The sequence below is a fragment of the Papaver somniferum genome, chromosome 4, assembly GCF_003573695.1.
Source record: "Papaver somniferum cultivar HN1 chromosome 4, ASM357369v1, whole genome shotgun sequence".
Lineage (NCBI taxonomy): Eukaryota > Viridiplantae > Streptophyta > Magnoliopsida > Ranunculales > Papaveraceae > Papaver > Papaver somniferum.
Window position 1 is genome coordinate 21,051,371 of NC_039361.1, and position 71,707 is coordinate 21,123,077.

Below are 71,707 nucleotides of genomic sequence, written 5' to 3' on the forward strand. Positions count from 1 at the left end.
AATCATTCACAAACCTAATTCTAAGAGAATTTTGATCACAAGGAGGATTCAAGCTAGAGGATTTTGAGCTTTTAGAACTCCTTTTCATGCTTCTAGAAATCATCATAAAGAGATATACAAGAGGAAATTACTTACTTGAAGAGAACCTCAAACACACTTCCTTTTGATTTCTTCAAAGAAGCTTTAATGGTGGAGAAGCACAAACCCTAGTTCACGTACGCGGATGGAAGATGAAAAAAAAGAAAGTTCGTGGACCGCCAACATATATATATCCCTCATTCATGGGCTTGGGCTGTACACGAACCGTGACCCACAAGACTTAAGGAAAAATCTTAGCCCTTTCCACATTAGAGGTAAACAATAGACATATGTGTGGAAGATAACAGAAGCAATAAAAATTTAACCAATCAACAACACAACTGTACACAACACAAGCCATTTCTTGCCCCACTTCAAGATATGTACAAATGGGGAAAAGCCAGTCTTATTACCAAGAGGCATAATGCGCAGAGGAGTTCTCATGCGAGACATCGGTTGATAAGTGTGAACAGTCCCTGTAGTATAATCGAAATAATGATGATAGTCAGGGCAGATGGAGCTTTCTATCCTTCGTTGGTTTGGGCTAGAAGAAGGATATTTCCCATTTCTGGGTTGTTCAATATTAACAGTTTTAACACGACCAACACCCTTTCCGGAAAGATTCTTAGACTTGACAGAATTAAGTTTTTCTAAGAATTTAAAAACGCCTTCGAACGCTTTAAACAGATATTTATCAATTGATCCATCATGATAGTAGTATTCCTCACAGAGATCGAGAGTTAATCTAGTGAGGTTCCATATCCTTGAGCGTATTGAACGTTTTCCCAATTTTTCCTTCTTTTTATTTTTTCCTTCAGATTGCTTCTTAACATCTAATTCTTCCCTTGTAGATGAAGTAAGATTATCATGAGAACCCAGAGGTTTTAACCATAACAATCTCTGAACAATCTTTAAGAAATTCTGGCGTGCATTACAGATGCCAGGAGCAAGTTTTCCAAAGAAATTTCCCATAGGGCAATTTATATGGAACGCACAAACACAAACTTATTAGGTTTACCGTGTTTGCCTGCTCTGATACCAATTAAAAAATCGGGGGTCTAACAACACCATCCAATATTTCGATTAGCAATCTATATGGACTAACTCCGAAATACTTTGCTAGAAAATAAACTAGATAGTCATACTCAATCAAGATAAAAGTATATCAACGAGTTAATATCTCTCTCTTGATTTGATTTTTACTCAAGCTAAAAACAATAGCGAGTCTTTATCAAATACAAGGAATAACTTGGACGGTACCAAAGACCAATGTCCAAGGATGAATCAATATCAATCTACAACCAAAGGTTGGATTTCCAATTGATGATCACGAACGCACAACCTGTATTATTTCAATTATATAAAATATAATGCGGAAAAGAAATAACACAGACACCAGAAATTTTGTTAACGAGGAAACCGAAAATGCAAAAAAACCCTGGGACTCAGTCCAGATTGAATACACACTGTATTAAGCCGCTACAGACACTAGCCTAGTCCAAGATAACTTCGGACTGGACTATAGTTGAACCCAAATCAGTCTCCCACCGATCTAAGGTACAGTTGTAATCCTACGCCTCTGATCCCAGCAGGATACTGCGCACTTGATTCCCTTAGTTGATCTCACCCACAACCAAGAGTTGCTGCAACCCAAAATCGCAGATTTGATAATAATTTTTTTTGTCTCACACAGAAAAGTCTATCAAAGGATAAATCTGTCTCCCACATATAAACCCTAGGTTTTGTTCTGTCTTAAGATATAAAACCAAGGTGAACAAGAACCAATTGATAATCCGGTCTTATATTCCCGAAGAACAGCCTAGATTAATCAATCACCTCTCTACAATCCTTCCTGACTACACAGGCGGTTTGTCGAGGAATCACAAACAGTGAGACGAAGATGTTTGTGACTTCTTTATCTTGCCTATCGGAGAACTCTCACGATCTCAAGCCAATCAATCGATTGTACTCGTACGATAGAAGATGCAAGATCAGATCACACAACTACGATAAAAGTAGTATCGGTCTGGCTTCACAATCCCAATGAAGTATTTAAGTCGTTAACCTGGTTTTAGAGAAGAAAACCAAAGGTTAAAGGAGAATCGACTCTAGCGAGCGCACTAGTATCACATAGACGTGTGGGGATTAGTTTTGCACAATGCTAGATGTCTCCTTTATATAGCCTTCAAATCAGGGTTTTTCCTTAGTTACAAAGCAATCCATATTAACCGTTAGATGAAAACCTGATTTAAATTCAAGTTAATATTTCTCAACCGTTAGATCGAAAACTTAGTTTGTCACAACACTTGGGTAGACGTTTACTGGGTATGCGAAAACCATGCCCAAACGTGTACGTGTATGTTGGTTCAACATAGTAACCCAAAATGTTAACCATATGAGCATTTCATATTAACCTTGTTCTTCTTCACCATAACTAGTTCAATTGACTCAAGTGAACTAGTTAAAGAGTTGTTCAATTGCTATGATATCTTATGTAACTACACAAGACACAATTGAAACAAAAATGATTTGATTCGATTGAATCGGATCATGAACTTTATAGCCACGATTTGCATAAAGCATTCCGTAGTAATTTAAGTTTCATGTTCAGAGCGCATCTTTAGATCATAACCACTTAAGCTCACAGACAAGTTCGCGGACTTAAGACAACCGGCGGAGTTTTCCAAACTCAGCAGAAAATCTTGGCAAAGAGACTTTCGCCAGTTCGCGGACTGAGTTTGCGGACTTACATGCAAACGAGTTTTTGTAAAATCCCAGCAGAAATTCTCGGTCGAGAACTTCCGTCAGTTCGTGGACTGGGTTCGCTGACTTGGCAAAGCCAATTCTTTCGATTTCTCTAAATCAACAAAGTTCGAAAACTTTGGATTAAGGAATACATGGTTATGTAATATAAACTCTCATTCCAATCATTGAGACATTCTCTGAGGACGTTATACAGCCGTTATTCACAGACCGTTTCGCGTCAGAGCAATTCTCAAAGTAATTGAAACTTTTCATGACTTTCGTCACTAGGTGAAGATAAACTTGATCAAAGCGAAACGCTTTACCAACACATGATTTCGAGATATAGATAGGCGAGATATACTCGTCTCCAAATATCAAATGTGTATGATCTAGTGTATATATCATACGACTTTTGTCTCATAAGAAGTAGGATATAGAAGAGATAAACTTTTGAGTGATAGATAAGTTCAAGTCTCCACATACCTTTTTGTTGATGAAGTTCCGCGGTTCCTTGTGTAGATCTTCGTCGTTGTATGATGAATCTCCATGAAGTCCTTGAGCTCAACTACACTTTTCTATCCTAGTCCGAAACTTAGCTATGTAGGCTAGAAATCAAGATTCATAGTTTTGATCACTAACATTGACAAACATGATTTAGATAAAAACGCATGCGAGGTCGACCGAGATATGCTCTAACAAAGATTAACTCCCAAACAATCAGACATGCTCACGAAGGAAGTAACTATAGCAGAAATCAAACAAGCTATTTTTTCCATAAACTCCGAAAGTGCTCCTGGTCCAGATGGCTACACAAGTAAGTTTTTCAAAGTATTCTGGGAAACAACTCATTCTCAATTGATAGCAATGGTTCGAAGTTTCTTTAATAATTTAAACATGCATCCTCTCATGAATCACACAAACATAACACTAATACTTAAAGTAGACCATCTTTCAAAACCTTCACAGTTTAGACCCATAACACTCTGTAACGTCACGTATAAAATCATTTCAAAAATCCTAGTCAACCAAGTTAGACCTCTTCTTACTTTCTTAATAAGCCCATACCAAAGTGCTTTTGTACCACAAACATCAATCCACGATAACGTAGTAGTTGCCGGAGAACTCTTCCACCATATCAGAACCTCAAACCTCACCAAGGATCCAAAAATAGATATCAAACTAGGTATCCAAAAATCCTACGATAGTTTAGATTGGGGTTTCATCAAAACCTCCTTTACAAAACTTGGATTTCCTTCATCCTTTATAGATTACATTATGCTATGTGTCACATCAGTTACTTATTCTGTCAACATAAATGGTACACCACATGGCTACATCAACCCAACTAAAGGTATCAGACAAGGCGACCCATTATCTTCTTATATTTTCATCATATGTGCTGAAATCCTATCTACTAATCTGGGAAACCTTGAAAACCAAAAGTTAGTTCAAGGACTAAACATTTCAAAAAAAGCACCATCCATTTCTCATCTAATGTATGCGGGTGATTTACTAATTACATATAAAGCCTCGAATCAGAGCAACCATCACCTTAAGACCCTTCTCCAATCCTATGGCAATTCTGCAGGACAGGTAATTAAGACCTCCAAATCAGTAATAATTCACCACTCAAGACTACACCCGAACAAGGTAACTGAACTACAACATTTTTTCGATATGTCAACAACATCAAGACCTCTGACCTATCTAGGCATCCAATTCAAACAAGGAAGAGCATCCAATCAAACCTTCGCATAGCCGGAAAGCTAAAGGATGGATGAAAAAATGCCTAACTCCAGCTGGCAGACTCACTCTCATCAAAACCTCTCTTACCCCCACCTCAAACTACATTACGCAAACACAAAACCTACCCAGTACTGTTCACAAACAAATAGATTGTATCACTAGGAATTTTTTATGGGGATATGACTCAACAATCAAAAAGATTCACCCTATAGGCTGGGATAAAGTAACAAAACCATTATCCGAAGGGGGGCTTGGCATAAGGAAAAGCAGTGATCAGAATAAGGCTCTCCTCATGAAAAGAATTTGGAATTTGGATGAACAACCTAACTCCATTTTCGGAAGACTATTCAGTGCAAAATATCTTGATCAACAACCTATTCTACAAGGCATTCATACCATACCTTCCTCTTCCAGTCCTCAATGGAGACAACTGGCATCAATTGTCCCTGCCATGCAACAACTGATTTTCCATTGTATTGGAAATGGGTTATCAACTCCAGTAGAAACCAATTGGATTCCACACTCACCACCTCTAGACCTAGCATAATGCTACCCTATCCGAATGGTAGCAGATATCATCGACCCAATCTCTCATAACTGAATCAAGAAAAATTAAGCACCCTTCCAAATCCTATAGACCAAAAAATCATAAACATCCACCTTCCCCAAAACAACTCACAAGATAAAATTATCTGGCCACACTCAAAATCTGGAAATTACACCACATCTTCGGGATACAAATGTCTAACCCATGGTCAACCAACTCATACCCCTCTTCCATCCACCAAATTCCTGTGTACTTTACCATGTCCACCAAAAATTCGACTTTTCTTGTGGAAAGCAATCAATGAAGGATTACCAACCTTCTCTCTCCTACATCATATACACTTGACCAACTATGACACATTCCCCAGATGCAATGCTGATCCGGAATCATTGAGTCACCTTCTAATTCATTGTCCAACGACGAGTACATCCTGGAACACCCTGATCAATCAACTTAGAAACACACCAAACTCCAACTACCCCCTCAGTCTCACCTTAACACCTCAGACAACCATCTCCCAAATCCTACAACAATCTGCACCAACAGCTGTAATCTCCTCTTTTTGCTTCCTCTTTTGGACCCTATGGTTATCTAAAAATGACCTAATATACCGCCAGAAGCAAACAACTTCAGCCGAAATCTTAATATGGGCTCAAAAGCTACAACAAGAATTCATTGCGGCACAAGATTCTTTACCACTGATCCTACCAGGAGATGCACCAATATATAACCATCCAAGAGGAGACAAAAGATTATCTACAATATCGGTAGGATGGTCAATTCCAATCATCAACTGGATTAAGATCAACACAGATGGGGCATCCAGAGGTCACCCAGGTTTTCCGGGGGCAGGATTCATTTGCAGAGATTCCGATGCACGAACTTTAATGACTTTATATCAACCTTTAGGAATTACGACTGCCTTAACTGCAGAAACTTGGGCTCTCCTTTTAGCTGCAAGAACGACAACGGAAAGACATTGGCCAAAAGTTCTCTTTGAAACTGACTCAGAAAATCTTTTGCGCTTCATCACACCCTCTACCCCCCCTCCTTGGCACATCTCAGGTATGATTGAGGAAATAAAGAAGAGATTCAGACAGATCCCACATGCTGCCATTCAACACAACTACAGGGAAGGAAACCAAGCCGCAGATGGTTTGGCCAATCATGCAGCAGATGAAAGCCAATTAGGAAACTTATCAACGAAAATATGGGACCATGCAATCCCGCTTTTTATTAGCCATATTTTATTTCATGATTCGGTGGTACCACATACCACGACAAATTGTAACCTAATCTCATATCAATAAAATGCATGCTTAAAAAAAAAAAACAAACTAGTCAAGCAGGTAGTTGGACTGTTGGAGGAGTGACGAATTCATAATTTCGGTCAAAACAACCTTTCCCCTATATTACGCACTCTTGAACAAATTTCCGATCTATTTTCTTTTCGACTTCACCTTCTTTTTTTCTAGAAGGGCAAAAATACGAAAACCACGACATAAACCTAGCTAGGGTTTTTGATTCCAGATTTCTTCTGTAGGTGATGGAGGAGTCTGTGGCATCTACCACTCGCGATTTTTCTGAATTATCTGTTTCTATAAACCCACCTCCATCACGAAGGTTGGAACCGATCGATTTTTCTAGATTAAGATGGGGTTCAATAGGTTTCACCCTCCGGAGAAAGGATCCCAACTTTGAGTAAGATATCTTTCAATTCTTGATTTTATTTTTGTATCGTGAATTTGATGAACCCTAAATTTATCAAAATTGGACTCACTTGGACTGAATTTGATATTGTTATCATTATTATTACAGTGGTTGTGTTGATGGTAACGCTGCACGTTATGAGCACGTGATTCTATTTGAGGGTAGGCTGGGTAGCACTTTCACTGTCGATGACGGCCCTGAACGAGATGCTAATGATCCTATAAACGCTGAATTTCTGGAGGTAATCGCGACTGTTATTTTAATTGTGTAAAAACTAGATGACCGCTTGCGGTGGGGGAGGCCGACCACCAGAAAAACAGACATGACTAGAGACCCACAAATAATATGTGCAAACAGGATTTACAAGTGTGAATTCTATCTATTTATGTCACGGATCACAGAATTTCATGTACTAATATGCATTTCGCTCCCCCAAACTCCCAAAGCAAACTAAATGTACGAAAGTAAGTTTTAGCATTTCACAGTATGCTTGAAACATTAATGTATCACTTTTCAAGGAAAAAAAAAACACACGTACTACAACATGGCCTAAACTCGGCCAAAGAATATAAAATGACTTGACGTGTAGATGAGTATACTGAATACAGCATCACATAACACATCTTAGAGATCCACGTACCTGGCATGTGAGTCGGCGTCTTGGTAATGGGTTTGAAAGAATCAAAACTACAAACTTATTTCAGCGAGTTAGTTTAAATCAGACACCACGTCTTGTCACACACTAAATGCAATGTCAATACGTGTTCAGGATATTTCTAGCTGGACGCGATACGTTGGTAAGTGGTAACTAAATTTAACCAAAACAAACGAGGTAGGTTTGTTCTTTCTTTCCACTCCCCTCTTCTACTAAACCGATTTTTTTTTTGTTTGAACTTCCAGTTCTTTCTCTTAAATTCTCTGTCAGAAGCTTCACCCAGTTGCTGCGTGGTGGTGAGCGAGACTTTTGCTTTGTTCAACGCCTAAACACAATTTTGAAAAAGAAATCCAACTTTTTGTTTTTAATTGGTATTTTTGGAGGTATGAATTAAGATGATATGTGTAATTAGTTGTTGTTAGCTCTAGTCATGGTGTTTATAAGTGTGTGTTCTTGGATATTTCAATTTTGGCTAATAAATTAATTCTCAAGTGATGATGGGTTATCAATTTGAGTGATTATGCATGTAGCTAGGGTGATGAGAAGAAATTAGAGTTGATCCATTACAACAGTAGTAGAAATTTAAACTCTTCGGGTCGGGTCGTTTATCAGTAACGGGTTAATAAGACAGGGCCAATAACCCGTCATCTTCTCCACGGAAGTTCTTTCTGGACTCTGTTTTTCTACAGGAAAATATGTTTTCTAAATCTCAAATTTGTTCGAATTTACTGAAATAAAAGGTGAAATCACTGAAAATGGGTACTTCCATTCTCTATTTGCATTGAATTGAAGTAGATTATACTCTTATTGGTCCTTCAAATGGAATTTTAAAATGGTGAAATAGATTTTTTTTTTTTTATGAAAACGAAACTAAAATCGATCGATTCTGATCTATATAATGTCTATTTTAATGATCTTTGAACTGTTAGTTTTCTTGTTTGATTAAATTTGACAGAAATTTGTCTTCAATTCGATTGATTACCTTATATTCAACCTGAATTTTGTGAAATTGTAAATTTGAAGTTTCAATTTAAAAAACTTGGGACATTTTCTGTGACCGACAGATTGCAGATTTCTCATCACATAGAAGGCCTCCCTTAAGGTCGGCCAATTAGTAGAAGACTGAACTTCCATAGGCGCTAGTTTCTTGATTCTGTCACTGGGTTTGGTGGAATCTTATCTGGCGACTTTATATGCAGCATTTTTCCTACAGGATCCCAATTGAACCCAACATACCCTAATGATATTTAGAAGACTAATGATATTTAGAAGCACAGCAGAGGTGCCGAATTGGTAGCGTTTCTTCTTTGGGTGCCTCACCCTAGAATCATCGCCCCTGTCTAAGGTGTCACCGGATTTATGCACTTGAAAGTAAACATAAACTAGAATTGCTTATAGGTACCCTGAAGTTTTAAGTACTTCTATAGCTATTTCACTTCTTTAATCAGTCGGGTATCTTCTCTTTACTTTGTGAGGCATTACTGCCTCCTGGATTTGTAACCAGCCGGGCCAGCCCCTTGCCCCAAATGGCATAGGTTTTCTCTTCTCCCACTTTGTGATATACTTAGTTAATAATATTACTGCCCCCCAGATTTCGTGAAAATAAGGAGGTGGTTGATTGGACTGTCCTGATTGATTCACGTGGTCATTTACTATTGGGTCAAGTTACCTCGATGACCATAAGCTTCATACATTAAGATTCAAATAGGGACGGGTCGTCCACTTTTCCCTATGCATGTCATCATGCCATCATCAGTATTATTTATATTTCCTCTGCTGTTAGTTAGGCTTCGAGACTTCTAAAGTACGCCATATACTAACATGCTCTTTTTAGTTTTAGTAAATGCAAATTTGTAACTGATCGACACATCTTAACCGCAGAGCATTAAGAATTTCAGAATTCCTGAAGAATTTGAGGAAGTTGGATTGCATACTTTTCTGGTGCAAAGAACCTGTAAAGCGTTCGAAGAAGTGAGTCTGTTTTACCCTGAATCTGAAATACTGCACAATGATTGCCCTCATTGATTTTTCCCTTTAATACTTTTCACAACCTGATGTGGCTTTACTTTTCCTTACTTGTAGGCTGCTGGTAAGTTTGTCCCGAAAAAACATTGCGAGGAGTCTATTAAGTATATGTGGTTTTGAGGAGTATCTTAAGCTTATGTCATTCGAGCTAAAGATATGACTTGTTAACTGGCTGCGAATCTTACATATTATCAGGTGCGATATCTAGCTTTACTGTTATATCTAGTTTGGGACTGGGGTCATGCTGTAGTATTTAAGTACTGTGTAATTTCTGTCTACTGGGTGTTGGTTGTAACTTTTACAGTTTTCTGGACACCATTAAGCACTTATCTACTTGGAGCAACTTTTATCGTTTTTTTTTTTTTTTGGGTTGAAAATAGCTTAAACTACCGGCAATACCAATTTTTACTTTGAAAATGAGTTCTACACAGATTGACGTAGGTTCAGAATGATGCACCAATTTTGGCTACTCAATCTAGTATTCCTTCTAAACCACAGAACATATGTATTTTGTACAAAGAGTCTCCCCACCAGAATTCAAATAAAATACTCCCCGGTTTCAGGAAAAGTGATACTTTCACTTGCGGGGATGTAGAAAAGTGAGTCGTTTGCGCTCTGAATCTGAATGATTGTGTAGCATAACGATTTCACACATTGATTCTTTGCTACAACTTGATGGGGCTTTTCTTTTCTTGTAGATTCCCGCTGGTTCACATTTCTGTCTAAGCTTTTAGAGAAAATAGAGGTTCCTTAACTTCAAAACCCTAGAAATTTTCTTAGGATTTAATTTTCGCATCACCATTTGCATATAATCATCAATCTCTCTAGTGCAATTTCATCTACAATGGCACACCCTAAACCATCATCTTTTCCATTGAACCTAAATTTCACAGATAGAACTGATGAATTGTTCAATACAAGTTGATTGTAAAAAAGTTGTATTATCTAATTTTAGAAATCAAATACTAGATTTACATTTTCTAAATCTGCAAACCATAATCCTATAAAGCATTTGTGTCTGAAGGGATTTGATGTATGGAATTAAGCTTACATTACAGTATTTGATGCCGCACCAAGAAATGCTCTCTCTCACTCAAGGTAAACCTCTTTCCTAATCTGCTTTCAATTGTTTCATTGATTCTTTTTCTCTTGGAACTGCATTCGTTAAAAAAAAACTAGCTAGAGAGTTGGGTAACCCATCAGAAAAAGCAAACTTAGAGTTTTCATGCAAGTAATTTGCCCGTACCACCCTTTCATATGGAGGATATAGGTTGATCATTGCAGTGTCTACTATTTCTGGCATTATAGGCTGCTTTAGGAAATTACAATTTCAACCACGGAATTAAGATAATAAGTTATTTGAAGAGTTAAGTAAATTGTTCTCAAAATGGCTCTAAGTTATGAATTTTCTTTTGGATTTGTACCCTTGACTTCTGCCTTGCACCTCCACACTGGAAAATCTAATGCCTTTATGTTGCGCCTTAGATATTGCTGCTAAGAACCCAATTGCTACTCCGTCATGATAGCTATCTGTGTCACCTCTGAAACCTGTAACACCCCTTGGATCACCTGTTCCTGCCTTCTTCAAAGACCTGTTACAAATTATTTAACACTGGATAGTTATTAACTGCCGATAACATTTCAGTTGAAAACCATCTCTGATGTAGAGTAGGGTTTCTAATGAGGGTGTCAATACTGTGTAGTTTATTCAGGGATGACATTTGGGTTTTGATTAGAGCTATGGTTGATGAAGGATATGATTTTTGAGTTCACATTTTAGGCACCTTGCTTTCTGCACTAGGAAACAGTTCAGGAGATTCAGTGCTATTTCTGGTGTAGACGAACTACCATTACCAACCCTCAACCAATCATTAACTCTGGTTCTTACCAAAATTGAACTCACTTGGTTTGGATTTGATATTACTATCATCGCAGTGGTTGTTCTGTTGGTAATGTCGCTCGTTATGAGCACGTGACTAAATTTAAGGGTAGGCTGGGTAGCATTTTCACTGTCAATGACGGTCCTGAACGGGATGCTAATGATCCTAGAAACGCTGAATTTCTGGAGGTAATCGCGACTGTTATTTTCATTGTGTAAAAATTAGTAGAAGAATGAACTCCATCGCTACTAGTTTCTTGATTGTGTAACTGGGTTTGGTGGAATCTTATCTGGCCGACTTTTGGTGGGCAAGATATATGCAGCATTTTTTTTTACAGGATGCCACAAGATTTAAGCCCAACCTGCGCAAAGGCAGTAGACTAGCACATACCAAGGAAAATGTGTTGCTACTTAGTTTACTCTTATGATATTCAGAAGCACAGCTGAGGTGCCGGATTAGAGTGTTTTCTCTTCGGGTTCCTCACCCTAGAATCATCGCCACTGTCTAAGGTGTCATCGGATTTAAGCACTTGAAAGTAAACATAAACAAGAATTGTTACAGTGATTGTTTATAGGGCACTTGAAAGTAAACATAAACTAGAATTGTTTATAGGTACCCTGAAGTTGTATGTACTTTTACAGCCATTTCACTTCTTTAATCGGTCGGCTATCTTCTCTTTACTTTTTGAGGCATTACTGCCCCCTATATTTGTAACCAGCCGGGCCAGCCCCCTTGCCCCAAATGGCATAGAGTTTTCTCCATCCCACTTAATGATATACTGTTGGATATTGACTCGATTTTAGGAAACATCAGTGTGATTCCTAAATCAGTTTTGACTGATTTTTAGAATTATGGTTAGACTTCTATTAAACATGGGTTTCCTATCTTAGCTAGTTTAAATTTCCTAAATTAGAGTAAAATTTGGTTTCCTAATCGAAGTATTGTAAGCCTATAAATAAAGGCATAACCTTTAGGTTATAGGTATCTACATCATCTACATAAATCTTGTCTAAACCCTTAGGTTGTGGACATCTCCTCACAAAGAAGAGAAGTAATCTCTCCATTAGTAAGATGTAAATCCTCTCATGGCTTTGGGGCTGGGAGAGTTGGGGTAGATTTGAAGGTGAGTTGAAAATTGAAGAAGAAGAACGGGTGCTGAGTGTCATGTGCATTGTGCATTTTCTGATATATGAATAAAGTGAATTTCTGCTGCCCGTGGACGTAGGCCATTGCCGAACCACGTAAATCTCTGTGTCTTGTGTGTTCTATGTGCATTACCTTCCGTTGAATGTTTAGTTTTCGTTTCTGATGCCGGATCCTGGAATGCCTTGAGGAACAACTTAACCTCTCGGCACAACAAACTGGTATCAGAGCTTAGGTCTAGGTTCTTGAAATCTAGGGTTTGCTCGTTTGAATTGAGACAGAAACAATATGTGAAGATATCAAAGAAGATGTCAAATTTGAAAAAGAACACAAAGACAAGGTGACGTTTTTTGACTGAAATTTGTGGTGAAGAATCGTGATAGTTCTGAAAACTTTTGGTGAAGGTTGGTGACAGTTTTAGAACTATGGTGCAAGGTTATAATAGTTCCGTCAGAAAACGTGGTGTATTGAATTAGCAGTGGATTTGTGGAAGAAGACATATTTATAGATTGAAGTAAAAGCCTAGAATAAGATGCATCAATAGGCATGTTTCAAAATCAAGTTATATCTGGTTTGAAATCAGAGGTACTTTGGAATTCGGAAAATCGTTGTGTAGCCTCATGTGAAGAATCTTGGAGACAAGGTCGTTTGAATTGCATCAAGTTGAAGAGGTGGATTTTCTGATTTGACAAGCACCGTTTGAAGTATCAATTACGCATAAACGAATGTATTTGAAGTGTTTCACATCCATTGATTGATACATTTTTGAAGTTGAAGCTCTACTTGAAGGAAGGATTTGACGTTGGTATACTTCTTGAGACCTTATCCCTATGTACTTTGCATAGCTTCTTGGTTGTTTTTGGTATTTACCTTGCTTGTTTGAGTCTTTTGTGGACTATTTGGGAATACCTTGTTGGTTTTCAGTTTAAATGTGTTTGTTTTGCAAGCCAAGTTGCAAGGAAACAAGAGTATTGTGTTTGAATTACAAAGTTGAATGGTTTGTACGTTGGAAGAGGTAAAGATGCAAAATTGAATTTCGTCATGATCCTTAGAGTCGTACTAAGTACGGAACGATTGTGAATGTTACCGGTTGTCATTAGTTCTATCATGTTGTCCTTGACGTAGTCGAAGGAATTGAAGAAGTTAAACTCAAGTTTGCGTCAGTTGCATGGTATAGTGAGGATTGCAGAAACCTATTAGTAGGTTCCTTATGAGAATTATCGACCATTTGAATATCTTAGTGTTATGAGAGCACTAGCGGGAGGTTGATAAATTCTGGTTGAAGAGTTTGACACGAAGAAGTGCTTGAAGATGGTGCCAGCATATTGCATTGTTAATGATCGATTGAAGACGTGATAATCGGATTTCCTATATGGAGATATTGTGTGTGGTGGAGCTGTAATTTCTTGTTCTGTTTTGAAGAGAAGCGATTGAAGATGAAGTTGACACAATTTTTGGCATATGATTGAAGAAGGGTTTGTTTGAATGTGTTGAGTGTGAAATTTTTGGCATATATTGACTCGATTTTAGGAAACGTCAGTGTGATTCCTAAATCAGTTTTGACTGATTTTTAGAATTATGTTTAGACTTCTATTAAATAAGGGTTTCCTATCTTAGCTAGTTTAGATTTCCTAAATTAGAGTAAAGTTTGGTTTCTTAATCGAAGTATTGTAAGCCTATAAATAAAGGCATAACCTTTAGGTTATAGGTATCTACATCATCTACACAAATCTTGTCTAAACCCTTAGGTTGTGGACATCTCCTCAAAAAGAAGAGAAGTAATCTCTCCATTAGCAAGATGTAGATCCTCTCATGGCTTTGGGGCTGGGAGAGTTTGAGGAGATTTGAAGGTGAGTTGAGAATTGAAGAAGAAGAACGGGTGCTGAGTGTCATGTGCATTGTGTATTCTCTGATATATGAATAAAGTGAATTTCTGCTGCCCTTGGACGTAGGCCATTGCCGAACCACATAAATCTCTTTGTCTTGTGTGTTCTATGTGCATTAGCTTCCGTTGAATGTTTAGTTTTCGTTTCTGATGCCGGATCCTGGAATGCCTTGAGGAAAAACATAACCTCTCGGCACAACATATACTTAGATAATTATCCATTACAGCTCCCCAGATTTCGTCAAAATAAGAAGGTGGTTGATTGGACCGTTAAGTCCCGCATTTAGGTACTATTGACAGTGTTTGTGGTTTGAGAGAATGGAATTAGTTTTCCAGGAAAATAATTCATTCTTGTGTTTGTTAGACAGGAATAGAGGAGAAATAGCAAATGATTTTCAAAAAGAAAAGAAATTCAGAATCCATGGGCTGGGTTTAAGATTTTCCGTCTACAGGAAATATAATTCCGAATTAGATTCCCTTCTTGCCATCCAAACACCATGACTCCGTGGGTCATATTTTTCTGTCGGCCCCTCCATGGTAAAACATCAACCAGTGCTTTGCCTGCCGAATACGTAGCCAAAGTTGGGAGTTTCAAAAATAACTCGCTAATTTAGGACCGGTTCATAATTTTAACAAGATTGGACAAAATTATCCTTACGTTTACGCTCTTCAGCAAAATTCTAAACTTCTAAATTTATCGTAGCCAATAGAAATCAAAAAGGAAAAATATAACATAAACCTAGCTAGGGTTTTTGATTTCAGATGCTTTTGTAACTAATGGAGTCTGTGGAATCTACCACTCGCGATTTTTCCGAATTATCTGTTTCTAAAAATCCAACTCCATCACAAAAGTTTGAACCAATCGATTTTTCAAGTTTAGGATGGGGGTCTATAGGTTTCACCGCCAGGAGAAAGGGTACCAAATTGGAGTATGATATCTTTCACTTTGGTTTTGCTTTTGTATTGTGAATTTAACTGGATTTGATTTTGTTGTTATTATCATTGCAGTGGTTGTTCTGTTGGTAACGCTGCATATTATGAGCACGTGATTAAACTTGAGGGAACAATTTTCACTGTCAGTGACGGCCCTGAACGGGATGTTAATGATCCTAGGAACGCAGAACTGTTGGAGGTAGTTCACGCCTGTTATTTTGATTGTGTAAGGAGACTGAACTTCATAGCCACTAGTTTTTGTTTCTGTCACAGGGTTTGGTTGAATTCATCTGGCCGACTCTGGATGGGCAGTATATATGCTGCATTTTTTCTCCAGGATCCCATTTGAACCCAACCTGTGCAAGGCAGACAAAAATACATAGTGGACTTGCAAATACCAAGGAAAAATACTTTGTTAGTTAGTTTAATCTTATGATATTTAGAAGCACAGACGAGGTGGCTAAGTGGTAGTATTTCTACTTCGGGTGCCTCACCATACTATCATCGCCCCTGTCTAAGGTGCATCGGATTCAAGTACTTGGAAAACAAACATAAACTTGTATATAGGTGCCCTGAAACTATATGCACTTTTATCGACATTAACTATTTCACTTCTTTAGTCAATTGGCTAGATAGAAGAGAAGATATCTTATCTTGTTTCCGTTTTGTGAGTAAGGCATCACTGTTACCCTAGATTACTACCCAGCCCCTCGCCCCTAACAACATAGGTTTTCTCTCCTCCCATTTAGTGATATGCTCAGATAAATATCCATCACAGCCCCCAGATTTCTTGGAAGTAAGCAGCTGGTTGAAGACTTGGGAAATTTACGACAGTCCTGATTGATTCACTTGGTCATTTACTATTGGGTCAAGTCAAGCTTCGTACGCTAAGGTACAAATAGGTCTGGATTAACCATTTTTCTCCATGCATGTCATCATGCCATCATCAGTATTATCTGTATTTTCGGTGTTGTTAGTTAGGCTTTGAGACTTCTAAAGTATGCAGTGTACTATCATGCTCTTTTAATTTTTGGTAAATGCACAAATTGGTAACTGATCAACACATCTTGAACTGCAGAGCATCAAGAACTACAAAATTCCCAAAGAATTTGCAGAAGATGTTGAGAACCTGTAACGCGTCCAAAGAAGTGAGTGCGTTTTACCCTGAATCTGAATTATTGCGTAAGGATCGCTCACATTGATTCTTTTGCTACTTTTCACAACTTGATCAGGCTTTTCTTTTTCTTTCTTGTAGGCTGCTGGCAAGTTTGTCCTAGACGAATGTGTTGAGGAGAGTTTTGAGTATATGTGGCTTTGAGGAGTATCTTAAGCTTATGTTCCTTTTTTTTTGCTTATGTCATTCGAGCTAAAGATATTATTTGTTAACTGGCTGTGAATCTTACATATTATCAACTTTGGGACTGGGGTAATGGTGTATCAGATTTAAGTACTGTGTAATTTCTGTGTACTGGGTCTGGGTGTTTTGTAACTTTTACAATTTTCTGGACACCGCTAAGCACTTGAGTAATTTTATCTTTTTGGTTGAAATAATAGCTTTAACCCCTTGCGGTTCCATATTTACTTTGAAAATAAGAGCTACACAGATTGACGTAGGTTCAGAATAAATGCACCAACTTTCGCTATCTTCAAGGCACTGGTATGTGTTTGACTAGTTGGACAGAACATATCTGTTCTGGCGTTGATACAGTAAATGGCAATATTTTGGTTTCCTTATTCATACTTCTATCGGATGATTTAGAGTGAAAATAAATACGTTGAGTTGGAGACAATCAACAGTGATCTTCCTGATTGTAATTATAATCAACATGTTTTCCTTCTTTCCCTGGCATATGCAGATTGAATAAACACTAGGAATCTTTTATGATCGAACCCATGATATCCTTGGTCATAACCCATGCATGCCCACATGGCCAATGCAATTCATGTCCAAACTCCTAACATGATGTCGAAGACTTTTGGTACCTAATTAGGTGCCTTGACGTAAACTAGAAAATATGTACTCCTAAATGGAAGATAGGCTAGCTATATGCATGGAATTATAGCAGTTCCACATTGGCACATTTGATGATCTTAAAGTTCGCATTAAGTATACCAAAACTTATATATGCATACGCCACAATTGCGTGGAGATGCTTCTCAACTTGTGTACAGTGTAATGTCACTCAAATGCATGTGTAAAGGGCGGCCTCAACTGCGTGGCCAGAGTTCCCAACTTGTACGACTTCACATTCCCCAGTTGTCTCCGTAATAGAAATGGTAATCTTGCCTAGCACCTTGGAAATAAACATGCCTAATACAGATTTTAGGCTAAAGGTACGAGCAACCTAATACATTCCTAACTGATAGACTACTTGTACTACACAGCATGCATCTTACCATATGTTGTGTGATCATGTGAAAGCGCTTCTCTTCCCTTCTCTTCTCACTTCTCATTTTTGACATTAAAATACAGGAAGTAGAATTTAGTCCCAGAAGTGAAAAGGAGAAACAATTTGCTTTATAAAAGGTTCATTTTTCTAGAAAAGGAAAAAGTGAAAATGTTATTAATACTCTTTATTTTTGTTGGTCTTGCACAAACATCCCCGATGGGATAAAAAATAATTTATTTAAATAATTATTTTGCCCTTGATGGCTCTTTTAAAAAATAATAATAATAAAAAAATGGAATACGCGCATCACATTCATCGTATTATTGGTGACAGGAACTAGGGGTGAGCATCTTTCCCGTAATCCACGGATTTTATCGGGACCAACCGCATTTTTTGCGAATGGATATCTGGACCGTTTGCTAATGGGTTGGATGCAGATGAGATTTTTGAAATCCATCGGATTACAAATTGTGCCCAGATGCAACCTTGAAAATCCATTGGACATCCAAACCCGTTAGTTTAAGGGCATTTATGCATTTTATAGAAAATACATAAATAGTTTTGGAATTTTTAAGATATTTGCTTGGAGTGTTATCCATGGACCTTCTATATTTATATACATATATAAAATGTGTAGGTTCTATAAGAAATCATCTATATTTGCTTTATTTTTTATTATAAATTTTAATTAACACAAATCTATTGGATTATCCGCACCCAATCCGTTCATCTATTGGATGTTGGATTAGACGCGGATGCCAGATTTCATCCGTAGTGAATTGGATTGGAAGCGGATAAGGTAAAACCGGTTCATACCGGCCCATGCTCACCCCTGGCTGGGGAGTCAAAGAAAGCAAAAAAAGACTTGGGCTTTAACCCAGCCATTTAGAAACAGAGTTTCTGCTAGGGGTGAGCATGGGCCGCTATGGACCGGTTTCATCTCATCTGCACCCAATCCAATTCATTACGATTTCAAATTTGGCATCCGCATCCAATCTAACATCCAACAGATTTGCATCCACGGATAGACGAATTAGATGCAGATAATCCAATGGAATTTGTTTTACAATTAAAATTTATAATAGAGAAATAGAGGCAACAAGTTTATGGATGATTTTAGAAATAAGACTACATTATTTAAGGGTATAAAATGGGATTTAAATGTTATGCTTTGAAGTTACTCAAAATTTGAAGAGGAAAAAAAATCCGGCCCCTTTAAAATAAGATGTTTTGTTGTACTTGGGATCAAGTATTCCCACCTATACATATTGGTCTTGTATCTTGTAAGCTCATCAAAGTAAGACAGGAAAGTACTACCTAATTTGAAAAAAACATAAATGTACTAATTTCATATTTGCACCGAAGAAGTTTAATAAGAAAAATGCTAACGGGTTTGGATGTCCAACGGATTTTGAAGGTTTCATCCGGGCCCAATCCGTAATACGATGGATTTCAAAAATTCCATTCGCATCCAATCCTATTGGAAAACTTTCCGGGCATCTATCTGAAAAAATACGGTTGATACTGATTAAATGCGCAAATTAGGAAAAGAATGCTCACCCCTAGTTTCTGTCACCAATGATACGATGAATATGATGCGCGTATTCCATTTTTTATATTTTTATAAAATATTTTATTATTGGATAAAAACTATTATTACAAGAAACTAGTTGGAAGCCTAACAAGCTAAGCTCCAACAACGCACTACTGCAAGAAGTTGTCTTGCTAGTCTACCAGCGAGACTCTTGAGGAACCAGCTAAGGGAGCCAAAGCGGATAGCTAAGGGGTTGATTATGTCGTAAGGGGGGCAAGCTAACTCTATCTTCCATTTCAAATTATTCAACATTGCGCCATCGGGGACTCGAACCTGTGATACAGGAGTATCGTAGCAGAAGTTGAGCCATATTAAGGTTAGAAGAGTGACGAAGATTATCTTCACAGAGATGTATCAACGGCTAGATAGTTTGATGTGCAGATTATATGCACAGAACTTAAGTAGTGTGAAGATTATATTCACACAAGCAAATAACACAAGCAGAGGGACATCTAAAGCTGCCAGATGAGGCTAATCATTAGCCTAGGTTTAATTGAGCCATATTACGACTAGAGAGTATCTAGAAGATACTAGAAGAGGTGTAAGTTTGTTAACTTATCCTACAAGTTTGAGGTTTCCTACTTTAGATGATTTATAAAAACTCATAGCTTTATTTTCCTTTTCCAGCAAATTTCACTCCTATAAAACCTAGAGAGGTAGAGAAAAACGAGAGAGAGAGAGCAGTCATAGTTTTGGTTTGTAATAGAGTTTTGCTTTTAAAGCAATAGAAGAAGAAGTAGTTAACAACAACAATTGTGTTATTTACATTGTGTTTTTGTTCTTTTCTCTATAATTATCATAACCTATCTTCACATCAGCACTGATTCTAGGTAACCTTGATCGATTACGTATCAACTTGAGACATCATGAATCGCATCAAACCTTTGTTTATTAATTAATTTATTTTATACACGAAACCCGGGCCCATGCCTCTACCCGTACACGAAACCCGGGACCATGCCTCTATCCGAACCCAGCTAGTCAGACAGGATCACTATCATAACCAACCCACCATAACCCATATAAGCATTTACATATAAGAGGAGTATTCCATGAAATATCCAAACTTTTGAAAGACATTCTCCTGACCAACTGGGCTAATCTAAGACGCTTGATGTGCGTATTCAACAAAAAATTTTATATTATTAATATTGGTGTAGGATTTTTCAAATAAAGATTATATACTGACCCTGAAAAAGTAAACCTCTCCGGAACCGCCTCGACATCCTTTAGACACATAAAATGCTTTTTTGATGGGCCCGTGAAATTAGATGTGACCCATCATTTTCGAAAAAGGATTTACTATTTTCTTTTCTAGGTCTAAGCGGTTTTGGAGGAGTTTTGGCGGCACCCTATGTTTTTTCTTTTGTTTTTTTGGACTAAAACTTTTATTTAAGCTTAGGAAATTACAGTTCTAATAGTACAGGTTAAAGTGACCCGTTTGTATCATTTAATACAATGTTTGAAACAATGTACAGGCATATATCGTCCCATATTCTTCTTGATGCCGTGGTTGGGTGTGTTGTTTATGGTTCATCGCCTCATTTTCTAACTTGTCAGCTGCATGGTTTGCTTCCCTATAAGCATGTGTAACTGTCGTGTGTGGTGTACTCTTCATTAGTGTCCATATTTCTTGTAACATTTCTTTCAGGTACCAAGGGTTGGTGTCCTGTGGATTGTGCAGCATTTGTGCAAGTGCTTGTGAGTCCACTTCGAATCACACCCTAGGCTGGAGTTGTTGTTTTCCTACTCTTGTTGCTAAAAGGAGACCCAATGTTTCGGTTGCTATTGTTGTTGTTATTCTCAGAAAAAAATAATTTTTACTAATTAAAATTTATTTTATTAATTACCAAAAATTAATTAAAGATAATTATTAAAAAATCTCAGCGATTTTCGAAATAAATTTATTATGAAATCGAATTTAAACAAGGAGTAGGATCCGTTGACATGGTTATACTGACATAATCTTCACATTTTAGCGTCATTTTTTCTACTGAGCCCAACCGGTAATGAATTTGAAGCTAATTTTTTGGTGACATGTTCCTCATATAAAACTCTACGTTCCTACCAAAAATGAAAGTATTCCGAAATACGAAACTTCACCATCCATAAATTTTAATTTCAACCGTTGATCTTCAACGACTGATATTCAAAATTGTAGATAATGGCTTTATACATCTCGGAATGCTCTCATTTTTGGTTGGAATGTAGATACTTATAAGAAGAACATGTCATTAAATAATTAACTTCAAATTCATTGTCGGTTGGACTCAGTAAAAAAATGGCGCTGAAATGTGATGATTATGTCAATATAATCATGTCAACGGATCCCACCCCTTTAAACAAACAAATATTTAAGAATAGAAATGTGGGGTAATCAATTTTACTCGTAAAGATGTCAAACACCAAAATTTACAAGGATGGAATTCATTTTCTAGATATTTTGAATTCAAGGTAGTTGGGACTACTACAGTACTATGTTTAAAGAATGTACACTAGTCTGAGGACCTACCTACCAAAGACCCTCACATGTAGTAGCAGTAGTACTACTCCCAATTGATGGGGTAGTTTTCATCTTGAATTCATAATTAAAAAGAGAGACTGAAAATTTGTCTATCCAAGTCGAGAGTCTTTTTAACCGTTGTTCCCACGGTATTAGAATGCCAGTTGCCATACCACCAAATGCCCTGCAACTGCTCATGATTTTCTTGGTAATGAGTGACCATAGTTGCCATTTTCTTGGCGGATGAGCGTGAGGTCTAAGTTGTTGCAAGCCCTGATCACATGCCATGAGCACACCACTAGAGACGTGTGGTCAAGGAATTTGAGCGAATAAGCCTTAGTTTTGGGGAGTTAAATTTTCTTAATTAACAAACTTGGCTAAGTTTGCAATTGATAAGTCCCAGAATCACTGTCATAGAAATGATTTTCACCAACATAAGATAGTTATAGACAATTAATTAAAGTATATATGATTTATACATTCGGCGTGTATGGTATTAGAAATTATTGACAACCATTTAAGATAGCCATATGTGAGACTGGAGCACTATGACAGTACAAATAACACTATCTTCTATATATATCTGAGATCGCAAATACGCACCAAGTAGAGAAGACATTAACTCTTTTCTCATGTTTAGCATTCACACAATAAATCAAAACTTCATAAAGAGTATGAATCTTAAAATCTCCAAGTTAGCATACCATTACTTGATTCCTGCCATCTCTGTTGGTCTATTTCTCATCCCTCCTCTCCTGGTTGAAGCTAGTCAGACAAAACATGAGGATGCGTATGAGCTTTGGCATCATCACATCATCAAGCACCATCTAGTTGCAACTATAAGTTTTGTGGGTGTCATTGTTTTAGGTTCAATGGTTTACACGAGGAAACGCTCTCAAACTATCTACCTAGTTGATTTTGCATGTTATCGCCCACCTTCTCATCTTCAAGCCTCATCTGAAATATACTACAAAGGTATTAAACTTGTATATAGTTCGAATGAATCTTCTGTTGAATTTCAACGTAAGATTCTGGAGCGGTCTGGACTAGGTGAAGAGACTTGTCTTCCTGAAGGATTGCATGCCACACCCCCAAACCGAAGCTTAGAGTTCACTAGGAAAGAGACAGAGCAAGTTATGTTTGGAGCTTTGGATGATCTCTTCTCCGGTACTAATGTCAAACCCCAAGACATTGGTATTCTTGTGGTGAATTGTAGTTTGTTCAATCCTACTCCCTCACTTTCCGACGTTATCATTAACAAATATAAATTGCAAAGTGATATTAAGAGCTATAATTTGGGAGGGATGGGATGTAGTGCTGGAGTCATTGCAGTGGATCTTGCCAAGGGATTACTTCACGTGCACCAAAACACTTGTGCTATTGTCTTGAGCACTGAGAACTTGACTTTACGGGCGTACTTTGGAGACAACAAATCTATGATGGTAACTAATTGTCTATTTCGTGTTGGCGGAGCTGCAATTCTCCTCTCCAACAGAAATCAATATAAACGGCAAGCTAAGTACAAATTAGTTCATATTATCAGAACTCACCATGGTTCAGACGATGAAGCTTATAATTGTGTGCACCAGTTCGAAGACGATGCTGGTAAGCTTGGTGTTTCCCTGTCCAAAACTCTTATGCCCGTTGCAGGGTTGGCACTAAAGACCAATATCACCACTTTAGGTCCTCTCGTGCTTCCACTCCGCGAACAACTTAGATTTCTCATTACTATGGTGACCAAGAAAATTTTCAAGAACCTGAAAACCAAGAGTTATGTTCCTGATTTCAAACTTGCATTTGAGCATTTTTGTATACATGCCGGTGGAAGAGGGATAATCAATGAAATGGAAAAGAACCTTAAACTTTCTCCTACTCATGTTGAGGCTTCACGAATGACTCTTCATCGATTTGGAAACACGTCATCGAGCTCAATTTGGTATGAGTTGGCCTACATTGAGGCTAAAGGAAGGATGCATAAGAACGACCGTGTCTGGCAGATTGCATTAGGAAGTGGGTTTAAGCGTAATAGTGCAGTCTGGGTTGCTCTCAAAAATGTAAAACCATCATCTCTTCGTGACAGTAACAAGGGAAACCCTTGGGAAGATTGCATTCACAAGTATCCCATGAAAATTGGTGTTTAATTAGTAGTTCTTGGATTGCATATATGCACCTTCGCTATGTTGATTGTGCCCGAATAAGTCAATAATAAGCGTCAGAGCTTTGATTTGTTAAACTAAGCTTTGTAGTTTTGACAGCATGATACAGGATCATGTGAGCCTTTTGTTATATCGAATCTTACCTCAAGTTTTAATTTGTTGATGACTATAACTTAAAGTTTGATCGGCTTCTGCCAGTAATGGTTTTAGATAGTTGTCACTGTCTTTAGAAAAATCAATCCCTTGAAATGAATATTATCTACAGCACATGAATGGCCACATGCAACTCATGTCCAAACACCAAACATGATGTCGAAGACTTCTCTATCTATCTTTGCTTGTTTGTATGACTATCGTATTTGGATGCCTTCATGGTTACCAGAAAACTTGTACTTCTAAATGCAAGCCATGAGAGCGCTATATCATATATGCATGGCACCAGAGCATGCGGTACTTCCGCATTGACACATGTGATGATATTAAAGGTCACCGTCACACAAAGAATACCAAAAACACATGCGTGGGTTTCACGAGTCAAGCAAGAGTATTTATTGTTGCTGGTAATTTGGTTTTCTTAATAGCTTAAGTCTTGATAAAAATGTTAAAGACTTGGAATTGTCATGTGGTTTTGAATCAATCATGTTAAAGGGACGGCATGATCCATTAGACCGGCGGCAATCTAATATTAATTCATGCCACCTTTTTATCGAAAAAATATGGAAATGACCAATTAAGCCTTATTATTAATAACCAAGATTAGTGATGATAATCAAAATTAGTGTTGATAATCAAAATTAGTGTTGATAATTAATTTTCACTTATAATAACTCTAAAATCAGATTTTTAGAGTTGAAAAAAAAAGTTGTGAGGAGAAGAAAAAAGATATTTTTGTGAAACCCTAGATTTTGATTCACTCAACCAAAATGAGTGATTCCAGTGACAAATTTGAGATGGGTGAATCTCTAAATTAGTTCCCATTAGCTTCTTGTCGCTCAAAATTATCTAAAGTACGTAAAAAAATCGAAACTTTTAAAATTTCAGAAGAACTTACGGTTGGAATTTAGCTCGTTACCAACCGTAACTCTCAGTTACGGCTCCAAAAGTATCGAATACCAACCGTAACTGGTTCAATTTGGGGTAAAACCCAATCGTAATACCAGTTACGGTTGGTAGAATGACAACATATAGCAATCGTAACAAATTACGGTTGGTAACTAATGAATCGAGATCAACCGTAATTAACCTACGGCTGGTAAGGTTATTTGAGTTACAAGTCGTAACTCAAATACGGTTGGTAACAATGATGCAATTACAAACCGTACGTAAAAAGAAAATGAAACATCCAGGACAACTTACGGTTCGTAACTTAAGTAATGAGACCAACCGTAAGTAATTTACGGTTGGAAAAAAAATTCGTAACTGAATATTTTATCTCAAAATCAAGAACTTACGGTTGGTATTTGAGTTAAATGAACCGTAACATCAACCAAATCTATAGTTGCTGTTCCAATTGAAGTTATTACCAACCGTAACTCACATGCAACACAGAAATTTCAATTTCAATTTTGATCCAAAACCCTAATTTTTGATACAAAACTAACTTAAATCAAACACAATAAACAAAACCCTAACTGGGTCTTTTGGAAATATAGTTTTCAATCAACGATTATCAATTTTTCAAATCGCTGATTAATCGAGGACGATGGAAATTTCAATTTTAATGGAGGAGGAGAAGAGAAGAGAAGATGAAAAAAAATCAATAAAAACTGTTTTGATTTTTCTGATTCCATTAGGTTAAAAATAGGAGCAGGGTAATCTGGTCAATTTACACCCCTATAGGACATCCCCTAACCAATAAGAGGGACATTGCTATCACCCTTGCCGCCCCTCCAATGGAACGTGCTTTAACAGGTGAAGAACAACGGGTACATTCCCTAAAGCAAACATGTAATGTTTTTTTTTGTTTAATTACACTCTTCTTACACTGTTACAGTTATTTGTACCAGCAAGTAGATATTACTGCTGCAGCAACTCTTTCAATCATTAATACCATTTGGGTTTTGTTATCTTGTGCATCCATGCACAAGATAAGAATCAATTATTGGCATTGGAAACGATAAAAAAATAATAAAAAAATATGAGAAATAATGTTTCTTGATTTGGAGAAGGTAAAGTTTGCACTTGTATGGAGAAAAATTAAAAAAACCCATAAACATTTACCTTCTCCAATGCAAAAAAAACATTATCTTTCATATTTTTTTATTGTTTTTTATCATTTCCAATATCAATGATTGGATCTTATCTTGTGCATGGATGCACAAGATAACAAAACCCCATGACATTTATTGGATATTCCTTGGAGAAAGTTGTCGGTCTTTGGCAGGAGCTATCAAATCGGAGAGTAAAACTGAATCTTATGAATGACATTTACTAGCCCCCTTTCAGTGAAGAAAATCAAGGACAGTGTATATAATCAATGACTGTAAATTTATACCGTACTTTCTTTTTAGATAATTTTATAAACTGTATACCTAGAAATATGATAAATTTGGCTGACAACCAAACTTACTGCTATAAATTTGCATTTAATCAAAGGAACTGTAGCATGACGCCGGATTTTTAATTATTAAGGATTTACGCTCATTCTGACTATGTAATTATGCGCAGAAGAAAATAAGAAATGCACGTACAGATGACAATTAATTATCCTGAATGTCTGAATGCTTTGAACTCTAATAATGGCTCGATGATATATGGGTTAAGCGGCAAAATGCCCCAAAATGGACCCCATAGTTATGAAAATGCCCCGGACGTTAGGCGAAAGATTAAAATGCCCCAAAATAGAATCAAAATGCCCCAGACGTTAATTTTGCCGTTAGACACAGTTAAGTGGTCAAATTCAAAAGCATGTGATCCGTACATGTGAAAATATGACATTTATACCCTTTTGACAAATAAGATGACACGTGGGGCATTTTGCCATCGTGTACTAAACATGTGACACGTGTGTCATCAGTGACATCAATTCAGATTAACGGTTACAGATTAAGTGGGCATCAATTCAAACCATAGATTCATCAACAAAAGACTGTTAACTCATGAATTAAGAAATAAAACCATAATTGTCTCCATACTTTTTAAAACCATAGATTCATAAACAAAAGACTGTTAAAACTCTTAAACATAAACGGTCTACTAATAAGTTTGCCAATAAAATTTCATAGATCTAGAAATGCTAAAAAACATAATTGAACAGGAGCCCAACATTTCTGGCTACTCATATTTAGAGTTAGGCTTTCTAACCCTTTTTGATGATGGTTGAGTAATGTTGATTGTTTGGCTAGATATCTTAACAGGACCATTATAAGTCTGGTTAAAACAGGCAATAGAAGGTGTAGAAGAAGTAGTTGGATGTGGCACCTTCCTTTTAGCACCAGCATCACCTGCAGTAGAGGATTGTGTCGTTGTCTTATCCTTTTTCTGGGAACCAGCTGAAGAAGAACATGGTGTGGCAGCAGCTGCTTTGCCCTTTGACAATGGAGGTATATTAGTAGATTTCTTTGATGCAGATGTTGTTCCAATAGTTGGTGCAGACAAGGCCTTCCTCATATTCTTTGTTGGTGCAACAGTAACACAGAATTCATCCCCATTAACAGAACACTCCATTCTTACTCCTTTCTTCTTTGGGTTAGATCCAACTGGAGGACCTTGACAAGTACGGATATTATGATCAAGATCTTTACACACACTGCATTTTGTTACTCTTTTACGCGGCTTGTTCTTCTCCATCCAAGACTTCTTTCTTTTGACACAAGGTCTTCCCTTATCTCTTAGTCTGTGTGGATACATAATGCTGATATTTGTCTGCAAACAAAAAAACGATTATTGGAAATTCACAGATCTAGAGAATAATGTAAAAAAAAATACATATAATAAAGTAAAAGTACAAAGTAGATAATATTATTCAACAAAAAGATTCACAAAACAAAAGTAGATAATTAAATTCAATGAAAAAGATTTTCAAAACAAAAATAAACGAAAGCAGACAATGAAAAAGTTAAAGCATCTGAAACCGCTCAATGCTAGACAAACCTTATTCTGATAGTCATCAATGTCTCCCAATGGGGTTATTGACCATTTGTAGGTGGTCCTGTAGCTATCCACAGTGTAATATTTACTGCAGTACCTGCACACATTATTGGTTCAATCAGCCATCATTCATTTATTTACTAACCAAATTCAACTTATTAGGTGTAATAAATTTACTCACTTGGACCAATCAGGATTCAATTTAAACAATGCAACCACAGCATGTAAGCATGGGAACTGTCTCAACTGCCACTGTCTACATGTACAAGATCGTTCTTCTATTCGAACAACAAATACTTTGTCGCTAACTTTGTTTGTAACCTGATACACTTTGCACTCTTCAGAAGGATCACAACGGAAGTTTCCTCTAATATTGCACATCACCTTAATGAGATCATTCGCAGCAGGAACAAGATCACCAGATTGCCACGTGTCAGCAAGCTTTCTTCTATTTGAAAACAACACCATCACCAAGTGTGTATACATATATGAGCACATTAGTCACCAAACCCAAATCCAAATAATGCTGCCCACTGTAAAATCAGCCAGGTTCTACATCAATCAAGGATATACTGAACCCTAACACAATTTTGCATAAAAGTACTAAATAAGAAAACAGCAGGACTAAGAATAATTAATAAGAAACAATGGAGATTTTAAGTTCTGCTGTTTTCACATAAGGAAAACAGCAGAACTTAAAGCATTTTGATCAGGTAAGTTTGCACTAGGATCTCAAGAAGTCTAGGGTCAGCCTGTGATTGTAGTCTATAGACCTGGAAGTACACTAAAAGACAACAACTGTAATCACTATTGAAACTTAATATCTGTCACGTGGTTAGTGAAACACAACGTCTGGTGTATAAGCTTGTGTTCTTTACATATATGATGCTACATTTCTGCCAAACATACAAAGATCTCCAATCCTCACTTTTGGTTGTAATGGTTTCCTTGATGCTCGACAATTTAGTAAAAACACTATACAAACCCGAAACAAACATCTAAATGCAATAAATTTTCTATCTCAGCTAACCAAATACAAACTATCTTTTCCCTCAGCTGGTAGTCCAGCATCCATAAGGGGCAATTGCCTAAACAAGGATTATTTGTGGGAACACACTAACATTACAAAATGAGCTCTAGCTCCACCTTGTATGAGAATTAATTCAATTAAACAATACACCACAGAGAAATATCCCTCTTGAGTATACATGGGAGATACATTCCATGCATAAATCATATCTGCATTGAAAGATATTAAACCTAAATCATATAAACATTTTTCATCTGCTAAAAATTCAAAAACGCAACATTTTAATCCCTAATTTCGTTTTATTCAAACCCTAATTAGAGTTATTGAAACCCTAATTTTGTTTCCATGAAACCCAATTTTGTTTCCCTGAAACCCTAGTTACAACTGTGGTGAAACCTATTCTACAGCTAATGAAACCCTAATTTCATTTATACTCCCTGAAACCCTAATCGCAGATACCAGCAGACCAAGGTTGGGTTTCGAAAACCCCAAATTGTAAAACAAAATTAGGGTTATAAGTTACATGTTCTTCCTGCAACTTCACAGTTCTTCCTCGATCTTATCTTCTCCGTCTCATCTATCTCCTCTTCTCGATCTGCAACTTCACAGTTCTTCCTCGATCTTATCTTCTCCGTCTCATCTATCTCCTCTTCTCGATCTGCAACTTCACAGTTCTTCCTCGATCTTATCTTCTCCGACTCATCTATCTCCTCTTCTCGATCTGAAACTTCACAGTTCTTCTCCGTCTCTCGATCTCTCTCTGACTGTCTCTCGATCTCTCTCTGTCTGTCTCTCGAGATCTCTGTCTGTCTGTCTCGTTCTGTGTTTTGATTTTTCTGTGTCTCATAGACAAGATAAGCTTTGATGGTACTCGAACGATTCACACATGTGGTACAGGTTTCAGTTAAGTTCACGTGTCATCAGTCCAGTGTTATTTCTGTCGAAGGGCATTTTGCGGCATTCATGTAACAGTTGACCGGTCAAAAAAATTAAAATGCCTCATTTTGACTATTAACGGCAAAATTAACGTCTGGGGCATTTTGATTCTATTTTGGGGTATTTTAATCTTTCGCCTAACGTCCGGGGCATTTTCACAACTATGGGGTCCATTTTGAGGCATTTTGCCGCTTAACCCATGATATATACAGCTTTTGATACAAAAAATTTGGCTGGTGATTTGGTTTTTCTAAAAAGCTTAAAACTGATCAAATGTCAAAATTGAAGTTCCGGATTTAAATGAAATAAGTACTTACCATGGAGCAAAATCATACTTAGCACCAGAGCAGGACGACATCACTCATACTTAGCACCAGAGCAGGACGACATCACTCATGCAGGCACATGCCACAATTGCGTGGAGATGCTTCTCAACTTGTCTAAACAACCGCCAAATTGCATGCGTGACGGGATTTCTCAACTTCTACAACTTCACATGCCACAATTGCGTGGAGATGCTTCTAAACTTGTCTAAACAACGGCCAAATTGCATGCGTGGCCAGATTTCTCAACTTCTACAATCACATGCCCAAGTGGTCTCTGCTGTACTAGAGATATGATAATATGGTGGAAACAAATCAAGAAAGAAACATGCCTAGTGCAGATTTTTAGGCTTAGAGGTACGAGCATGCTCCCACCATGTGTTGTGTAACTTTCTGAAAGCGCTTCTCCTAATGTATTTGCCTCCATAAAACCAGGTTGATGAGTTTCATTGCTAAAAGCTTCATTGAAGAATTGTTAAATCAGGTATTATTATTATTATGGCTTTTGATGAAACTGGTGGTTTTCGTAAAGCAAACACGTAACTTGTAAGTATTGACTTCTCTTTGGTTTAATTACAGTCTTCATACACTTTGTACCATTTCTGAAAAAAAAATGTTTGCTTTGTCTTATGAGCTATGAAATGGCAGTAATGAAAAGCTTATAATTGCATTTACTCGTCCTTTTATGAATATGGAATGGAATCTGTGTGAACATAATTTTACTGCAACTGCATGTGTGTCCCTAGCTAGCTAGAACTAGGCACCATATAACTTGTAAGCTTAGACAAGTACGTCAAACATAGATTGATGGCAACAAGCTCATAAATATGAGTAGCACATATTAAACAAAACATTAATCTCGCTTAGTAGTTTGTACTTGTACAACAAGAAGAAAGATATTCAAGAGCACATGTGCTAAAGGGTCATCATATTGGTTATCAGTATTTCAACCATGTGGATAGTATCAATTGCCCGATAGAACAGCGTGCATTTATTCAGAAGAGAGGAAGTTTTTTCTAGGCTCCATAGGCTCGCCCAGCGCCTAACACAACATAGAATCCACATTCTTCTAGTTGGGTGCCTCATTCTCACTATGATCAGTGTTTAAAAAGGAGGGGTACAAAGATTGGATCACCCAAACAGAAGAACACAACAGTTTGGTTGCCCTCTGATTACTTTTTTTTATCATTAAATCGCACGACCCAAATGTGGTAGTGGCAATGGTAAATATGGTACGGGAAGATGAATCTTGTCACATGTACTACTTGCCTAGCTAGACAAAATGGTCTCAACAAGAATCATCAATTTGAGTTCTTGTGGTCCAAAACTCACAACATCACACTTATAAGAACCTTTGTTTTGTTTCAGCTGAAAATGCAAGCAAAACGAAAGAAAATATTATTGTTGTTCTTAGAGTTCAGAGTAGAACTAAAAACCCTATTGACAAATCAATATGAATCTTAAGTTTGGTTCCAAGTACTTGATTACCCAGCTTTTAACTCTCTTTCTTGTTCCTTATGTTGCTGTAATGCTCATTGAAACAATTAGCCGAGTAGAATCCAAAAATGTATATCAGCTTTGGCTTCAATGTTTTCAGTACCATCTGGTTAGCATGATTACCTGTTTTGTTCTCATTGTTCTTTGTTTGATACTTTATGTAATGACACGGCATAAACCTGTCTACCTCGTCGATTACGCTTGTTATCAACCACCTGCAGACCTTCAAGCTCCGACGGAATATTACCTAGAACGTGCTAAAGCTCTTGGTAATCTCGATCAATCTTCGTTTGAGTTCCAGCGCAAGATTCTTGAGCGGTCTGGACTAGGTGAAGAGACTCATCTTCCTAAAGCATTGCACTGCATACCTTCAAAAGCTTCAATGGTCACTGCTAGGGAAGAAACGGAGCAGGTCATGTTTGGTGCTCTGGATAATTTGTTTAATAGTACAAATGTTAATCCCCAAGATATTGGTATTCTTGTTGTGAACTGTAGTCTATTTGATCCAACTCCTTCGCTTTCAGCCATGATAGTTCATAAGTATAAACTGAGAAGTAACATTAAAAGTTTCAATCTAGGAGGGATGGGCTGTAGTTCTGGAGTAATTGCAGTTGACCTGGCAAAGAACTTGCTTCAAGTCCATCGCAATACTTGCGCGATTGTTATGAGCACGGAGAATGTTACCCTGAGTACGTATTCTGGTGACAACAAATCTATGATGATAACTAATTGTCTGTTTCGTGTTGGTGGTGCCGCCATTCTTCTTTCAAACAAATATGCAGACAGACAGCGAGCTAAGTACAAACTGGTTCATGTCGTTAGAACCCATCGTGGGTTGGATGAGAATTCATTCAAATGTATTTACCAAGAGCAGGATGAAACTGGTATTGTGGGTGTTTCACTGTCCAAAAATCTTACAAGTATAGCCGGAGAGGCCCTTAAGATCAATATCACCACCCTAGGTCCGCTCGTCCTACCCATCAAAGAACAACTTCATTTTTTCATTACCATTGTGGTGAAGAAACTGTTCAGGAAATCAAAAATGAAGACTTACATCCCAGATTTTGAGCTTGCATTTGATCATTTTTGTATACATGCTGGGGGAAGAGGAGTGATTGATGAACTAGAAAAGAGTTTGCAATTGTCTTCAGTTCATGTTGAAGCTTCTCGAATGACTCTTCAACGATTTGGCAATACATCATCTAGCTCAATTTGGTACGAGTTGGCTTACATCGAGTCCAAAGGAAGAATGCATAAAAATGATCGCGTATGGCAGATTGCATTCGGAAGCGGTTTTAAGTGTAACAGTGCAGTCTGGGTAGCGCTCAAGAATGTAAAGCCAGCTTCATAAACTAATCTTTTCCCAAGAATAATGGAAGATAAGGATGAACTACTGTGCACAAGTCAGATTTATGTGCATTTGTGTTTTCATGACGAAATGGTTTACTGTTTTTTCTATATTTAGATTCATCACAATTGGCTGCTAGTTAGAACTTTGAAACTGTCGACGAACACACTTTGAAAGTACTGTCGATCATGCCTTGAAGGCAAGTCATTTTTGGGCTAATTGACATGGATGCCGAAACAACAATGTAACCTATTAATGCATTAAAAAGCAACACCAAAATTCAACTATCGTAGAAAATTCACGTACTTAATAAAAGCGTCACTAGTGTCACTTGGAAAGACTAAACTGCAGCTTTGAAGTTTTTAACATGTCCTCTATTCCCTTTATATATCTTTATTACAACAATCTGAATGTACCAAGTTTAACTGTAAACACCAAGAAAGAAGACTAAGCAAGAAGCTACTCCTTTCCACCCTATTCAGCTTTTACTTCTTCTGTAGTATGGTGCTCCTCGGAGGTTTCTGCTGGTGCAGCATTCTCTGCAGGTGGCGCATTCTCTGCTGCAGCTTCAGAGGTTGAAGATCCATCAACAACTGGCATGGTTTTTTTGACAGTACCAACCTTGACATACTTGCTCATGAATTTGTACTCCCAATCTTGTAAAGCCTCAAGTTCAAAGGGGCCAAGACCGGTGGTGTCGCCAGTTAGATCCTTATCTTCAAAGGACATCTTTGCAAGAGCTCTACTAGCATCTTTACCGGTGAACAAAGCATATGGGCCACCAGGTCCATAAAACATCCTGCAAGAAAATAATGATATGAGTAAATCTCATGGCAACAGAAGAAATTCAGGACTAAATTACGAATAGAAACAACATTGTTTTACATAAGCTGTCTACACAGACAAATATCGAGTAATTTGAACAACAGGAAAATAAAAAAAAAAAAAAAAAAAATCAATAACCCCAGTAACTTCAGGGCATGACATGCTTCGATATCCTAGTTATTTGGATCTCTATTCTAAATTACATTATACATAAATTTATGAACACAAATTTTCTAATCTAATGGAGCTTCGTCTACAACTAAACATAAACAACAACATTTGCCAAAAGAAAGTGAACTGTAAACAAAGACAACCGTTAAACCGCGCAAAGATATCGACATACAAAATCATCTTTCCCCAACTCTGATAAATTTTCAAAACATCCAAATGAAATAAGTAGTTTCAAAATTGAACTATCCTTGTGTGTAGAATCCATCAAGTATATATATTAACAAATAGTGTTTGGTCAATCCAGGTACACCTCCTGGTTCAGCAAACTAACTAATCCAATGAGTAAGTAACTCATCCTTCATATAAGGTCTTCTTTTCTTGATTGTCCAAGGCTTTTCTTAAACTTTCCAAAAGAACCCATCAAAATATAAGGATTTTACGACTTCAGTAACATCACAAACAAACATCTAAGAATCATTTACAACTCAGTCATCTACACAATCTGAAAAAACTTTATAATAGCTTCAAAATTGAGCCATCTGATATAACTACAATCCACCATGTATAAAATCAGCAAAAAGTGTCTGGTCAATCCTTGGTTCAACAAACTATCTAAATCGGAAGAGCAAATAACCCATTCCTCATGTATGTTTTTCTTCTCTTGATTTTCCAAGGCTTTTCTTACACTTACCAAAAGCAATCATCAAATAAAATCACTTTAAACTTCAGTAAAATCACAAACAAACATCTAGAATAATTTACTAATCAGTAATCTACTGCATCTGAAAACTTTATATCATCCAAATTCAGTCCATAAAAGAGCCCAGTTCACATAAAGACCCAAACAATCAAGTAATCCTAAAACAATTACCAATTAAAACCCTAAATAAATCCCCAAATCAGAAAACTCAAAGAATCAACAAAATCAACATACTATGTAAAAACAATCCAAGGGAAGTCGGATAAGATATACCTGCTCTGAGAAACATCATAGATCTGTCCTTTAATAGCCATAAGCAATGGTTTTTTAGGATCAGAACCATCATAAGCTTTGAGTTCATCTTCACTAATCTCACCTAATTGAACAGGTGGTGGTAAAGGTTCCCTTTCTTCTTCAATTTCTCTATGCCTCTGTGGTGGTGCTGGATTTGAACCAAATAAACCAGAAACAACATAGTAAAAAGCTAAAGCCAATGCTACCACTGTGAAGAAAGTTGCAGGACTTAATCCTGTATATGCTGTAATTGATTGTTTAAACGTTTCCCACAACTCTAAATTCGCCATGATTCTACTTGCTAGTCAGACTATCTGCAGGAAGGGAGCTCAAATACCAAATCTCTACTCACTCCTCTCTGGATTAGTGGATTGGATTGGGGATTTTCTTCAGTCTCACACCTTTCCTGTTCCTATAAAGTATCTTTTTCACCTAAAACTTTGATTGGACCGCCCAAATTACTAAAATACCCCTGTAGACGACGTGATAGGCGGAATCTTTACCGTTAATATTTGGCTGAGTACACGTGCAGTGCGTGGGAAGGAGTTATCATGTATATGCTGCCGGCGGTCATTCAAGGGTTGGACTATGGATGTTGTCATGGTGGTATACTTTCCTGACTTTGGAGAAAAGAAAAAACAAATCAAAATTTGAGAATGAGAAACAAAAAGATGTTAAATTATGAAACCACTCTAGAAATTGTTTTTTCATTTGTCAAAAAATCAAAAGTTAGTTTGAGTAGACAGAATGATTTTTATAAATAAAAAAAATTAACTTTTACGTGAAGCAAAATGTTTTTGCTTTGAGTTATGTTTTGGTATCCAAAGTTAATTTTTTTTTTTTTACGTTGGACTTCTAGTGGAGAAGTGAAAGCATTTCTGCTTTTGGTGTCCCAGAACACCAACCCGTAAATTATTTGAGCAAAGTAACTAATTCAGTCATTTGTAGTATGTTTCCTGTACTTTTATGTGATCCAGATCCAACTGAGAGTAAGTTGCAATATATTTAGTTTCAATAAATGGATTACAGATATAACAGAGAATTCAATTCAAACCTGACATGACCATACAATGTTAGATGAAAGAGAGAAGAATACAGATTTACATCAAGTCCTTATTTGTTTAGGAATGAGCCGTTGCATCAAGAGTTAATCTAACACCATCCAGGTATGGAGTCGGTTTAATACCAAGCGTTTGAGATAGTTTACTGATGTCCATGGAAATGTCGGCAGGGGAATTCACACCGCGATTCACCTGAAAATTGTAGAGATACTGTAAGTTTATCTTTGTTTTTGACAATTGTAATGCTTCGTTAAGAATGTGTAATGTGGATAAGAAGATATACAAGACATATTGACAATACATGCTTCACCGAGCTTCAGATCTTTTCCTATAAGTAAGATGTACGAGTACAAGGAAAGGAAAGAAGAAAAAATGTTTGTTTGATCGTCAATACATGGGTGATCATGGATTGATGTCTATAGCTGGTCTGTATAGAGGGAGAGTAGGGGATAAAACAAGTATTGAGCCTACATTATCACTACGAGAAAATAATGACAAACGATATAATCCATCTACATACAGAAAATGAACTTGAAACTTGAAAGTGGAAGAATGGAATGCAGATTTCGCAAAAATGATAATCGATTTGAAAAATATTTCAAGATATCAAATACATACTGATGATGCAGAGACGGGTTTCAGTAATGATGTGTCGTATCCTTTAACAGTTGCAACAGCTTCAGCCATTTGCAAACGGGATAACCGATCTGGTCCTCCAACGTTTAATAGTAATTTCATCTGTTCTTTATCTGATGATATGCAAATCAATACATGAAAGACAAACTAGTTAAGCTTAAGCACATATGCACATTGAGATATCAACAAAAGAATCAGAAAGCTTTGGAAACCCAAGCGAAGGTTTACTAGTAAATAAGGACTTCCTCAAGGTGCAACCGAGCAATACACATAAAGCTTATACCTGAGATCCACTTCTTTGACAAAGTTAGAATTACATCCACAACATCCTTGACGAAAACTGGGCATCGAAACTCATCATGAAAGAACTCCACTTCGGCACCTTTTAAAAGGACGCTGTCAATCCACTGCATAACTAAGCAACTTAGATGAGTATCAAGATACAACACTCAACTCTATCCATGTAAAAACAAATGGGGAAATGATTTCCCAAGGACCTGAATTGGAAGAGATTTCACAATTGGTGAAATAGTTTGTGGCCCATAGATGATACTGCTCCTCAAAATTGCATAATTTGAACAGTTTGCAGAAATAAACTGCTCCGCTGCCACTTTTGACTTTCCATATACATTCACTGGGAATGCTTCATCTTCTTCCTTGTAGAACGATTTGGCTCCTTCATAAACTGACACAAAAGCAGGACGACAAGACTTAACTCCACCAAGAAACGTATGAATTGCGACTTCTGAGAGAAAGAAAATAACAACAATCGTTTTGTTCTTCTTTGCAAATGGAAATGACTAGAGTTGAGTAACAAACAAAAATACTTTTCGAGTCCATTCCATAATTGAACACTAAGTAGGCTGGCATTGGGTTTGACTGATTAGCCTAGCAACACAAACACCTAATAACCAAATGATGAACAAAATTGTAAACCTCCGTGTTAAACTAGAGCTGCAGTTTTGATAATCGTGCTAGATTACATGAAGTTTCAAACAAAGAGTGACATCTGCTACTTTCTGTAATAAGACCCATAAGAAAATGTTAAGCAAACAATACGATCTGTGGCAGTAATACATGGATTCAAACTAAGATCCACTTCTAAGTTCGAACATTGGATTCCAACTTTACACATTTGCTTAGCTTACATGAATTGCAGCACCCTGAAATCCAATTTTTCACACATAACTAGCCTAATTAGGCGTTCCTCCATCCAAAATAAAAATACAAAACTCCATTTTCCTCGTTTACAGTAAGTAAGCTAATTTTAGAGGTTTACCTTGATCAGTTGATAAATGAATCAAAAGAACACTGTCACCAAAGTTTGATAACCATTTCACCACAGAAGATGGTACATTTATAGCCATGGCTGCTGTTGGATCCGTTTCGCATACACGAGGTACAGACAACGCAGCACAATTTACGATCACATCTGGCTGGCAATACAGAAATTAAACTCATTATAAGATTTTGAAATCAGTTTATGATTGCCCACATCAAAAATTGAAATAATTATGAGTTTGCAAACCTGCCCAAATGTAGTGGCGATGGAATCAAGACCTTGTCCAGTTTGTAAATCAACATGAAAAGCAATTGATGGAGAGATTTCGTTGAGCAGTGACTGAGGAGGAGTTGAGTAATGAGTAAATGCTAATTCATATTTTTGTTGTTGATGTTTGATTTCTTCTGAGAACCGAACCAAGAGATGTTGCCCCAAATAACCAGTTCCTCCTAACACCAAAATTTTCTTCTTCATGTCCATCTCTGGTTAGGTTTCTGAAGGCTGTGTAGTTGGGGATGATTAGGTTCGGTTAGAACTATCGATACCCACTTTCTTTTATGGGATTTAATATAGTTTAACCTGTTATAGGGGTTGATGATTCGGCTGAACCATATGATAATAATGTCTAGTAAATTGGTTAGGCGGTTTGCTAGTGTCGTGTTAAAAGTCTAGATTACCTTCCATTTTTAAAAGGACTAAATTACCGTCCTATCTATTGAAACCTAATCATTAAAAAAAAAACAAAATCAAAATGAGTGTTTCTTTGATAATCATTATCAAGTATATTTAAATCTTAAAAGATATTATGATTTCTGGAATTACGGTTGGTTATTCTTCGGGATGATTGGACTTTGGTATTCAGGTTTTGTCCAACACTAGACTTTGTTCTAACATTTGTCCAATGTTAAGGCTTGGTACTTGGACCAGACGTTGACCTCAATTGACCAATTAAGTCTTGACTTATGTTTAGTAAATAAATAAAAAAATTATATTAAATTATTAAATAAGATTACAATTATAACCTTCACTCCATTTAAGTTTATAGAATATCCTTCAATATAACCCAAATCCTTTCACCTCCTCTACCTCCAAACCGTCGTCGCACTACTATCAATCACTTTCTCTGTTACTTTCTCACTACCACTACAACCACGGCCACAACTGCCATTTCACCTTCCCATCATTATAATTCCATATCCAAAACCAACTACTCACAGTATTGTAATTTATACCATGATCAGATACACTAGACATAAACAAATTCATCTTAACAATTCATTCATTCATTGCTAACAGTTTCTATAATCCATTCGCCTTTAAAAGTTTGGCTTACCTATAACCAGTTTCTGTAAGCTTCCATTGACATCTCTAGTTATACTGAAAGAACCACCACCACCAGCATCATTTCCACTCTCTCAACTGCAAAAGTTCACCACAACTGCATACTTCATCAAACTATAATTCACAAGTAAACTCAATCTCTCAAAACCCTAGTTGTATCTATATCAACAATTTCATCTTCCTTACTTAATCCCCCTGATTTTTTGTCTCAACTCCCAATATTTGATTATATCACTCAAACCCTAATTATGAATTTCATCTTCAGTCACAATACCCATACTCTAATTTCTTCTTGTCCGTCACTGATTGAACCTTCAATCGAATTCCTAACCCCTAATTCCTCAATTAGATTCTTGTTCTTCAGACTTAAAGAAACCCTAATTTCTTTGATTCATAAACAATCAACATCATAACATATTCAACTGAACGAAACCATTTCGTTCTTTAGCTATCTATAACTCGATTATCCTATCAATTCTATTCAATCTCAAAAATCAATCTAAAAACCCTAATATGATATTCTCAGATATATTTTCGCAATCCTTAATACCAATCTCTTCTACAATTTACAGCAACCCCACCACCTTCAACGTCTGTACACTTACATCAATTTATTTCCCCCAAATCAAATCTCGATCAAAACTCAGAAATCATCGCTCAACTCAGCAGCAGAAGAGAAGAAAGAAGAGGAAGAAATAAATAGAAGAGAAATGGTTTCTCCTCGATCTGGTTTTGGTATAATCCAAGACAAAAGGCACCCAGAATTTTTGTTTAGATTATAACCGTTGGATCCTAGATCCAATTCAGGGGTACATTTGTAAACTAAGAATTTGATAATATTTTTTATTTTACTTCCTCCGTTCCTAAATAATAGACTGGTTTCTATAAATAGATGTTTCAAAAAATAGGTTGGTTTCCTAATTAGGAAAGTCAAATGTTACTTTAGTTTTCTGGGACACTTTTCTCTTAACTTCTTATGATGACAAGTGTCATGTGGACCATTTCACTTTACTTCTTTTGCTGACAAGTGTCATGGGGACCATTTCACTTCACTTCTTTTATTGACAAGTGTCAGGAGGACCACTTTCAATGATTAGTTCTCTTAATTTCTTTAATTTTCTCCAAAAACAAAACCAGCCTATTAATTAGGAACGGAGGGAGTATAAAATTAAGTGAAGCCTGGTATAAACAGTCAACACAGGTCAACGTCTGGTCCAGGTACCAAGCCCTAACGTTGGAAAAACGTTAGACCAAAGCCTAATGTTTGACAAAACCTGAGTACCAAAGTCTAATTATCCCTTATTCTTCAATTACCAACCGTAAACTCGATTTCTGAAGGTGTTACGGTTGGTTACTGAAGAACTACCAACCGTAAATCCTAAAAACTATTTGAATATCCAATTACAGTTCATTTTTGTAACCGTAAAATTAATTACGGTTGGTTTCGATATTAACAGTACCAACCGTAAAAATTCCTAAGTAAAAAAAAAGTTAAGTTTTTTAGTTTGATTACGATTGGCTTTGACTTGAATGTTATCAGTCGTAAGTAGTTACGGTTGGATACTAGCCACCGACAAACGAAACGTAACCTATTTACGGTTCGTCTCGTAAGAGAACAATCCAACCGTAACTGGTTTATGATTGGGTTTTCCCAATTTTAACCAGTTACGGTTGGATGTTCATCAAATACTAACCGTAAATGGCACCTACGGTCGGCTTTTATGGTTAATTCCAACCGTAAATGTCTCCTACGGTTGGTTCCTTTGGTTAATTTCAATCGTAAATTTCCCTGAAATTGACATTGGAGCTAATAGGTCAGCCATAACAGGATCTCCATCCTGGGTTATCTGTAAAATATGGTTTCTCTACCATATAGAGATTCACTCACCTCCAATTTGCCGCTGAAATCATTCATTTTGTTTGATTAAATAAAAATCTAGGTTTTTAAAATAAATTTCTAAAAAAAAAATCTCTATTTTATCTCTCCCCAAACCTAACTCTTAATCTGATTTATTTTTCATTAGGTATAAAAAAAATCATTAACCTAATGATTAGATAATTAAATTAACAACATTAACTAAATAAGAGCTTTTTAACCATTATGAAAATTATATAGATAAGGGGTTTTTGAAATTACAACATGGTGACCCTTTTTGTCCTATTATATCAGCCCCTATAACAGGTTACTTAATATAAATAATTTAATATCATACTAAAATTGATAAAAAAAAGGATACCAATATTAGCTGGCCATATCAATCAAAGAATCAGCGCCTAGAGTTATTTTATTTTATATGGATCGGTATCTCCCTAAACTTTTGGTATCTCTCTTTATAATAAATCATTATTAATATGGTGTTCCGATACCATTCCCGTGAATGGATTTCCAGAAATAATAATAAAATTTTGCTCTCCAACTCATTTTCGATCTTTTCTTAATTTTTAAAGGTGTACCCAAACACCTAAATTTTTAGTTTTCTCTCGCATCTCATATTAAATTAGTGTACTAGCATTTATATTTATTTCTTAGAAAGCTAGAGATTGTTTAATACAAGATTGATAAACAAATTTTAACGACGAGTATACATAGTAGATAAAAAAAACACGTGGTTTTAGAAATTTGACCAATTATCCATAATACGAACGTATATTAATCATACATTTTTTGATGTTAAATTGTTTTAGTTCTTTTTATTTATTTTTCTGTAAAAGTAAACAACCAACTGATAAAAAAAAATCAATAAATATCAGCAGATTGAGAAACTAGCAAGAATAAAAGGCCAGATGTCCGGCAATTGGGACATTATTATGCATCACATCATATTATGCGAGATTATGAGCATTAGTCATGCATCACAGCATATTATGCGAGATTATGAGCTTTAGAGTTGGTTTTTCTCTGAACTCTTTAAGGTGTGCAAAACATATCTCCATTTGGCATATTCCTCGCGTTTTGACAATCACCACCTAGATTGATACTTTAAGACTGTGCTGGGATTAATAATCCCACGTTGACATAATTACTAACCTTTATACACAATTCATAGGCACATTCTTGTTGTTATTATGTGTATTTTCTATTTTGTGGTTTTATTAGGATGAATCAATCAAAAGAAGTGAAAATGGCTTTAAATGAGCAAGGAAGTAAAGTCTACTAATGGAGAAGAACCAAATACCAAGAATAACTCATTCAAATCCAGGATTTCTTCTCACTATCTTGTAGAGAATGAAAATATGAAGCCAACACAAAAATAATGAGATTATTCCGAGGTCGAACGAAGAAATTATGGACAAAACAGCTGAAGCAAGAAACAGTCGTCCACATTGCAAAAATTGGTATTGTTGGAACGATGCCGACCATATATAGCACTATTTCAGACAGATTTTCTATACATATAAGTTCCTAAGTCGGCAGGGTTCAATAGATTTTGACCATGCCGACTGTAGCGAGATTTGGGACAAAGATTTGGAGCTATGATGGTCCAAAAGTTGGCACGGTTCATTGGGAATCGACCATGCCAACTGTGGAAAACTTATGAGGTTGACGTACTTTTACTTATTTATTGAGGAAATATGGTCCCGGGAGGATTCTAAACCCTAGACTTCATAAGTTCTATACAAGAAGACACCCAAGACATTGGGAAAAAATATATATAATTTTTTATCGTTTTTTATCACACCTTTGAAATAGAAACCTAAGGTTTCCCCTTTAAGGAGAAACCAATCTTCTTCTTTTTTGTATATTTTTCTTGGATTTTAGTAAACCGATGCTAGTTAATACTTCTATTCGTTGGGGTATGTAGTTCGAAAATCTAAACAATGTGAATCAGTCTGGCTTATTAGTTTTAATGTTAATGATTTCTTTTATCGTTTATGTTTTATTGTTTATCTCGCCATGTATAATTGAAGACGTGTTTTTTTAAGCTGAGAAGTGAATGATCATGTGTACGTATCTAAAGTTAGGCTAGAATTTGAGATTCGTAATTGTCGAAGAACTCTAACTATAGGAAGAACAACATAGTTGTTAACAACGGGATATTATCATACGATTATCTGTAGAAGCTTAACCTAGGTTAAATCCATGTGGCTCTTGCACCAGATTGCCTAGAATAACCTCAAGTCACTGTAGGATCAGAATCTCGCAATGACAATGTTTCAGCGAAATTATCAGTGACATAATACAACAACGTCGCAGAACAATTTTAGAAATGATAAAATAAATGACGTCAGCTAAAATCACGAGAAAGATATGATAATCCTGCGAAAATTAGAGAGTTTGCGAAATTAACATCTGTAAGGTTGCGAGAATGTCGCAAACCATACCCGAAAATAAGGGATAGATTAACTGTCATCCACTATGTATTTCCTTATAAATAGTCGTTCGAGTGGTAAAGAGAATGTAGATCTTTTTTGAGTAAGAAACAAGTAAATATGAGAGAGAAAGTTTAGAGTATAGATCATTCTTGAGTCCTTTATCTTTTCTTTTAAGAACATCCAAAGATTAATCAATAAAATTAAGAATATAAACCTAAAATGAGTTGATTAATAATGAAATCACATGAATAATGTAGTGTAGGATTTCCTGCAACTACATAATGGCGCTAGAAACAGGGAGGAGTTGAAGATTATTCTAGAAAAAGCTAAAGATTGATATTGAGATTTGTGAAAATTTAAAGTGATTGATTAAGAATTTCTTGCAATACTGTTAACATTGAAGAAATGGATAGAAGAAGAAATACATCCGAACAACCGGCTACTATTAGAAGAAGCAAAAGAATTGCTGGAAGAGAAACAAGTGAAATGGGAGAATCTACTAGAATGAGAAATAATAGAGAAAATCAAATTCATTTGCCAATTCAACAAACACTAGTTCAAGAGAGGAATACAGATTATGACAGGGTTAGCATACACACTTGGCGATCAAATTCAGCAGAAGAAATAGAAGAAGATCAACAAAACAGAAATTATAGACAGGTAGAGAGAAATCAAGAAGCAGATGAACGAATAATTCATGGAGGTGAGGAAATTGGGGCGTTAGAAACATTGAGACGAAGAATACATGAAGAAAGAAGAGCTGAAGCAGAAGGGCGTGCAAATTTAACAAGGCAAAATCACGAATTAAGGATGGAGAATATAAGACTACGGAATAGAAGATCGAGAAGTGTTACAAAATCATATTCAAGATCGACTAGAAGAGAAATGAGGCAAATTCACCCACAATCAATGCTGGAAACAACATTCAAGAAGAAATATCAAATCATAATGAAGAATATCGCGAAAATAGAGAAATAATTGATGATCGTTACGTTCCACAAAATGAAACTTTTGATGAGGGACAAATTGGAGGAAATCAAGAGAACGGGCAAAATCAGGGACAAAATAACCAAGATGGCGAAGGAAATCAAGAGGAAGGAAGAAGAATTTTACATGTAAGAGAAACTCAAAGAAATCAACAGACAATTGAAGAAGAAATTGAAAGACATTATGCTGAACAAGCACGTTTAATCTGCGAACGTGAAAGATTGAGAGCGGAAATGGAAGAACAAGAGCTTCAGGAGACAATTCGCCAGAACAATCATGACAATCGAGAAAGAAGGCGTACACAAAACCGGAATAACGATAATCTCAATGAGGAGTATGATAGAGTAAAAAGAATGGCTGAAAGACAGCGAATTGAATTGATAAGAAATGAACAAAATTATGGAGGGGAAAATGAAAGACATCATCATTTGCGAATTCAAGATAGAGATGAGGAAGAGAATCGCAGAAGAACGAGATGAGGATAATGAAGAAGAATGCAAAATTTCGCAAGAGAAGATAGACGTGAACGCAGAAGAAGAGAAGCAAAATTAAAGAGACCAATGGATCAAGATTCAGGTGTAAATAAACAAATCTTGAAAGAATTAGAAGAAATGAGAGGAATGCTAAATAACAGAGGAGAAGTAGGTAGAAGACAATTGGATGAAGCAATAGAAGAAGCTGCGAAAACTCCATTTACAAGGGAAGTACAATTAGGAGGAATACCACCGAAATGCAATTTGCCCGCATTAACCAGCATTTTTGATGGAACAACTTGTGCAATTCAGCACATTAAAGCCTATGTGAGGTGCATGTTACAATGGGAAAATCATGATGCGGTATTGTGCAAATATTTCGCATCCAGCTTAACAGGAGAAGCGTTAAAATGGTTTGAAGGTTTACCAAAGAATACAATAACCTCCTTCAATCATTTGCAGACTACATTCTTGGGAGCATATATAAGTAATAATTCCTCACGACCTGGTATAGAAGATGTGTTTGGATTAAAACAAAGGATTGGCGAAAGTTTGAAACACTTGACTAAAATGGAGAACTATGTGTAGCGAAATGGCTGGCCGTGTAGATGAGATATCTCATATTATCATTTATCAATGCTATGTTTGCAACAAACCTATTGTATGTCCAAATTTTCAGAGTCAAGAATACGATTACAATGACTGAATTGCGAGAACTTCAAGAAGAATACATTGCTCTAGAGGAAAGGCAAAATGAAATGGAATCATATCCAGTTGCGAACACCAGCTCACAAACAACGAATGCAAGCTTATTACCCAAGCTAATAAACACAGTGGCGAATACTTCGCAAGTACAACAAGAGAAGGTGACAAGTAACAATCAACAGAAATTGGTAGCTATGGGGAGCCGAGATCAAGAAGAGTATGAAAGAGAAAGAAATTTCTACAATCGTGGAGGAAATAACAAGATTCAAAGCTCGATCAACCGCAAGAAACTTATGGAGGTCAAAGACAAAACTATAATAAGGACAAGGAGTCACAAGGTAATATGGGAAGAAATCAAGATGCCACCTCTAAATGCAAGTGTGGAGAAGATATGGGAAAGCTATAATTGATGGAAATATACCAACACGTGGAACATGGGAACGGAACCACCTCCAAACCACAGAAGTCATGAATTTTGTTCTTATCATCATTTTCATGGACATACCACAAATGATTGCAGAAATGTAAAAAGAATTATTTTGAGAATGATAGATCAAGGAAAACTAAACGACTTTCTTGGTAGGGCATCCGCAATCTCAACCATTACCACCACCACCAGAACATCACAAAGTGAATACGATGAAAAAGAAAGAAACATTCTTCATAGAAGTTGGTGCAAAAGCAAAAAATCTATTCTGTCACTCTATCGTACATTCATATAAGACAATTGAAGATTTTCATGATAATGTTTTGAGTAGAGTGTTCGCAAGAGATAATGATGGAAGAGAAATTATGAATATTGCGAAAATCTCGCCACTAGAGGAATGGCAGAAACAGATCATTTCTTTTACTGCAGAAGAAATTCCCGAAGGAGAAGAGGTGCATGACAATCCATTGGTAATAAAATTAGAAATTAATCCAAAACCGAAAGAAGATGAGGATGATGAAGCTGAAGATTCATGGGCAATCAATAGAATTCTAGTCGATACTGGAAGCTCTGTGAACATCTTATTTTATCATACTTATAAAACCATGGGTGGAAGAGATGATGATCTTATACCATCAACATATAAGATATATGGTTTTAATGGTACTGCTAACAAGCCTAAAGGGGAGGTTACTATGCGAATTCCATTGAAGGGAATATCTTCTGAAATCTCATTCTGTCGTTGATGTAGAATCACCCTACAATGCGTTAATTGGTCGACCTTGGCTACATGGGATTCTAGGTGTAGCTTCAACTTTCCACCAGTGCATCAAATTCCCTCACCCCAATGGTGTAGGAATCATAAAGGGAGATTGGGTCGAAGGAAAGAGATGTTACGAAACTGAGATAGAATCTTGCGAAGGAAGAGCAAACAAGAAGGAAAACTGGCGACACAAAATCAAAGATGTACAAAGAAGTGAGAGGTTGATGGTGGATACAATCGAAAGGAAAGGAGAAGAGATGTTGCGAAATTAATGCTAGCTCAGAATAAAAATGATGAACATACCACTACCAAGGAAGCAGTAGCAGAAAATAATAAAGAAGCAGAGGATGGCAAAGGTAATAAAAACAAGAAATGTATGAATGATTAAGTTGTTGCGATATCTCGCAATAAGTAAAATTCTCAAAAATACATTTGATTGAACAACAAAATTGAGATTGCGAAATTCAGATAATATAATGATTTGCGAGACTCTCGCAGAGATAATGAATTTTACAGAAAATAATCAGAGAAGAATGACAAAAGAGAAAGAGGCGAACCTTTATGGCGTACACCCTAGTTCGCGAATACAATTTCGCAAGAGGCAAATGTAAGACCTAAAGTACGTCATATAAGGGGGTACCTGTTGCATGGCTCAGGGAAAGGCTACACCACCCCGGAACCTGAGTCATGGAGATTTGGGGTCAATGAAGCCCATCCGGGAGAGGCACCTTGGATTCTCAGCTTAAGCATATGACTTAGGTTGGGCGACTAAGGTAATAAGGACTCTCCCAAGGAGTGCAGATCTGATCAAGGCGCCGAGGTACACGGTTGAGTCAAGAGTGCCAGGGACGTTTGAAGCGTACCTTGCCATTCTTGACAAGTCTTGGCTTATACTGCACTCGGCCTGAAGAAAACCCCACTTAGGGTGCAGTCTCGTAACCATAAGCCCTATAGGTAAAAGGGATAAGAGGCTGCGAAAACAACTGGTTGTTGTTAAGACTGGATGGGAGGAGCTAACCTTGTATGGTAGAAGTACGCCTCCTTGAAGGGGCAACCAGGGGGAGATAAGGGCGGCACCCTCCATTAGGGAGCTGATAAGTGTCTTAAGACGCAAATGTCATGAGGCTTTTTATTCGCAAGGATATTAAGGCTTGTCATATTTGTGCAACAATCCTGAAGAGGCAATAATACAAAAGAAAAAGATAAGACGAGATCAATGGGTTTTCGCATGAAAGTGCGAAGACGTCCTGCGATTTCGTCGCAAGACGGCAATGTCATGGGGTTATTTTCGCAAGAATATTTAGGCCTGTCATATTGTCGCAACATTCCTGAAGAGGCCATAATACAAAAGAAAAAGTTAAGGCAAGATCAATGGGTTTTTGCATGAAAGTGCAAGGACGTCCTGCGATTTTGTCGCAATGACAAGAGGTGGCATAATAAGACCTTTAATTAGGAAGGCAAAATAAGACCACACAGGAATGAGATTTTGAAAAGAAACAAAATTCACTTCGCACAAGATTGCGAAGTTATACAATAAGAATTTTTTATGAAATCTCTCATTTGGATTCAAATAACAGAGGCAAGTATGGGAATGTATGAAATTAGAAAATGTTATTTGCTCCATATGATAGATTTACTCAAAGATTCAAGAATTAATGATTATATTGATTAACTGTATTGCAAAGAAGAATTGTTTTAATGCAGGTCAAAATGAAAGAAACACAAATATACAGAAAGAAGAAATAAATGTACAAGTATTACAAAGAATCAAAGAAAGAAAAAGACTACTTCTTGGTTAATCCTTCATTATCTTCATTAGACTTATTCCTTCTTCGTCTGCGTCAGAATCTTCATCACCATCAGAACTTCCATCACTATCAGATTCTTCATCGTCAGCTTCGCTATCAGAGATAATCAAACTGGGAGTATTCTGTGGGATTTCTTCCAAAAGACAAGGATAATCAGAATGTGGGATATTATGATCATCACAAACCATTTGGATAGTTTGATTGCGAAAATGCATAGCATCATTCTTAAAATTCGCAACAGTGATCTTGATTTGATTCTTTAATCTAGAATACTTGTCGTTGCGAGAAGAAAGATTCTTTGCGAGTTCCTCCTTTTCAGCTTCAGTTCTCAATCTTTTCACGATATCTATTTTCAGAATCTGCGAGCAAAAGACAATCAATTATTAACTTGATAGAATTCATAAGAAGCAAAAATTAGTAAAGAAGAGCAGTTAGTAACCTTCTCTGTCAGAAATCATATCTCTAATCAAGTTGTATGCTCAACTTGGAGACTAACATTTACACCTAAATCTTTTCTAGTCATCTAATTTTCGCAGCCCAAACAAATTCATCCTCACTACTTATAAGAAGACGAGAACGAATTTGATTTTCCCTTTCGCAGAGTTCGAATTCTTGCGGTTAGCTTCATCTCGTTCAAGTTGAACTTCAAGAAGCCTCTTGGAATTTCGAAGCCTTGGCACCTTGATCAGAGATGCGATCCTTATCATCTATGAGACCGCTAATTTTGGTTCTTAACTCATTGGTTTTCTCTTTAGAATCAAGAAGGAGACGCTTAAATCGTTGGCTAAGCCTAAACTGATCTATGATCAATTTCTAAGAGGCGAAATTTAGATCTAAGTCATTTAGAGAAAGAGATGAAATTCTATCATTTGAGAAGCTATTTAAGGAATTGTTAAGACGTCAAGAAGGGTATCATTATCCAAGGCATTAGGAAATGAACGAAGAAGGGTAGCTTCATCAGAAAGACCATAAATGTCTGCAAAAAGGATCATTTAAATAAGATAAAAACAACAGGATGAATGAATAAAGAGAAAAGAGAAAAGTAACATACCGTAAAGCTGATTATTAGCTTGCTGAAGACTAGAAATTTTGTTCTTATACGAGGAAGAATCAATTTCTAATTGTCTATTTTTCTCGCGAAGACCTTTAACTTCAGCTTCCAATTCTTCATTCTTTTTGCGAAATTGAAGATTCTTCTTTTCAAGATTTTCACGTCTCTCTCTCTAGATCTGAGGCAACAGCAAAAGAAGCTTTTCCAGCCTGCGAAAAAATATAAAAATATTAATATAGAAAGAATTTTGAATTATAACAATGAAGAAGTAAAAGGATAAAATATACCAGACTATTGAGAGAATGCAAAAGTCGGGAGTCACTGATCTAGAAACTCCACGAAGAGAGCTATCACCATCCAGTAAAGGACATCGCAAAGGGTAGCGAGAGCTTTGCAGGTATTGCGAATTGGCTATCTCCCATTCCTTGTAGAGAATCAGAAAAGAGGCCAGAAACTTAGCCATAGAAGATTCAGGTGGAGAATCTTCACTTGCAGCAATATCATCGTTGTCCTCATCACCCTTATCACTTTCAAATTTTCGTGAGGAGGAATATTTGAAGGGAAGAAGAACGAACTTTCCTTTTCTTTGGAGGAGGACCAGTTGATTTTTCCTGCGAAGAGCACCTTTACCTTTATCACCAATCTTCGCAACATCAGCAGATTCTTCTACTTCAGCAATAATCTTCACACACAGATAGAAATAAGAAATGGAAGCATGGAAGTAACAGTACTATTTAAAATCATAAGAGAAAATTTCTTACCTCATCTGTGTATGAGCGAAGAGCTAACAGAGTACTAGATTTCCCAGTCCTGTTATAACTATCTTTCAGTTTTTGGATCTGCGGAATGTCGCAAGAGTTAGCGAACAGAATAGAAAAAATCAATAAAGAAATATAAAATGAGTTAAAGGGGAAAACATACCTCTTTCTCCTTCTCAGGCCAAGAGAAAACCCAAGGTTGATAAGCAACGAGATTCGCAGGAAGAATATTTGACCCAGCAATGTAGGGTCCTTTTAGCATTAAAGGAAAAACACACCATTTATCATCTTTGGATTGGCGAGGAGTTGTGTTTTTACCAGAATTCCAATCAATATCTTGTATAAGAATTTTGGCTTCATCAATGTTATCTTTCCTTTTTAAGCGAATACCCCAACGAGTATTCTCTTTCTTCATGGAGATAAGTTCATAGTTCTCAAAGAAATTCGACTGTATATTTCTCAGCAACTATCTCTAGGTTTGCGAATTTAGGATCCCTAAGTTCTTTGGAGTACATAGATCCTCTACCAGCACCACGATTAGCGAACTCTAGTATCAGATGGATGCAATCCCCATTCAGTTGGAAGATGGCTCGCGAAAATCCCGAATGAGCGAGAATTTCATAAAATAAAGGAAGATCTGGGTTATAAAGAGGAATAGGGAGACCTGCGAGAATCTGACCTTGCAAAATTATGATTGATTGATCATCACAATATTGATCAGAAAAAAGCTTGACAGAAAGAATTGATTTGGCATTCTCACCAGGAATGGTGGAGAGTGTGAAACTTTTATCAGCAAGATCTTTTTGGACATCTTGTAAATTCTTCTCATATCTATGACCACTTGGATCCATGTTTGAATATAGAGTATGGGAATGTATGTAAAGTAAAAGGATTGAAGGGAGAAAAAATTACAAAAGCAGAATTTACAGAAGGATAACAGAGTTGCAGAGAATAAAAATAGAAGAGAAAGTAAAAAATAAAAGTGGAAAAAGGGGGTAAGAAGAGTATATAAAGGAGATTTTTTACTCGAAGAAATAAACACCATTAAGACGAAAAGACGTGAACGGTTGAAAAGTAGCGGTTACAGAAGACGTGTCAAGAAATAAATGGAAAAGAGAGTACGTGTGATAAATGTAGAATATGAAAAGATGAACAGCTGCGGCATTTCTCACGTCATTCTCTACTTTGCAAAGAAGATATGAGAAGAGGCAAGATGTAGGATCAGAATCTCGCAATGACAATGTTTCAGCGAAATTATCAGTGACACAATACAACAGCGTCGCAGAACAATTTCAGAAATGATAAAATAAATGACGTCAGCTAAAATCACGAGAAAGATATGATAATCCTACGAAAATTAGAGAGTTTGCGAAATTAACATCTGTAAGGTTGCGAGAATGTCGCAAACCATACCCGAAAATAAGGGATAAATTAGCTGTCATCCACTACGTATTTCCTTATAAATAGTCGTTCGAGTGGTAAAGAGAAGGGAGATCTTTTTTGAGAAACAAGTAAATAGGAGAGAGAAAGTTTAGAGTAGAGATTATTCTTGAGTCCTTTATCTTCTCTTGTAAGAACATCCAAAGATTAATCAATAAAATTAAGAATATAAACCTAAAATGAGTTGATTAATAATGAAATCACATGAAGAGTGTAGTGTAGGATTTCCTGCAACTACAGTCACAAAGACTATTGCTTTCATTAGGTTAAAATTGAGTGGACCTTGCGGAATTTATTTATTGAGAAGGATTCAAATAGTGATTGTTGCGTATTTGATGATACAAGGAATTTTGAACGGAGTAAACCTGCGATAGGATGCTTAAGGTTTATTGTTACGAGAAGGATTGAACGTTAACTCGAATCGATTGACGAGCATGTTTAGTGATGGTGGATGAAACCTCCATCCATTATTTTATTCCCTTTGATCACACACTTTATTTACTTGGTTTTATTTCATTAGTATTGTTTAGTTTAATTCATCACAATCCCCACTTTGGTTATATAAGAAGTTGAGAACAAATAACAATTCCGTAGTTCCTTGTGGGAAAGATCCTTACTACTGCTATATTACTAGTTAGCATTAATGGGAAATACCTGAATTAATTTGTGCACAAATGACACAAATCAACAATATAACATGAAAAGGCCACTCCACTCATATTGTCAATTGGTTTTGAGTTGTAAGCGCAAACATCTTGCATGGCATCAAAGCTTGGCGGCTACATGATGGTTAGATTTCCACTCGTATATAATCTACGTGCTGAGAGGCTGAAAAATACTCTCCACTTATTTCCAATGTGTAAGAGAATTACTCGATTGACCCCGCCAAGCGTTTGTATGTTAAGTTTGGTTGTCATATTTTAGCTCCAAAACTCGGGGCTGCTTGATTAGATTACTAGAGTCAACTTCATTAGGTTACACTATGAAGTCTGCTAGAAATGTTGAGACAAAGTCGTGTTACTCTGGAGAAGTTGAAGATGTATCAACATCAACGAACACATTATCCTTCTGTTCGAGATTAGTAATATAGACTTGACTTGTTTCCATTTCTATTTACGTTAGCTTTCAAGTCGTTTATATTGAAAACACAACATACAAGGTTATATGTATATATGCATGTCTAGTAGTGATGACTTGATCATTATAGTATGATCAAAAAGTCAAGTAAGAGTATGCAACTATGCAAGTTTTGACTACGACTTTGCTATATTGGAATATGAAGTATAACATTACTTTTTGAGCTTCATATATACAACATAACACTATATTTATAATCTGTTACTAGATTGTTTGTTGAGTTTTGGGTTGATTGCATGCCTAGAAAACTATGTTTAACTACATGAGTTTAAGGAAGTAGACTTGCGAAACTTGTTTCGTAGTTGAAAGGAATCTCACAGATATTTTGCTGGATTAATCCCTACTTGGGGGTCTTTAGCAAGACCGATCTGTACCTTGGGGGATCTCTTGTAGGACCAATCCCTAATAGAAATTGTATTTCTGGTTTCTGTATATATAATTTAGGGTTTACATAGATTTTGGAATATGAGTTTCTATTTAGGAAAGTTCACAATATCGACATTGTGTGTATTTGAACATGTGTTATTATATTCCTTGATACTCAAGGTGAGATCACAAACCAGAATATTTGAAAATCTTGTATTTGATTTCCGAATTGATATGTCTTTAATTTCCCAATCATTAAATAATATCTATGGATAATCAGTAAAGTGTACTTGTGTGCTAGCTAATATTGAGTTGTTATCCATGAGAGATTTCGGTATATTAGTTGGAATTAGACAAAACCTAAAATTCGTATTTATACATATCTTTTGATATTTTCGGATTTGGAAATTACATGGTCTATAAATAATGAAGTTTTTCTTCATACAAACTCATCCTAAACACACGCACTTCATTTTGTAGTCAGTGTGGGAAGCTGACTAGTAGTATTATTCATAATACTCACTTGAGAAGAGAGTAACCTAATTAGCGAGATCTCTTGCGTCCGGTTCATTTAAAGACTTTTGTGGGATCAACAAGCGTCTAGAAGTATCGTTGAATCGTATTTTTCTTTTAGTGTTCGACTATTGATTTGATTGACTAACAGTAGTTGAACCTTGATTGCACCTAGTTTGTTTATTCTGTGATCTTTGTATTCTGATATAAGATCACTCGAACTAGATCAAGGATCGACAAAGTTCAGATTTGTTTCTTAAATCTGAAGATAGGCTTGTGATCATTGATTGTTAACATACTTTGATTTGTTCATGATTAATCATAAGGTAATCAAATTATTTGTGCAGATACATTGAATACCGAAGATTTGAAGACAATAAGATTTTCTTATTGGTATTCCAATCTTTATGATTATACTTCGTGCACATTTTATTGACTGGGATCAACGTTAGTTTCTCTTTGATATACTTGCATAACTTATTGTGTAGATCGATGATTTATCATTTGGTGGTTCTCTTCAGGATCCGAATCTGATAGATTGTAAACTAAGATTTGATTATCTCGTTTAGATTTTGATTGATCTAAACCGATAAAAAAGAGTTTATATTTTTATAACTCAAAAATATCTCTGATTTAGTTCTTCAGATTGATTGAGCGGTTACCAAATATAGATTAGTGCTTTACTTTTTCGGAATACAATCTAAAGAAGTTGAGTGCTAGAAATCTTCACTATAGCGGCTGAAGCAACTTAAGATAGTGGACTTTATCTTAAGATTCACGTGTGTTGACCAGATTGGTAGTAAGTGCATGGGTACTGAAGGAACTAGGTAACTTGGAGTTAATTTATTTGGTCTCAACTATACGAAGTTGGTAGTATTCTTTGTCTAGCGGCTTAATTCTGATAGTATTCAGAACTGGACTAGGTCCCCGTGGTTTTCTGCATTTGCGGTTTCCTCTTTAACAAAATCTTGTGTCGTACGATTTACTTTTCTTTCCGCAATTATAATTATTGTTTTAGTTATAATTAAAGTAAATACACTTGTAGGTTAATGAAACACTTGGTTTGATCCCATAGTTGGTTCGTCTGGAACTTATATTATAACCAAGTGGACATCTTGTGGTTGCTATCTTCTTGTCAGTATTTGTCTATATTATATTGTGGTAATTATATAATTTTCCATCCTTTTCATGGGCTTCACAAATACCCTTATGACACAACAAATATACCCCTCTCCATCTATAGGCCTCTTTGGATCCGTTAACATTTTTTATTCTTTCCACATTTACCCTTGCGTTTTTATTCTTCGTTCTTATTCTTGTACTCCTTATCCATCTACAGATCTAAACATTTAGAGAAAACCGAAACCCTCCACCACCATCTCCGTCACCACCAGCACCACCAACAGAAGGGATTTGAGAGAATCGATTTTCGATTGAGAGAGAGAAACATCGATCATTTGAAGCATTATCAGCAAAAGAAGTTCATCTTATTTTTCTTCCTTTCCCCTTCTTCTTCTCATGTTATTGGTGATTTGGATATCAGCTAAAGATTTAGGCGATCGAGAGATGTGATTTTAGGTTTCGATCTCTGGTAATTTCAAGATCAAACAAAAACGATTCCAGAGAGAGCGCAATGGATCAGGTTTGTATCAAAAACCTTAGGAATCTCGAGATGTATTTGAGTCTTGGATGTATTCTTATGATGTAACTGAGTTAGTAAAGATTGAACGGTCGTAATACATAAATTTACTAAATTTGAAAATTATTGCATTTCAGTAGTAGTTGTATGTATCATTGTATGAAAAATCCTGTGGTGGTAATGGTGGCGGCGACGATAGCGGTGGCGTTGTGTGGATAGTTGTCTTTGTGGTAATAAATACAGTGGTGTTGGCGATGCTACTGGGGTTGGTGGTACTTTGGTGGTGGAGATTGTGGTGGTGGTGTTGTCTTGTTATAGTTTTATTTTTTGTTTTTTTAGGTTTGATTTATTCATTATACCTTTGATCATTTAAACCAGGCTTGTAACCCCAAAATATCTCAAGTTGTTATTGTTGTTGTGATACATGAAAATGCTGCCAATACTGTCCTGGATCCATTTTACAGGTATGGCTCTTCAGTATTAACTTCCAAGGTCGAAAGATCTCTGGACTTCAGTTTTTATGGGATCAACTATTGTTGTTGACGCCATTTTTATGGATCAACTACTGTTATTGATCCCATTTATGGGATCAACTCTTGTTGTTGACAACATTTTCTATGGGATCAACTACTTGACTCCTATTGTTGACAGCATTTCCTTGGATTAATATAGTCATGTTTGTAGTTTAAATCATGTTTGTTAAAAAAATTAGCTTAATTTCTTGTTGGTTTGTGTTTGTTTATTGTTGTTTGACTAATGGTACTGGTTGTGTCTTTGGATCTTATAGATGTAAAGTTCTTCGAATGTTGAATTTGTGGTGCAATGGTAGCATGACTGACTTCAAGTCGGATGATGCGTGTTCGACTCACGCCAAGTTCACTCATTCTTATATGTCGATCATTTCGTTTTTTTGTATCATAGATGGTTGTTGCATAAATTTTTGTTACTCTTGTGTTTCTTAAGGATATGTCAGTTTGCAGGTTTATTGGTTTTTACAGTAAACAGACTCGTATTTGACACTATATTCTGGAAACATTGTTCCTGGGTTCCACCTTTTTGTACCAACTTTGGTTGTTGACTCCATTCACTGGGATCAACTTCGATTGTTGACGCAAAAAAAGAAAAAATTGAATATTAGTTAGTAAAGTTATTTTTGAACGTTTGATTTTTGGATCAACTTCAGTTGTTGACACCTAATTTTGATGACGGTGGTGGTGGTGGTGGCGGCGACGACGATGGCGGCGACAACAGCGGTGACAACATCTTCAATGATGGTGGTGGTGGAATATCAGTGGTGATGGTGGAATATTTATGGTGGTTGTAGTTAGTAAAGTGGTGGTGGAGGAGTGGTGGGGTGGCAGTGTTGGTGGTGGTGGCTGTCAAGTATTAGAGAAAGAAATTTATTAAGGGATAATGTTTCTAAATGAAAAATAATATTACAAGTGAGGGTATTAAAGTATTCTAGTTTTTAATGGATAAGGTTTTCAAATGATAGGGGTATATTTATTGTTGTATAAAGGTATACTTGTTGGGTGTCAAAACTAAGGATATTTAATTAATATACCCGATTAGATTACGCAAGGCGTGTCTTCAATAGGTTTATATCGAAAAGATTATGGTGTACTTGGTACCCTCGTCATTTCACAATGTAGTAGTCAGGGAGAAACCATCACCCTCTTCCATTTGAAGAAGAAACCACTAGCCTCTATGATAAATATAACATGAAAGGGTCACTCCACACATCACCAACGTAATAGTCAAGTAGAAATCGTCCGCCTCTTCCACTTGAGGAAGATCACAGTTGAAGATAGACGTTGAAACAAAAACTGGACTACCATTGGGATATCTTATGAAGGTAGCAACAACAAATTTACCTATGTGAATTATTGCATCAACATTAACCTTGACAGTAGTTTCTGGAGGAGGAGGATTCCAATTTTTAATGTCATTTTGAACTGCAATACTGCTAGAAGCTTGAGCAATATGCAAGTCAGTAGAGTCATCCAACTGAAAATAAAGATTGAACCAACTAAGATGCACCACTTATTATGGCATATGCTCAAAGTGAAGCTTATTCTTTGCTCTCTAGATTTCCCCGAATATACAATCTCTAAAGCAAATAGTATAACCACCATCCCGAATGTTTGCTATTGCATAACACATATATTGTTGATATTAAATTAATCACATAACTTATTTACAGTTTACCTATTTATTTTTCCAAGTGGCACAATAGTGACCTTAGTAGCATTAGACTTATATATTTACTAGTTCTGCCCCTTGTAGTGCATGGACGATCTTTTTATAAGACATCCATGTTGTTGTTTTTTAATATTTCGAAAGTAATTGAAATTTAATTTATAGGATTATAAATATTAATATTGAAATGACGAGGGTACCAAGTACACCACAATATTTAGATATCAACATATCAATTTGATACTTTGCATGATCTAATATAGACAGAGACTGGTAAGAAGATAGCAAATCACAAGGTATACACTTGGCGTATAATTTTAATTCGACACCGAACACAACTATAGGGATCAACCCAAGTGTTGGAATAACATATAGTGTATTTACTTTTAATTATAACTAAAACAATAATTATAATTGCGGAAAGTAAAAGCACACAACAAGATTTTGTTAACGAGGAAACCGCAAATGCAGAAAAACCCCGGGACCTAGTACAATTTTGAATACTCTCAGAATTAAGACGTCATACAAATACCACTCCCAACTTCGTATAGTTTTGATCAAGTAAACTATCCATAGTTACCTAGTTTCTTCAGTATCCCCGCGCCTACAACTAATCTGGCCAACACACGTTAATACTAAGATAGAGTCCATTATCTTAAGTTGTTCCAGATGATGTGAAGACTTCAAGCACTCAAACCTTTTGATCGTCTTCCAAACAGTAAATGACTAATCTGTTTGGTAACCACTCTTCTTATATCAAGAAGTTAATCAGAAATATTCTAGTTGAGTCCTGACAAATGCTCTTATATTTAAATCAATAAAATTAACTTTTTTGTTGGATTAGATTTTTGAAGATCTGGATTAACAAATTAACCATATCAAGTCAAACAAAACTATCAGATTCAGATACTAAAGAGTACCACCAAATAATAGCTTGTCGATTTAAAACGACTAGCTAATCAATCGTCTATCAAAGATAAACGAGATGTAGTCGGATCCCAGCCGATCAATTCTTTGCACGAAGCAAATCACAAAGATACAAAAACAATAAGAAAATATTATTGTTTTCCATTTTCAATAGTCTTCTTCTATACCTGCACAATAAAACTTGATTCCAACTTATGATCGATCACTCACAGGACGGAGTTTGTTAACAATGGATGATCACAAGTCAACATCATAGCTAAAATCATATCTGAACTACCGCTGATCCGTTGATCTAGTTTGAGTGACTGTAGTTGCAGGAAATCCTATACTACACCCCTCATATGATTTCATTATTACTCAACCCATTTTTAGATTTACACTCTTAATTTTATTGATCAATCTTTGAATATTCTTACAAGAAAAGATAAAAGAATCAAGAATGACTTCTGCTATAGACTTTTTCTCTCCTGTTTACTTGTTTCTTACTAAAAAAAGATCTCTCTCTTTCTTTTACAACCGAACGACTATTTATAGGGAAATACATAATGGATGACATCTAATCTGTCTTTCATTTTCGGAAAAGACTTGCGACATTCTCGCAACCTTACAAATCTTAATCTCGCAAATTCTCTAATTTACGCAGGATCCTTACATCTTTCTCATGATTTTAGCTGACGTCGTTTATTATATCATTTCTGAAATTGTTCTGCGACGCTGTTGTGTTATGTTGTTGATAATTTCGCTAAGATATTATTGTTGCAATATAAGCAACTTCATCGTTCTTCTGCAAATTCCGTTATTGCAACTTTTCTTCTTTCTTCTTCAATCTTTTTAAGTTCTTTTTCATCTTCATACTATTTCTTCTGCAGATCTTCATCGTTCCTAATTTTCTTCGAGATAATCTTCCTGCTAATGTTTTCCATGGATTCATTAAGGTTACTTTTCTTTTTTCTTCTTTAATATATCTAAAATTGATCTTGTTTATTGCCTTATTTGATGTTGTTTATGTGATTCCCATACTCTTGTTATTTCAGCAAAAGCGCCTCAAATACTAAATTTACAGTTCAGAACCCTAATATTCCCAAATCGCAGCATAAGGTTGTTGCGCATAAAAGAAAGTCTGCGAATGAGAAGGTAGTAAGAAACACTATCCTTTTCTAATAACAATATTGTTGCCTCTGTTTCTTATCTGGATTGTAATTCGCAGGGTGATAAGGATGTCAATAAACCTCTCAAGAAATCTCGCCACCTTAAAACTGTTCCAACTTCGTTCCATTCCACTTACTCATCTCTTCTAAATCTCCTGCGACATCTTCGCAAGATAAACCTTTATCTCCAATTCGCGAAAAAGCTGCCTCAGACTTCATTTCTTCAGCTGACCTTTCAATGATTGAAACCCCCTTGTTGATCCTTCTATGAATGAAACTTCTTCTCTTCCTATTGAGAATGTTTCTCAACCTTCTATCTGCCAGTTCTCTACCTGAGTCTCTTCCTCTTTCGAAAGAAACCGTGGAAGGAATAGATATTGCTTTCAAAGTTTTATCTGAAGTCCTGGATGATGGAAGAAGTCTTCTATTGATCCTATCAAGTCTAATGTTTGCGAAATTCTGAGCAAGCATTTAGGTTCTGACAGAGCTGCTTCGCAGACAGCTTTGGAAAAAGAGTGTAATGCTCTTCGTCTCGAAAATCAAAAGCTTCAGAATGTTTTGTTGGATCGTGACAATCTTCGCAAGAAGAATGATGAATTGAGAGGTATGATTTTCTTATCTGTCTTCAATTTGCCTTTTTAATGGTTTTATCCTTCCCATATTTAATTATCCTTGAAATCCCTCTTTCGCATGTTAAGCTTAAACCAGAAACGAATAATGGAGAGATATCAATTTGAATCTGCTGTTGAAGAAGCCCGTGTTGATAAAGAAATTTTGATGGATCAATATAACCAATTAGATAACCTCTATTCATATTCTCTTGATCATATAAATAATCTTACCAATGAAAATACCCAATTAGTTCAGACAAGATTTATTAAGTAATGAAGTATCTCGCCTTTCTTATTCTTTAACTAAAGCTAATTTAGGGATGGAAACTTTATCAGATGAGAATAAAACCTTATCTCAAGAGAAGCGAACTTATTTAAACAAGATGGCGATATCTTCGCAACAACTTAGCATTCTTCAGAAAGTATGTGATGACCAAGAGCAATCTCTTCGCTCTTTGAGAAATGAACTTAAAGAAGTAACAGAGTCATCTATCGCTGAAAGAGATACACTCATTCAAGGTAGATAGCTTTAAGTGTAAAGGCGAATCAACTTAAAGAACAATATTCCAAATTAGAAGAATCTTATTCTTCTCTTGCGAAGAAAAATGCCTTTCTTATTTCTAAAGAGAAAAATCTTCAGTCTCGACTTAAAGGTTTAGTTGGAGATAAATTTGATGACGCAATGGACCGTTGGGAGAATAGTTGTCTGTCCTTGATTCAACACCTTATTTCGCAAAAGGAAGGTAGTCATAATAGTTTGACTGCCTTAACTATCTTTTCTTTGTCATATCTTTCTGATTCTTCATCTTATAATGAAATTTTGTATTCTATCTTTCGCAGAGTCTGAGAAGAATCTTCATTCCTCCATTTTTGGAGGCTAAATATGCCAAAATTCGCAAAGAAAATGCATTGCTGTCTCTGCCCTTACTGGTTCTCGCGACCGAGCAGAAAGAAGACTTGATTATCTTGCTTATTTTAAGGATATTCAAGATAGGAATCATCAGAGAGCTCTTCTTCGTCAAGTTCATCTCCGGGCTGAAGTCCTTGTAAATGATATTATTGTCCAAATCTCTTCCTCCTACATCAATTGAACCTTTAGAAGTAGATGATGATGAAGTTCTCGTCCTGCTGATAGTGATTATGATTATGAAAGTGGTGCAGAGGAATTCTTGGAAGTGAAGAAGAAATTCCTTCTAAGAAGCATCTGCTGGTGTTAATCAAAATGAGAAAGAAATCTCCTGAAGAAGTAATTGCTGGCGATAATCAAGGTGCTAGTCAAGGCGAAGATCAGAACCGAAATGAAGGAGAGGCTTGCGATAATGAGAACATTGGCGAAGAACGTCTGTTATCTCCTGCTACTGGAATTAATACTGAAGCTTGAGCTTCTTATCTAGTTTTATCTTCTTGAATTGTCTTATTTTATCACTTTTGCGAATCAACCAACTTTGGAATCAATTTTCCTTTTAGTATTTTGTTGATGAGAAAGATAATGCTTCTTGTTTATTGATTCCCATACTTGCCTCTCATTATCTTTCTTGCAAAAAATAATCTGTTACGAATACTTATAAATATTTTGTTTTATCATGTGGTCTTATTTTGCCTTCCTAATTAAAGGTCTTATTATGCCACCTCTTGTCATTGCGACAAAATCGCAGGACGTCCTTGCACTTTCATGCAAAAACCCATTGATCTTGCCTTAACTTTTTCTTTTGTATTATGGCCTCTTCAGGAATGTTGCGACAATATGACAGGCCTAAATATTCTTGCGAAAATAAAGCCCCATGACATTGCCGTCTTGCGACGAAATCGCAGGACGTCTTCGCACTTTCATGCGAAAACCCATTGATCTCGTCTTATCTTTTTCTTTTGTATTATTCTTCAGGATTGTTGCACAAATATGACAAGCCTTAATCCTTGCGAAAAAAGCCTCATGACATTTGCGTCTTAAGACACTTATCAGCTCCCTAATGGAGGGTGCCGCCCTTATTCCCCCTGGTTGCCCCTTCAAGGAGGCGTACTTCTACCATACAAGGTTAGCTCCTCCCATCCAGTCTTAACAACAACCAGTTGTTTTCGCAGCCTCTTATCCCTTTTACCTATAGGGCTTATGGTTACGAGACTGCACCCTAAGTGGGGTTTTCTTCAGGCCGAGTGCAGTATAAGCCAAGACTTGTCAAGAATGGCAAGGTACGCTTCAAACGTCCCTGGCACTCTTGACTCAACCGTGTACCTCGGCGCCTTGATCAGATCTGCACTCCTTGGGAGAGTCCTTATTACCTTAGTCGCCCAACCAAGTCATATGCTTAAGCTGAGAATCCAAGGTGCCTCTCCCGGATGGGCTTTATTGACCCCAAATCTCCATGACTCAGGTTCCGGTGGCGGTGTAGCCTTTCCCTGAGCCATGCAACAGGTACCCCCTAATATGACGTACTTTAGGTCTTACATTTGCCTCTTGCGAAATTTTATTCGCGAACTAGGGTGTACGCCATAAAGGTTCCCCTTTCTTTTATGTCATTGTTCTGTGATTATCTCTGCGAAAATTTCGCACATCATGATCTTGTTTTGATATGAATAATCTTGCAATTATTCTTTCAGAATCCATAACTTCTCAAAGCTTCTTACGGATAATATCTTTTTAAGTACAACCTGTTCCATGGTCTCTCAAGTCTATGACCAACATCTTCCTTCTGGATCCATTAATCTATAAGCTCCTGTTCCAACTATCTCCTTAATGATGTAAGGTCCATCCCATTTTTTCGCTAATTTTCCACCATTTTCTCGCTGATATATTGGTGTCTCTCAGAACTAAATCTCCTGGTTGGAATTCGCGTACTTTGACACGTTTATTATATTCTCGGGCTAATCTTCGCTGATAATTCTCCATATGTTGTAAAGCTTTTTCTCTTCTTCTTCTAATTCATCAAGTTTATTTAAGATCAAACCCGCACTAAGATTTTTCTCCCAAGCTTCTCTTTTGTTGTTTGGTAACACCGCTTCAACTCCGTATGTTAAACAAAAAGGTGACATTCCAGTAGCTTCTCTTCTAGTTGTATTATAAGCCCATACTGCATTATGTACTTGTTCGCACCATGCTCTGTGATGTCCTTCCAATTTCTTCTTTAATATATCTGCAATTTTTTGTTTGTTGCTTCTACCTGCCCATTAGCTTGTGGATACAAAGGAGTAGACTTTCCACATTTTATCTTGAATGCATTAAGTAGCATTTCTATATTCTGTCCTTCAAATTGTTTCCCATTATCAGATACCAACTGCGCAGGAATTCCGAATCTGCAAATGATATTTTCGAATATGAATGTAAAGATATCTTTGTCGCGAATATGTTGTACTGCCTTCACTTCTGTCCATTTTGTGAAATAATCTGTTGCGACTATTAAATATCTTCTTTGTCCAGAACCTGGTAAAAATGGCCCCACAATATCTAAGCCCCACTTTCCAAAAGGCCACACACTGGTTGAAGATGATATGGTGCTCCAGGTGCATGTATTTTCTTTCCATGCCGCTGACAATCTTCGCAACGTCTTGATATTTGTTTTGCATCTTCGTGCATGTATGGCCAGTAATAGCCTTGCATTTTTGCTCTATGTGCCAAAGATCTTCCCCCGCTATGATTGCCAGCATCCCCACTATGTAACATTTTTAGCACTTTTTCTCCTTCCTCTCGTGTCAAACATCTGAGTGAGGTCCGTTAAAGGATTTTCGGTATAGCACCCATCTCTTAATTCATAATTCGTTGGCGGCTTTTTAACTTGTGTGTTTCCAATCTATTTCTTGGTGTTTCTCCTTTCGCCAAATATGCATGAAGTTCCATTCTCCAGTCTGCGATATTGTTCGTTTGTTCTTCTTTCATTGTCTATTATCATCATCCACTTCTTCTTCTTTTATTGATTGATGGTGACAGAAGTGTTTGTATTTTTATGCATCTCGCAGTTGGATCTGTCATCATGCTTGAGATGAAAGCAAAAGCGTCTGCGAGTCTGTTATCCTTTCTTGAAATGTGCCTCCATTTTATTTTTGGGATTTTCGCTGACAATTCTTCAACGAGCTTCTTGTATTTCTTCAAGGATGGTTCATTTGTAGTATACTCTCCCTTTATTTGGCGAATAACTAGCTGCGAATCACTAGTGATCCTGGCATTTTCTAGTTTCATTTCTATTGCGAATTTTAAGGCATGTATCACAGCTTCATATTCGTTTCATTATTGGTGTGAATTCCAATCTGAATGAAAAGCGAAATTAAAACAATTCCAACTCCATTTCCTTCTCCATTTGATGATCCATCTACCAATATCTCCCATCTATTTGGTTCTGTTAATAAATCTTTTGGATCTCCGTGTTCTTCTTCTATATCCATCATTTCTTCTACTGCTTCATCTTCTTCTAAAGGAAATTCTGCCAAGAAATCTGCAACAACTTGTGATTTTGGTGAAGAAAAATTTCATATTTAATATCAAAGTGGCCTACTTGTGCATTCCATCTCTCCACTCTTCCTGATCTTTTAGAATTCTTCATCACTGATTCAATTGGTACTTTTGTTAATACCTTTATCTTGTGCGCTTGAAAATATATGCGGAGCTTAAATGATGCATAAACTAATGCTAAGATTAACTTCTCAATCTTTGAGTAATTCTTCTCGGCAGTATTAAAAGTTTTGCTAATGTAATAAATGGGTTTCTCCACTCCTGCGTCTACTCGCAATAACACAACACTTAATGCATGCGACGTCGTCGCAAGATAGATCAATAATTCTTCTCCTGATTCTGCTTTTTGTAAAATAGTTGTATTCATAAGATGTTCTTTGATCCCTTGAAAAGCTTTTTCACATTCATCAGTCCATTTAAATTTCGCACCCTTCTTGAGTATATCGAAAAAATATTTGCATTTGTCTGATGATCGCGAAATGAATCTCCCCAGCGAAGCTAGAAGCCCATTCAACTTTGTACATCTTTTATTGTTGCTGGTGTTGGCATGTCACGAACTGTTTGCACTTTTTCTGGATCAACCTGTATTCCTTCCTTTGATACAATGTAGCCTAAAATTTTTCCCGATGCAACTCCAATAGTACACTTCTCAGGATTCAATTTAATGTTATACTGCCGCATTTGTTCGAAAATATCCCTCAGGTTTTGTACATGGTCTTTAGCTTCTTTACTCTTTACTAACATGTCATCCACGTATACTTCTAATGTTTTGTGTATCCATTTTGTGAATACCTTCTCTACCATTCTTTGGTATGTCGCTCCCGCATTTCGCAAACCAAATGGCATTTTCGTGTAACAATATAAAACTCTATGGGCAAAGAAAGAAGTATGTTCTTGATCTTCTTCAACGAGAGGGATTTGGTTATACCCTTTGTACCCATCTAATGACGATACTCTATCATTTCCCGCTGCTGATTCCACCATTTGAGGAATATCTGGTAACGGAAAACTATCTTTGGGGCAAGCTTTATTTAAATCAGTGAAATCTATGGAAATCCTGATTCCTTTGTTTTTCTTTGGGACAATGACCATATTCGCTATCCATTCTGGGTATTTATCTTTTCTTATGATTCTCGCATCAAGCATTTTCTGTAGTTCTTCTTCTATTTGGGAATGGTAATTTGTTGCAATTTTTCTTATTCTCTGTTTAAATGGTCTCACATTTTTTTTAATCTCCAACTTGTGGCATGCAATTGATGGATATATTCCCGGTATCTCATCCATCCTTCCTGAGAAAATATATTTATATTCTCGCAACAGGTTAACAGTTCTTTCTTCTTCTTCCACATCCATTTTGGTTCCAATTCTCAATATTAGAGGTTCTTCTATAGTCCCAACATTTATTTCTTTTGTTGGTTCTGCGGCAGTGTAACTGGGTTTAGGTTCTCCCATTGCTGTTGGTTATTTTATTTTTTTCACTGGTCCTTCTCCTTCCTCCGAAATTTCGCTGGGTATTCCTTTGCCTTCTTTTGCCTTTATCATATATACTCTAAATTCTTCTTCTTTCTTTGCTTCCTTTGCCAACTTTCTGCGAAATTGTTTCTTTTTTGCTTGTTCTTCATAATGCTTTACTTCGATTTGATGACATAATTTCGCATTATCAACATCTCCTCTGATTTCTCCTATTCCATTTGGTGTGGGGAATTTAATGCATTGATGTAATGTTGATACTACATCTTTTATCGCATGTATCCGTGGTCTTCCTAACAACATATTATACGGTGATTCCATATTTACCACGCATAGTGTTACACATGTCTCGATCTCTCCAAGTGGAATTCGTACCACTATTTCTCCTTTAGGTTTTGTTGTGGATTTTCCAAAGCCGTGAACAAAATATGTTGAACTGGACATTTCTTCATCTTTAAATCCCATTCCCCGGAATGCATGATAAAATATTGTATCCACTGAACTTCCTGTATCGATTAAAGTTCTGTTCAATATCCATTCTCCCTTGGATTTTGTTGTCGTCTCCTTCTCTTTTCGCGTGATAGGCACTGTAACAACCAATGGAAATGTGTGGTTCAAATTTTCTTTTGGTATTTCTGCCACCATGAATGTAATTTTTTTCTTTTCCCAATCTTTCAAGGGTGATGTCTTTTCTACCGCCATAACCTTCTTTCCTTCAAAATTTCGTTTATGTATTCTTCCATTGATGTTTTCATGGAATTTATTAACCATCGTTTTTGTTATCATATTACACTCCAATCTTTTGTCATCTTCATTAATTCTAATCATTCTTCTTTTAACTGATTCACTGATTTACTTAATCACTTTCTTGATTTGAACAATCTCAACAACAATCTTCAACTTTCGATCTTCAATGTCCCTGTTTCTAGCGCCATTATGTAGTTGCAGGAAATCCTACACTACACCCCTCGTATGATTTCATTATTACTCAACCCATTTTTAGATTTACAATCTTAATTTTATTGATCAATCTTTGAATATTCTTACAAGAAAAGATAAAAGAATCAAGAATGACTTCTACTCTAGACTTTCTCTCTCCTATTTACTTGTTTCGTACTCAAAAAAGATCTCTCTCTTTCCTTTACAACTGAACGACTATTTATAGGGAAATGCATAATGGATGACAGCTAATCTGTCTTTCATTTTCGGATAAGACTTGCAACATTCTCGCAACCTTACAAATCTTAATCTCGCAAATTCTCTAATTTTTGCAGGATCCTTACATCTTTCTCATGATTTTAGCTGACGTCGTTTATTATATCATTTCTGAAATTGTTCTGCGACGCTGTTGTGTTATGTTGTTGATAATTTCGCTAAGATATTATTGTTGCGAGATTCTGATCCTACAGTGACCTTATGTCAGAAGAGAAGGCTCTCAAGAATAATCAAAGAAGGTGTAGTCAGGAGTTAACAAATGTTAGACAATCAAATCAATAACCGAAAACTAGAACGACAATGCAATTCTAGTTTCCCACCAACGGTACTAGTAGACGCTTCTTGATACCAAAGAAGTCTTTAACCTAGTGGACGTAAGAGATTTCGCCTAATTAGGTTACTCTCCTCTCCAAGATAGTATTGTAAGTAATACTATTAGTCGGCTATAGCGGTGACTACAAAAGGAAGTGCCTGCCTCAGGATAAGTTTGTAAGAAGAACAAACTTCACTATTTATAGACCAAGGTAGTTTGGACACCAAGAAATTTCCATAACCGAAAATATCCTCAAGATATGCATGATAGACGCATTTATGTGTCTATTTTGATCTCGATTTGTACCCATTTTTGTACTTGTTTTGGTGTTTTATGTGTGTGTAGGTATTTTTGGGCAATAAACGTTTTTGGAGAAATCGACTTGAAAAGTTGATAAAGGCACTGAATTGATAAGAGACGCCCATGGTTATTTGCACCCCTGGTCTGGATAAGGGGCACCTTCTTCCACCTTTTGAATTCAGAAATTGGTGGAAATTTGTTGCAGCGTCTGGCAGATTTTTGGTACCTCGACTAAATTTGGCTAGATTAACTGATTGGAGATAAACAGGGATGGAGTTATTAATTATCGGTATTCATGTTGGTTCTAATTTGGGAAGTTAGGGGACGTAAAGGGAAGATATTCTATGGGATTATTAGGGAGGCTTTGACAACTCTGAACACGCGTACAACGGATAAACTGGGAAGCTTTGTGGTCCAGATTCGAAAAAAATGGTGATATATCTTCGGTTTTAAGAAAACAGAGGTGGCAGATATTCTTGGGATTTTGTGGATGAATTTTACGGAAATTGCATGATGAATTTGGTAGGATTGATTATCTGCGAGACTCTACTCTATCTTAGGAAAGAGTTTCCTATAAACAGTAGCCGCGTATGAAGATAAAAATGAAATATTCCAGTAACTTACCGTGGGAGAAAATAAGAGATTTCCTCGGTGTTTTTGAGTCATGTGATGTATATATATGTCTGGTGAGGTTCAGAAAAAGGGAATCGATACTTTGGGGTAGAACGGAGCCATGGAATAGGGTTGCAAAGAAGTTCTTCATCGCTGCAGAATGAGGAAGAAGACGACCAGAAAAACCGTCTTTTTCCAAATCTGTAACAATTTTCCAACAAGTATATCTGTTATGGTTTCTCTCTAACAACAGGTTCTTTAAAAGTGGGTTCTGTAACAATTATATATCTTACAAACTCGTTGCTTTATATTTTTTCTCTCTTTTAATCAAGTTTTGAGCTATGAACCAATATTTTGAGCAAGTAATTAATATGAGGAGATTAACCCCATTGCTGAAGGCGACGGAGGAAACTATTTTTCCAGTAAATATGTGGTAATATCTATTTAATTAATTTCTACAATTCTTTTTATGATTATTTGCATTGAATCAAAATTGAAATAATGATTTTTTATTAACTCGTTGTGTTTTCACTTGATGGTGCATGCTTAGCTTAGACCTCTTGATGTTCCATGCTTGAGATTAACAACTAGTTTTTTGAAAATCTATTATTGGCAATATTTAAGAATCAATTGAATGTATGAATTGCATCATAATTGTTAATATTGAATCACATAAAAATTATTCCATAATCTTATTTCTCTCTACAATCTTGAAATCGACTTTATTTGAGTTTCCATTTTAATTTAAGTCTAAAACGATTCTTCACAGGTCAGAGAAACGAACTTTACTTACCACTTTGAAAAACTACATCAATTTTTGGTGTCGCCGATGCGGACTTGTTTCTAAGTTAGATTTTAGATTTATTTTTATTTCTTAGGTTTTTATTCTTTTGTTCTATTTTACATTTTCTTGGGTGTTTGTCTTTTGATTACAGGTTTTGAATATTGGATCGAAAAGAAAGCTGAGACCAAGATATTGGTGATTAACTAAAGCCTTTGAGTTAAATACAAAGCGAAAAGAAACGAGAAAAAGACAAAGAATTATACTTTTTTATATATTTTTTTTTGTTTTTTTAGGGTTTTATCTATTTATCTTTTTAAAAACTGTGTTAGGGTTTATTTTTAGTTTTATAATTTTTCTTTTCTTTTTGGACTTTTTAGACACTTTGGACATTCTTGGAGATTATTTTTATTTTTAAACCCTACAGAAGGGTAGTCTTAAATATAAAATGTTTGCAGAGAATGAAGATAGTTATGATACTGTTACGGCCCCTCGGGTTCGTACACTGACATAGGAGTCGGTGGCCTGAGTCGACTACAACCGATTCATCCCCCGTCTGAAACGGGAGGTAAGTTTTTCTAAACACCCGTAAATCTCTTGTCAGCGGGTTTACTGTCTTCCTTCGTATGCATATATGTTGAGGAATTGAATACGGTTTTTAATTTCTAGTAAAGGGCAAGGCCTGGCCAAATTAAGATAAGGACTCGGATTTCATCGCCGTTTCCTTCTTTCCCTCCTTAGGAACACGTAACCTACGCGAACCTATGCTTTAAATTTTTGACTAGAACGAGACCGATAGGGTAACAAGCTTAATAGGAAAGTCGTTCAAAAGACATATTGGTTGTTATATTAAGCTTAACTCGAAGTTCATGATGATTACTGTAAGTTCAGCGAGCTTCCTTGTAACCCAAGGAAATTTTTTCTGGTGAGGCCTGGGTATCAGAGCTCCATTGAGCTTCCCTTGTCTCTATGTAACTTACTTTAATTCAGATCGATTCCAGAGAGGTTTGCTGAAATTATAACAAATTGCCTTTGGGAATATTAGAAGCTGGTCTAGCGACAATCTAACTGGAGCCATCATACTTTTTTTTTGCTAGAAATCAATATGTTTGATTTGGTTAAGTCAGCCTTGTTTGTGATTGCTTAGAAACTCCCAATTTAGAATTTTTTTTTATGTCACATAATATGAGCTAGTGTTAACTTACTTCCATATCATGTATACAACCAGCTAGGTCTTGGTAAGTTGAAACCGACTCAAATGACCCTACAGTTAGCTGATAGGTCTATCAAAGTAACTCGTGGTGTCGTAGAGGATGTTCTGATTGAGGTTCACAAGTTTATTTATCTAGTGGATTTCGTTGTTATAGATACTCAACCCGTTCAGGATCCTTGTACTCAAATACTGGTGATTTTAGGTCGCCCATTTTTAGCCACAGCTAACGCCGTCATCAACTGTAGGACCGGACTTATGAACATATCCTTTGGTAATATGATCACTGAACTAAATGTCTTTAATGTTACTAGACAACCTTCTGATGATTTATAGGAAGTGAATATGATTAGCACTTTAGTTCAGGATCTAGTTCAGGATGATTGGGACGACACTTTATTTTTTGATTCTTTAGATGAATTTGATGAGACAATTCTCTTAGGTCAGATAGATGACCAAACTTTAGAACTAGAGGAATCTATCGAATATTTTAAGGACTCTACAGACCTAGAAATTCAGGAAATAGTGCTAGGTCTTTCTGAGAGTAATGATGACCCTAAGTTAGGGATAGAGAACTAG

The 71,707-nt window shown here is 36.3% G+C and overlaps 6 protein-coding genes and 1 long non-coding RNA gene across 18 annotated transcripts; 4 read left to right on the top strand and 3 right to left on the bottom strand.

Moving 5' to 3' along the window:
• The first annotated feature begins 6,554 nt into the window (after window positions 1-6,554).
• Window positions 6,555-16,928, top strand: LOC113274896. 11 transcript variants are annotated; one of them, XR_003323307.1, is made up of 11 exons: window positions 6,555-6,817; window positions 6,935-7,067; window positions 7,596-7,623; window positions 7,727-7,864; window positions 9,363-9,452; window positions 9,564-9,701; window positions 10,531-10,604; window positions 15,423-15,573; window positions 16,126-16,239; window positions 16,426-16,495; window positions 16,603-16,928. XR_003323307.1 is itself a non-coding variant. In XM_026524314.1 (8 exons), the coding sequence occupies exons 1-5, from the start codon at window positions 6,663-6,665 to the stop codon at window positions 9,624-9,626; spliced, it is 492 nt and encodes a 163-aa protein (XP_026380099.1). In that variant the 5' UTR covers window positions 6,555-6,662; the 3' UTR covers window positions 9,627-9,701; window positions 10,531-10,604; window positions 16,426-16,495; window positions 16,603-16,787. The 11 variants fall into 11 exon arrangements, 2 of the variants coding, with proteins under 2 accessions (XP_026380099.1, XP_026380100.1); XR_003323308.1 differs by having other exon boundaries at window positions 15,423-15,546; window positions 16,097-16,239; XR_003323309.1 differs by having other exon boundaries at window positions 15,423-15,546; window positions 16,109-16,239.
• Window positions 16,929-22,321: 5,393 nt separating this feature from the next.
• On the top strand, window positions 22,322-24,171 carry LOC113274895 (3-ketoacyl-CoA synthase 4-like). Its single transcript, XM_026524313.1, has one exon. It carries the CDS (start codon window positions 22,467-22,469, stop codon window positions 23,973-23,975), a length of 1,509 nt encoding a protein of 502 aa, XP_026380098.1. The 5' UTR covers window positions 22,322-22,466; the 3' UTR covers window positions 23,976-24,171.
• A 3,092-nt stretch (window positions 24,172-27,263) lies between these two features.
• On the bottom strand, window positions 27,264-28,547 carry LOC113272149. The gene is made up of 3 exons (XM_026522041.1): window positions 28,261-28,547; window positions 28,083-28,176; window positions 27,264-27,854 (listed from the first exon to the last, which is right to left on the bottom strand). Exons 1-3 carry the CDS (start codon window positions 28,545-28,547, stop codon window positions 27,264-27,266), a joined length of 972 nt encoding a protein of 323 aa, XP_026377826.1.
• Window positions 28,548-30,603: 2,056 nt separating this feature from the next.
• On the top strand, window positions 30,604-33,323 carry LOC113274898 (3-ketoacyl-CoA synthase 9-like). The gene is made up of 2 exons (XM_026524317.1): window positions 30,604-30,725; window positions 30,804-33,323. Exon 2 carries the CDS (start codon window positions 31,822-31,824, stop codon window positions 33,214-33,216), a length of 1,395 nt encoding a protein of 464 aa, XP_026380102.1. The 5' UTR covers window positions 30,604-30,725; window positions 30,804-31,821; the 3' UTR covers window positions 33,217-33,323.
• Window positions 33,324-33,442: 119 nt separating this feature from the next.
• Window positions 33,443-35,605, bottom strand: LOC113274899 (membrane steroid-binding protein 1-like). Its single transcript, XM_026524318.1, has 2 exons — window positions 35,183-35,605; window positions 33,443-34,012 (listed from the first exon to the last, which is right to left on the bottom strand). Exons 1-2 carry the CDS (start codon window positions 35,491-35,493, stop codon window positions 33,688-33,690), a joined length of 636 nt encoding a protein of 211 aa, XP_026380103.1. The 5' UTR covers window positions 35,494-35,605; the 3' UTR covers window positions 33,443-33,687.
• Window positions 35,606-36,187: 582 nt separating this feature from the next.
• On the bottom strand, window positions 36,188-38,754 carry LOC113274900 (methionine adenosyltransferase 2 subunit beta-like). 2 transcript variants are annotated; one of them, XM_026524319.1, is made up of 6 exons: window positions 38,429-38,754; window positions 38,180-38,336; window positions 37,398-37,645; window positions 37,184-37,307; window positions 36,883-37,013; window positions 36,188-36,456 (listed from the first exon to the last, which is right to left on the bottom strand). In XM_026524319.1, exons 1-6 carry the CDS (start codon window positions 38,660-38,662, stop codon window positions 36,325-36,327), a joined length of 1,026 nt encoding a protein of 341 aa, XP_026380104.1. In that variant the 5' UTR covers window positions 38,663-38,754; the 3' UTR covers window positions 36,188-36,324. The 2 variants fall into 2 exon arrangements, with proteins under 2 accessions (XP_026380104.1, XP_026380105.1); XM_026524320.1 differs by having other exon boundaries at window positions 37,398-37,585; window positions 38,429-38,752.
• Window positions 38,755-68,902: 30,148 nt separating this feature from the next.
• On the top strand, window positions 68,903-70,213 carry LOC113273598. Its single transcript, XR_003322505.1, has 2 exons — window positions 68,903-69,570; window positions 70,073-70,213. It is a non-coding gene; the product is annotated as an uncharacterized LOC113273598 (long non-coding RNA).
• The last annotated feature ends 1,494 nt before the right edge of the window (window positions 70,214-71,707 follow it).

Bases quoted from the DNA above. Each gene is read 5' to 3' on its own strand.
- LOC113274896 (XM_026524314.1), top strand. From the start codon at position 6,663: ATGGAGGAGTCTGTGGCATCTACCACTCGCGATTTTTCTGAATTATCT. The intron at 6,818-6,934 runs GTAAGATATCTT...TTATTATTACAG, and splicing joins AGAAAGGATCCCAACTTTGA to TGGTTGTGTTGATGGTAACG. The intron at 7,068-7,726 runs GTAATCGCGACT...TTGAACTTCCAG, and splicing joins TAAACGCTGAATTTCTGGAG to TTCTTTCTCTTAAATTCTCT.
- LOC113272149 (XM_026522041.1), bottom strand. From the start codon at position 28,547: ATGGTGTTGTTTTCAAATAGAAGAAAGCTTGCTGACACGTGGCAATCT. The intron at 28,177-28,260 runs GTGAGTAAATTT...TAATGTGTGCAG, and splicing joins TTGAATCCTGATTGGTCCAA to GTACTGCAGTAAATATTACA. The intron at 27,855-28,082 runs GTTTGTCTAGCA...TTTTGTTTGCAG, and splicing joins TTGATGACTATCAGAATAAG to ACAAATATCAGCATTATGTA.
- LOC113274900 (XM_026524319.1), bottom strand. From the start codon at position 38,662: ATGGACATGAAGAAGAAAATTTTGGTGTTAGGAGGAACTGGTTATTTG. The intron at 37,308-37,397 runs GTCCTTGGGAAA...TTAGTTATGCAG, and splicing joins TGAAATCTCTTCCAATTCAG to TGGATTGACAGCGTCCTTTT. The intron at 37,014-37,183 runs GTATAAGCTTTA...GCATATCATCAG, and splicing joins GTCAAAGAAGTGGATCTCAG to ATAAAGAACAGATGAAATTA.
- LOC113274899 (XM_026524318.1), bottom strand. From the start codon at position 35,493: ATGGCGAATTTAGAGTTGTGGGAAACGTTTAAACAATCAATTACAGCA. The intron at 34,013-35,182 runs GTATATCTTATC...ATTTTCTTGCAG, and splicing joins TATGATGTTTCTCAGAGCAG to GATGTTTTATGGACCTGGTG.
- LOC113274895 (XM_026524313.1), top strand. From the start codon at position 22,467: ATGTTTAGCATTCACACAATAAATCAAAACTTCATAAAGAGTATGAAT.
- LOC113274898 (XM_026524317.1), top strand. From the start codon at position 31,822: ATGAATCTTAAGTTTGGTTCCAAGTACTTGATTACCCAGCTTTTAACT.